The following is a 54247-nucleotide window of genomic DNA, read 5'->3' as shown; positions in this document are numbered from 1 at the left end:
TGTTATTCATTTATATGTAGTTTTTTAATGTGTGAGCAATGTACCCGAAATGAATTTCCGTGTGGACAATAAAGTGAAATTGAAAATTAAAATTTAACATAGAACGGTCCCTGTTCTTTGTGATCCTACAAAGATAAAATAATTGAGTTGAATATTGCACAAGAGATTTATTTTGTTTGCCAACGAGCGGCCTGTGTAGCAGTCAGAAACAACACCTGTGACCTGCTGTTGACCTAGAAAAAAAGAATCATTACTGAACCTGTGGAACTTGCCAGAATGGACATGCGTTGGAGGAACAATGCCTGTTTATCTAAATTACAACACCAGCATTATTTTGCAATTCTCCCTTTTCTCATTGGTCAGGTAAATCAACCACCGCTGGTGGTTCCTCCCCTGACTTATAAATGTGGGATTTCCAAATCATTTAAGGATTCTTCTTCTTTCCCTCTCTCCCACTCAGCTGAAGAATTCTATGATAAGATGAAGACAGTGCCAGCTATTTGCTTCTTCTTGTTACATTTCAGTGCCGTTTCAAGGGCCCTAAACCGGGAGCATTATTTCGGTATTAGGGAAATCAGTTGGAATTATGCTCCTAGTGGCAGGAATATAATTGCTGGCACAACGATCGAAAAGGATGAGTGAGTATCTATGAACGTTAAGACAGAAAGAAAACCTGCAATTGCTTGAAATGTGAATTAGAAAAGCTGAGGGTGGTGTAACTACTGGAGGCTGGTCAGTATTTGAAGGAGAAAGACAGGCTAATAATTTAGTTTTGGCTGATAGACTGGATAAACAAGCCTGTAATTTTTGTCTTAGAGTACACTCTGATTTTATGTACCTGTATCTAGTTTATTTGAATTCAGGTGTTTAGCAGAATGAGAGGTGATCTTATTGAAAGATAAAATTCTTAGAGGCCGATAAGTCTGAGAGACTAAAAGCAAAAAAACTGCAGATGCTGAAAATCCAAAACAAAAATTAAAATACCTGGAAAAACTCAAGCAGGTCTGACAGCATCTGCGGAGAGGAACACAGTTAACGTTTCGAGTCCGTATGACTCTTCAACAGAACTAAGTCATACGTGCTCGAAACGTTAACTGTGCTCCTCTCCACAGATGCTGTCAGATCTGCTTGAGTTTTTCCAGGTATTTTTAAGTCTGAGAGACTGTTTCCCCTGGCTGGAGAGTCTAGAACTAGGGGTCATTGTCTCAGGATAAAGGGTCAACCATTTCAGAGTGAGGTAAGGAGAAATTCCTTCACTCAGAGGAATTGGAATCATTTGGAATTCTCAACTCCCAGAGAGCAGTGGCTGTTCAGTCACTAAGGGCAGAATTTTCCAGTTGGTGGGTGGGGACGGGCCCAACACGGCGATGGGTAAATTGACACGCGGGCACGCAGCCGACTCTGGTGCGCGCCATCGCGATATTTCGTTCGGCGGGCACGCACTGGAGTTGGCTGCGTGCCCGCCGAAATATTAACGGCCTATTAAGACCATTAAGAAAGCAATTGAGCTGCTTGAGAACGTTTCCGTCCAACCTTAAGGTTGGCGGGCAGGCAAAAGCCCAAGCGGCCTTCGCGTTTTTCAGGAAAACTCATCCATGGGCGGGATGAGGTTTCCTGAAGCTTTTATTGAATAAATAAATTAATTTCCACAAATATAAAAAACATGTCCCCACTTATGTGACACAGTCGCGTGAGGAGATATGTTTAAATACATTTTTAAACCTTTCGTTTATTTTTTTAAAGATCGATTGAAACTCCTTGAGGCAGATCTGTGCCTCGGAGATTGCTGTGCTCTTTTGTCCACATGCGCGAAAGAGCGCTGGCCCCGACTCTCCCCCCTCCTCCCCCCACCCCGCTCGCACAGGTAATGCTGAGCGCAACAGGCCGAGTATTACGCTCCCGCTCAGCCCGCCCGCCATAGGAAAATTCCTGGCCTAAGTATATTCAAGACTGAAATTGATGGATTTTTGAACCTTAAGAGAATCAAGGGATTAGGTGGGATAATGGAATTCAGGTGGAAGGTAATCCATTATCTCACTGGATGGCAGAGCAGGCACAAAGGGCCAAATGGCCTGCTTAAGTCCCTATTTCTTATCTTCTCCGACAGAGAAAGTTATTACTCTTGAAAGGCCAAGAGTAAAAAGAGTCAGTCTCTGTGTGTTCCATGTGCCGCCTCCCTTATCATCAAAGCAATCAGAGTAGCTCAGCTCCTCTTCTCAGGTTTTCCTTCCCTGTTGAAATATTAATTGATAGTGTTTGCTTCCCACTGTTTGCTCATTTTGAAATGTTTAATTTGGTGTGCAGGACAGTTTGTTCTGGTAACAGAAAAGGGCTTCAGTGGCGGAGGGGCCACTGACGCTAGCCTAATGGTCTTGGTGCTGAGAGTTAGTGCCAGTGTAACGATCAAAGCCAGGAGCAAACTGGCATGTTGTTAAAACGTACCTGCGGGGATAATGTCAACAGGTTGTGTGAGATTGGCTTCCTGGAGTCCCAATGGTTAAATGCAACAGGTGCAGTGTGACAATGAACCATACTGCATGGAAAGTGCTTTATGCTTCATCTCCAGTTTTCAAAGAGTTATTGGATCTCAGCCGGAGTTTTTTAGATTTTGATAAACAGGCATTGTTCCTCTAATGCATATCCATTCTGGTAGGTTCCACGTTGTTATGAATGAGTTTTTTCTGGGTCAAGAAGGCTGACCTAGCCAGCGATGCCCACATCCCACGAAATAATTTTTTAAAAATTGTGTATCATTAACCCTCAAATTGCTGAATAAGCCTCTCGCCAGCAAGCAACATAATTCTCTTGTGCAATATTTAGCTCCATTATTTCAGCCTGGCAAAGGATGGGAAGCGACATTCCACAAGGGTCAGTGCTGGGGTCTCTAAGATGATGAAATTGTTTGGCAAGGTAAAAATAGAGATTTTTTTCCACTTGCAGGTGAGATCAGAACTAGAGGTCATTAATATAAGATAGCCACTAAGCAATCCAAAAGGGAATTTGGAAGAAATTTCTTTACCCAGGGAGGAAGCTGGATAAACACATGCTGGAGGAAGGACTAGCAGAATCTGTTAATGGGGTTAGAAGAAGAAGGGCGATTGGCACATAAGCACCAGTATGGACCCGTTGTGCCAAATGTTCTGTTTCTATGAGAGGAATTTTACGCCAACGGCCTTTTATGGTCCCGCCGAAGTCAACGGACGTTTGGACAGCCCACTGCATTTTACAGCCCCACCCCCACTGCGACGGGGCTGCTGTAAAATTCTGCCCTACCTTGTTAATACTACCAAATACTACGTAATATCATATAGGATGACAACAGATAAGCCATGGCCGGAACCTTCCAGTCCCCCCTGCGTGTTCCACTGTGGCAGGGCCGGGGGGCCATTGAGATCCCCACTGACATCAGTGAGGCCAGAAGATCCCACCGGAGTGAGGGGGCTGGAAAATTCCGGCCTATGATTGAATCCCGTGATCCTGAAAGACGTTTTAAAATGGCACCATCATGCTTCGTTGAGATAGATTTTTGTCTTTACTGCCTGTGCCTTAAGGAAAGTCCTCTGGGGAGGCTCTCCAGAACGCATTGGCTTTTTCTTTCATCCAGTTAGAAGCCTGAACTGAAACATTTTGGCAGGAAAAATGAGGATTGGCAATATAAATTAAATGGCACAGTTTTAAAGGGAGTGCAGGAACAGAGTGACCTCGAGATCATATATTTGAATGCAGCAGGACAAGTTGACACAGATGTTAAAAAAAATAGAACATGGAATCTTCCGCTGCATAAAGAGAGGCATTGGGTACAAAACAAAAAGTAAATCTTTCTGAATCACTGGTTAGACGTCAGCTGGAGCATTGGATCCATTTCTGGGCACCAAACTTTAGGAAGAATGTCAAGGACATGGAGAGGGTGCAGAGGAGATTTACCAGAATGATACAGGAAAAGAGAGAATTTAGTTATGTGGAGAGACTAGAGAAGCTGGAATTGTTCTCCTGAGAGCATGGAAGGTTAAGTTGAAATTAAATAGAGGTGTTCAAAATTATGAGGGCTTTGATAGAGGATGTGAACATACGGATTAGGAGCAGGGGTGTAGGCCACTCGGCCCCTCGAGCCTGCTCCGCCATTCAATAAGACCATGGCTGATCTGATTGTAACCTCAACCCCACATTCCTGCCTACCCCCGATAACCTTTCACCCGGCTGTTAATCAAGAATCTATCTAGCTCTGCCTTAAAAATATTCAAAGACTCTGCTTCCACCACCTTTTGAGGAAGAGAGTTCCAAAGACTCACTACCCTCTGAGAGAAAAAAATTCTCCTCATCTCTGTCTTAAATGAGCGACACCTTATTTTTAAAAAGTGACCCCCAGTTCTAGATTCTCCCACAAGGGGAAACATCCTCTCCACATTCATCCTGTCAAGACCCCTCAGGATCTTAAAGGTTTCAATTAAATTACCTCTTACTCTTCTAAATTCCAGTGGATACAAGCTTAACCTGTGTAGCCTTTCCTCATAAGACAACCAGCCGATTCCTGGTATTAGTCTTGTAAACCTTCTCTGAACTTTTTCTAACGCATTTACATCTTTCTTTCTTTAAATAAGGAGAATAGTACTGTACACAATACTTAGATGTGATCTCACCAATGCCCTATACAACTGAAGCATAACCTCCCTACTTTTGTATTCAATTCCCCTCACAATAAATGATAACATTCTATTAGTTTTCCTAATCACATGCTATACCTGCACACTAACCTTTTGTGATTCATGCACTAGGACACCCAGATCCCTCTGAATCTCAGAGCTCTGCAATCTCTCACCATTTAGATAATAAGCTTTTTTATTCTTCCTGCCAAAATGAACGATTTCAGATTTGCCCACATTATAATCCATTTGCCAGATCCTTGTCCACTCACTTAACCTATCTATGTCACTTTGTAGCCTCCTTACATCCTCTTCACAATTTATTTTCCTACCTATCTTTGTGTCGTCAGAAAATTTAGCAACTTTTCCTTCGGTCCCTTCATCCAAGTAATTTATATAAACTGTAAAAGGTTGAGGCCTCAGCACTGATCACTGTGGCACACCACTCATCACATCCTGCCAACCAGAAAAAGACTCATTTATGTCAACTCTCTGTTTCCTGTTGGCTAGCCAATCTTCTATCCACGCCAATATGTTACCCCCTACACCGTGAGCTTTTATTTTCTGCAATAACCTTTGATCAAATGCCTTCTGGAAATTGAACATCTGCATCCCCTTTATCCACAGCACATGTGACTCCTTCAAAGAACTCCATTAAATTGGCTAAACATGATTTCTCTTTTACAAAACCATGTTGACTCTGCCTGATTACTTTAAATTTTTCTAAGTGCCCTGATGTAACATCTTTAATAATAGCTTCTAACATTTTCCCTAAGACAGTTGTTAAGCTAACTGGCCTATATTTTTCTGTTTTCTGTCTCCCTTCCTTTTTGAATAAAGGAGTTACATTTCCTATTTTCCAATCTAATGGAACCTTGCCCAAATCTAGGGAATTTGGAAAATTAAAACCAGTGCATCAACTATTTCACTAGCCACTTCTTCCAAGGCCTTAGGGTGGAGTCCATCCAGACCTGGGGATAGAGTAGTAGATAGGGAGAAACTGTTTCCACTGGTAGGAGGGTCAGTAACCAAAGGGCGCAGGTTGAAGATAATTGAGGAAAAAAATGAGTGGAAATGAGGAGAAACATTTTTATGCAGCAAGTTATTATCCGGAATTCTGTTATGACGCGGCAGATGATGTGTGCCAGGTGGATCAAATCCACGAGGGAAACTTAATCACGCGGTCACAACGGCTTTGCAAGTTGTATTTTATTTCAAGATGCGTGCTCTGAATTCGGAAGTAATAAGTCTACCAAGACTTCAGAGATTTTTAGAAAACTAAATTAAACATTTATTAATAAAAGAAAAAATTTCAAGCACCTACATAAGTCTACAAATTCCTACTATAATAACTCCTAAAACCTCCAATTAATCTGGCTTCCAGTTACACCCCTGTTAAGTCAACAATAAAAAAAAAAATTTAAACAGATGTCAGCAAGTTCCCAGGATACCCTGGACAGTAGGATTCAAAATGGCTTTTCCCAGCTTCGGTTTCTGTAGACAGCAGGCTTAACGCACAAATACTGGAGGCTTCTCACACTTCTCGTACATGTTACAATGCCTTCCATGACACATAGCCTCATCCTCCTTTGTACATGTTACTCCCTTTTAATGTAAATTACATTGTTCCCATGTGCCTTTGGAACTTTACCTTTCTCATAATATAAATCTACTCATATTGTCAGTAACCTTTGTGAAAAAAAAACATTGCTTGGTCTAGTTTCTCTGGCTAGGTATAAACATCCTACCATCTCTTTGAAATTCAAACTACCCTGATTTATCTAAAACTGCAAATTCACCTCACCTCACATTCTAAGACTTCAGCCATGTTTATGTATTTAGCATTTCAAACATAGCTTCTTTGATGAGTCAAAGCCTCCAGACCAGCTGTCTCCATATCAATTAAATCCCCCACCACCACCCCCCAACACACACATACACACGCACACACAAACTATCCAAACCCCACTATTGACCTACTTTTACAATAAATCATAATAATATTATGAGAATTATTATACTTTCATGACAATTGGCTACCTACAAGAGTGGTGGAAGAAGATTTAATTGTAACTGTCATAAGGAAATTGGATATACACTTGAAAAGAAGCAATTTACTGAGCTTTTGGCAAATATTAAGGGAAATGCTGCATGGTCAGATGCGCTGGGCTAGAAATTGTTTGTCCTGATATTTGGGCGTGTGAGTCACGATTTGCACACCGCCCGTGCCTGTTAAAAACAAGATGGGCCGCACGTAAAATTGTGTACCCACCATGTTTCCATGATTGCAGTGTGACCTGGTCTCCATTGCAAATACTAGCATCCTCTCCTCTGCACAGTGCGGGGAGGTCAGTAACATTGTGAAGGAATCACATGCTCCAAGCGGCCTTCCTGTTTTAAAAGGGCAATCCCTATAAAAAGGAAATTGCAGCAATGTACTGCGGCTGTTGGATAATCTTACTTTTGAACTGAGGGACAAGGAGGTTGGCACACCAGGTGAGAGAAAGGGCTGCCTGCTTTACTGACAACATCCTGTACACAGAGAGGTGGAGGCCAGGAAGGAGCCCATATTTTTCCACTAGGGGCAGGATGGTCTTTATTGGTTGATGATGGCCAGGGGGACTTTGTGAAGGGGAGTGTGACATGGATGTACTTTGGGGAAATAGTCAGTCCATGTTGAAGTAGCAAGTTCTTCTTACCTGAAGCACATTCTCACAAAATGGTTCCATTTACTGTGTCTTGTTGCATGTGGTCCCCCCGCTGGCTTCCTCATCTTCATTTCCATGTTATGTTGCAGACCATGTGGTATCACAACAACTGCCTCCATACCTGGGTAAGACACTGGCCTTTCCACCCTCCCTGTTTGCAATAAAGATCTCCAAATGTCTCCAGCAATTAATCACAGTGCTTCCATACAATCTTGGCAAAATTTGTTCAGACACACTTTTCCTGAAACTTGTTGAGCGATCCTTTAAATAGCCCCAGAACAGGGCCCTTCTTGATCAATTCTGGTATCTGCCTGTAATGTCCGAGAGATTAGAATTACAACTGACACAATGTTATTGCAAACACAAAAACTCTATTATCAAAAAGCTTAAAACTTAAGGAATTAAAAAGCAATTTGAGACACATACCCCATAGGTAGTGAGTCTAGGTAGAATGCTTTCAGCAGGACATCTCTCCATGATAGTCTATCTCTGACTGCGCTCTGCTGATAAAGGTTCTTAGCCTCCTTTGATCTTTTTGCTGCATAGCAACTGTCCTTGTGTTAATCCTTCTGTGCCGCTTGATTGGTTTCTGGGGCACGTGATCAGTCTCTGACCATTCCACATCAAACTGAATATAGTCCAAAATATCACCCGCATTCGGTTTCCTCACATTTTCCTCCTGCATGTAGTTGTTTAACATCTGGGTGTACTTGCCTTTTGTCTCCTTCGATGTTCAAGCATCTCACAGGTGGTTGTGCAACCATCCCTAAGTTATGAATTGTTGTTTGCATCAAAGGTTGTTTAAAAAACACAACTGTCAGCAGTTCTTTAGAAAAGATTGCTTTGCAAGCCACAACATTTTTCCAAAAGTTGTAACATGCTCCAAGAATTGTCAGCTTATTTCCAATGGCCCCTTTGCAATAAGCTTAAACATATCCTTACATGTCTTTGCATCAGCCCGTTCACATCAATGGCATCACGGTAACGTGCTCCCAATGTCTTGGCACATATTTGCATGCTCCACGTCATGAAAATATAATAATTTTCATAATATTATTGGGATTTATTGTAACGTAGGAATAGTGGGGTCTGGATAGTCTGTGTGTGGGTCTGTGTGTGTGTGGGGGGACTTAATTGAATTAAAGACAGCTGGTCTGAAGGTTTTGATGTATCAGAAGAGAAGCTAGGTTTGAAATGCTAAATAGGTAAACATGGCTGAAGTTTTAGAATGTGAGGTTTAAAGGAAAATTTGCATTTTTAGATAAACCAGAGTAGTTTTAATTTCAAAAGAGAGTGTGAAATGTTACACTTAGCCAGAAGAAGCCAAACAGTGTGTTTATTTTTCCCAAAGCTTACAGATAAAATTGGTACTGTGAATGATTTTTATTATTAGAAAGATAAAGTCCAAAGACAGATTGAAACAATGAAATTTGCATTCAAAGGGGAAATATGTATAAAGAAGAGAAAGCTGTGGGTAAGAGGAAGGAATTCTAAGATCTAACAAGTATGAAATGCCTCCAGCCTCTATGTACCAAGCTGTTGCCTATAGGAACCGAAGCTAAGAGAATTCACTGTGAATATCCCTATCCAGGGTATCATGTGCTTTGCCTGATTCTGTTAAAATCTATTTTGTTTTTACTGTTGCCTTAACGGGAGTGTAACTGGGAATCAGATTAATTAGGGGAGCTAGGAGTTATCATAGTAGTAATTTGTATACCTATGTATGTGCTTAAAATTTTTATTTTATTAATAAATATTTAATTTAGTTTTGTACAAAACCTCTAAGACGCGATGGACATATTACTACTGAATTAAAGGCATGCATCTCAAAATAAAAATGCAAATTGCAAAACAGTTGTGGCAGTTGTTTCAAGTTTCCCTCTGGATTTGAGCAGCTCAGCATTTACCATCCGCTGTGCCATAACAACCACTCCTCTACAGTAACATTGTGTGGCCATTGTTGTTTCGTACATAAGAAGATCTCAGGTAGGCCTTAGTAGCACCAATGGAAGTGGAACTTTGCAAATGAATTTAATGTCCATTGTCTTTTAGATGGAATCGTAATTACACAATTAGTTAGACCAAATAAAAACGTAAAAGCTTTTTGAAAAATAGCAGGTGACTTTCTCCCAGTCTCGAGGCAAACAGTAATTGCTCAACCAACACCATCAAAAATCAGATTATCCAGTTACTTATCACGTTGCTCTTTGTGGGATTTTGGCTTCAGTGTCTCTACGTCGAAAGAATTTAATTAACGATGAAATGCTTTGGGACAGGGGCACTATATACTACAAGTCCTTTCTTCCTTTGTGTCCATTGATGTTAGTTGTATTTTACAATATGCAGACATGCATCTGAATTCCTGAAACGGGGTCCGACCAGGATAGGAAGTATCTATAAGAAAGCTGTGTACGTGGAGTATACTGATGGCAATTATACCCGGGAGGTTGAAAAACCTAAATGGTTGGGATTTCTAGGACCAATTATAAAGGCTGAACAAGGTGATACCGTCATCGTTCACCTGAAGAATTTTGCTTCTCGACCCTATTCACTTCATCCACATGGTTTCACCTACACAAAGGGAAATGAAGGTAACCTTTCTCTTGGCTGATGTTTATTATTTTCTCCCTTTGCTCTTATCTGCCTAGTGAGAGATAGGCTATAACTGGCCACAATGAGTTACACAAGATTTATCAACTCCACTCTAGAGAATTACTGTGCCTTTCCTTGGTATTGCTTTGAAAGAATAACTGCAGTTGTGATTACTCTGTGTTGTGGCTGGAGCTGATGTTAATCACTGAGCAGGCCAAATCCCAGAGGGAAACTGATCATAACCTTTTTTTTTGTTTTTTGTAAATGAGGGGAAAACTACTGATCCCAGAAGCACAAAATCCCAGTAACACTTTTAGGATTTTAAAATTAGAGGATTTGTTAACAAGAAGAAAAAACCCTTAAGTACACAAGATTAAAATTACACAGTTAAACAGTCTTATGAAACTTTCCCCAGAAAAACCACTTGGTCAGAACACACAAGTAAACTATTTGGCAATAGCTCCCTTATAGATTTTAACCATAAACTTCCAGTAATATTACCCAAGGCAAAAACTGTTGTCACTTTAGTAAAGAATACCACATCTCACTCTCTTCCTCTCTTTTGTGGAAATCCCTGAAAGAAAGGCTCCGAAAGAGACTGCTTTCTGAAAACAAAGACTTTTCTGGCTTGAAACCGGATGGCTGCTTCAAATTCACAACCTTTCTCAGCACAGGTCTCAGGACATCTCCCCCACACAGCCAACGCAACTCAACTAAACATTTTTCCTTAAATATCCTTTTCCCTTTTGATCTTAAGACTCCATGGGCAGAATTTTGCCCTTGGTGGGGGTGCTCGGTGAGGGCGGGGGGGGGTGGGGGGAGGTTGGGAAGTCAACCGCCGCCCGCGATCAGCACCCCACCGCGATTTTACGTGGGCGGGTCAGCTCAGCGCTGCCTGTGCAGACGGGGGAGGAGGAGAGCGAGTGGGCCCTAGCCCGAACTTCGCGCATGCGCTCGAAAGAGCGCTTCAATCTCCCTGAGGCACGGAGCTGCCTCAGGGAGATGAAGTGCTGTTTAAAAAAAACTAATGAAGAAAAGAAAAATGTCACAAAACATGTCCACTTGTGTGACTCTGTCACATGAGTAGGGACATGCTTTTAATTCAAGTGTAACATTTTTATCTTATTTTTATTTGCTTTAGGAAACCTCATCCATGGGCGAGATGAGGTTTCCTAAAAGGTGCAAAGGCCGCTTGGCGTTTTCGCCTGCCCGACAGCCGTGAGGTTGGACGGGCAGCGTAAACTTGAATTTAATGAGTTTTTTAATGGCCTTAATAGACCTTTTAATTGTTGGCGGGCACGCAGCCGACTCCGGCGTGTGGCCGCTGAACGAAACATCGCGGGACTACGCGATGATGTAGGGGCGCTTGCACAATGTCATCGCGCGTTATTTTAAGTTCAGCCGTGCCCGCCCGCCCGCTGAGCTCAATATTCTCCCCCATTTTCCTAAGCACCTCTTTGAAATCAATTTTCCCAAAATATAAAAATCTTTCATGTTTTCCTATTGCCTCCACTTTTGGGTAAAGTAAAATTTAATAAACTTCCCTTGTTTACTTATGAAAGCTTTGTAAGTTGTAAAAGTCCCTTGTCACTTCTAAACTCCCTTTGAAATGTAACAGCTGAGAAGTTACCTATCACCTGGTGCAAATTTTAAAACCCAACCTATTTACGCGTACATTCAACTTCGTAGCCTCTCATTACAAATACATGCATCTAGCGCCTTTACCTCTCATCTCTCCACACACACACACACACACACACACTCACTGCCTTCTTTACAGAATACCACCATATTCCCAAAAATATTTAAAAATAATAACATCCATCTTCACATCTGCGTGAAAAATAGAGAATATTAACCCACAAGCTGCCACCATCCCTTGGTACAATCCATCACAAATACAACTTGCACATGTATAACATCATTTACATTTCCACAAAGCCACACGAGATCCATCTCAGATTTATAGTCATTGTCCAGTTTCAATCCCTCCAGTCAGCTTCATGCCTTTCTCACAGCACCAAACAGCCCTAACCAAAGCCAAAAACAAGATTCATGACTATGATCATGTTGCATTATCATTCATCATTCTCCCTGATCTCTTCACCGGACCTGTCTGGACTTGTGCACCAATACTCCTGCTCCCTCTTCCATTTCTTATCGTTCCCAGCTGCCCCATATGGAGTAAGCCACCTTCTCCTCAACACTGGCTCACCTCCACTTTTGTCAGCAGTGCCCCCTTTTCAGAGGTGGACATCAAACAAGCCTCTGCACAATGAGGTGGACGTAAAAGATCCCATGGCACTATTTTGAAGAGAAGCAGAGATCTCCTTGGTGGCCTCCCAACAGTTTTCCTCACCCAACATCATTAAAACAGCTTAAGTGGTCATTTATCTCATTGCTGTTCGTGGGAGCTTGCTTTGCACAGATTAGCTGCTGCACTTACTGGGTATAACAGTGGCTGCACTTGAAAAGTAGTTCCCATACCCTCGGACCTTTCCTCCATCTATCCCCCCATTGTCATTATAGCATCCATCCTTGCTCTTTCCCAGTGCTTCCAAACACCACAGTCCTCACAGTGCTCCTTCCTGCTATATGTCCTTTCCCAGTTCTCCTAGATTCCGTACATCTCTTGCTAGTTCACCCAAGCTCAAAAAAGGGTAAAACTGAAAGTTCACCACAAAGTTGAACTTACCTTTAATGGTAATAAAAAGTATCATCTCACAACTTTATGATTTTGTTCCCTCCTTTGGCCTACTGTTTTCAATCTTTGTAGTGTCCTTTATTGTTGGCTTTCACTTTAATTTTCTCAATACAAATAAATATCTCTTTCATATTGGTGCAAACTTGCAAGTATAAAAGGGATATTATTGCAGCATAACATGAAATTAATCCTGCCCTTTGCGTTTCTAGGTGCATTTTATCCTGACAACTCCACACTCCTGGAGAAAAGGGATGACAGTGTAAATCCAGGAACACAATACACTTACACATGGGACCTAACAGAAGATCAAATCCCAGGTGACAGTGACATCAACTGTTTGACAAGGATTTATCACTCGCACATCGATGCACCCAGAGATGTTTCAACCGGTCTTATTGGTCCTTTGATCATTTGCAAAAAAGGTAATGATTGACTGATCTGTTCCCAGGTGCAGAGCTTCTGCTGGAGATAACCATGTTGCACTGGTGCAGCTCATAGCTTGATATTGTAACGGAGAAACGTAAAAATGAAGCCTGTGAGAAAGCTAAGCATGTAAAAACTGGTTTACTCCACTGCCTCCTGGTACAGGTGGGATCTTTACTGGAATTGCTTGTCTTCAGGTCAGCAGTGCCAGAAACCTAACAGAGATATCACTGGAGTTCTGCCATCAAACAGGACAAAGCTTGGCTCACGTGGAGCATAAACTCTGGCATGGACTGGTTAGGTCAAATGACCTGTTTCTCTGCTGTGCATTGTACGTAATTCTACATAACGCCTTAAATAACATTAGCGCCAAAATAAAATGGATGCTCAGCATCCAGGACCGAGCAATGCTAATCTGGGGGAATACAAGCAAAATACTGTAGATGCTGGAAACCAAAAAAAGACGCTGGAAAAACTCAGTAGGTCTGGCAACATCTGTGGAGAGGCAGAGTTAATGTTTCAAGTGAGTATGAGTCAAAATCAATCTTTCTTTCTAATCTGGGGGAATGTTGACTGGTACCTTAAGGTCTACCATGGAAAAACCCAACTTCAGTGATACAGCGAGGAAGTTAAAGCCTTCTTATCAGCTTGCAAAGGATTCAGGAGCACTTAAATAATCTCTAATACCCTCAACCTGGGGGAAGCCTGTAGCTTCCTGAAGGTTTGTAGGCAGGTTCTCCAATTTGATGCAAAGAGAAGTTCTCGGGATCAGATTCAAAGGCTCACAGGACTAAATTAAAAATGAGCGTTTATATAAGATCCCAAAATGCTTTATTAGTGATTAATTACTTTTGAAGAGTGCTCACTGTCACTGAATAAGCAAATCTGACAGCCAGTCTGTTCAGAGCATTCTCTCATTGTTGTGCTTAAATGAAAGCCTGCACTCACACCTTGGAGTGGACTCAAATACTGAAACCTTTGACTCAGAAGTGACATTGCCATCACTGAACCAAGCTAAAAACAAACTAACTCTTCCACAAAGGCCAGGTCATACCCATCAAATAGTTAAGATGACAACCTCCCTGAGCATGATCTATATATTCGTGAGCCCCCGATTTAGATATATCCATCAGGCATTCTGCATACTCAAGGTATTAGCCAAAGTGAGTTAAATGTCTCCTGGCTCCACAATGCACTCAAACATATCTCCATCCAATGCAACACGTTGACCACTTTGACTGGAAACCTGTGATTGAGAATGAGGCCTAAGATGCTAGACAGCAGAGGAGGGTGGTTGGTGTGAGTTACGGAGACAGGTCTTCACCACCACAGGCAGCAAAATACCAACGATGAAGCTGAAATCAGGGACTTAAGGAAATCAGGGACCTATCCAGGGCTTGTCCCTCGAGTACAAAAGCAAACTACTGCGGCTGCTGGAAATCTGAAATTGTAACAAAAATATGCTGGAAACACTCAGCAGGTCAGGCAGCATCTTTGAGGAGAAGCAGTTAACATTGCAATTAACTGTCGATGAAACTTTCTGATGAAAGGTCACCTCAACCTTAAACGTTAACTCTGTTTCTCTCCACCGGATGCTGTCTGACTTGCTGAATATTTCCAGCATTTTCTGTTTTTATTTCTGTCCATTGAGCGGTATGTTATGTTGGTGTCACAATGTTCTTTTGTAATGCACATTCTGATATTGCAGCAGCAATGTAAAGTGTTGAAACAGCATTCGGAAAGGGAGGGTGGCTGTACACTATCAATTAAAAGGGTAAAAGGCTATAATATGTTTTGTGCCTCTGATTTAATTGTATGTCCAAGCCCTAGAGCCATTACAGCACAGAAGGAGGCCATTCGGTCCACTGAGCCTAATAGATGGTGTTCCAACTAAACATTATAGAAAGTACTTGAGCTGTGCAAATTGAACAAGCCTATTCTAGCACTGATGTCTATCCTCAAGCACTGTCAGATCAGAAGCAGAAGGTTGAGTATTGAAGTTCCATTGTAGACTTGAGTACAGATTCTAGGTGGACTGTTCAGTGCAGTACAAAGGGAGTATAGCATTGCTAGAGGTGCTAACTTTCAGTTGAGACCAACAAAGTGAGGCCCAGTCCTTCTGCTTAGGTGGAGTTAATATACTCCATGGCACTACCCGAAGAGAAGGACATTTGCCTGGTGTCCTATTCCTCATTTAGCATCACCATAAGCACATTATCTGATCATTCAGGCATTTGCTGTTTATGGGACTTTCTTGGGCACAAATTGGCCGACTGTGTTTATCTATACAACAATGACTTCAAAATTAATTCATTGGCTGTAAAATAGAATGCGATTAATAGATGCTAGTTCTTACTTCCTTAAGCTTTGAGTATTTTTAAGTTGCCCTTTGACTTTTCCCATTTTACCCACCAAACATCTGCTTAGCTCAATGAAGACTCATAAAAACATTGCTGAATTGCTTAATTATTTCCACTTCCCTGTTTGATTTATAGGTGTTCTAACTGGCAAGAAAAAACAGGGCAAAATGCCAAATGAAGAGTTTGCCCTAATGTTCTCAGTGGTGGATGAAAACTTCAGCTGGTATCTGGATGAGAATATTAGAACTTATTGCACTAACCCAAGTAAAGTGGATCAAGAAGATGAAGATTTTATGGAAAGTAACAAAATGCACTGTAAGATACCACTTATAATCTGCTTGATTATAATTGCTTAATTTCCACAGAACCCTATAATTCATGTTCTCTTTTGCACAGTCTTGTATCTTCCTTGCCTTTGCCAAGCTCCAAAGGCTCTCTACCCCACCATACACAGATGTATTCTTATTATGTGCTTTCTCCACCTTCCTGATTAGCCAGCAGCTCTGTAGTCCCAGCAGCATCACTGGGAGTAGTGGCCACTGCTGGGACTCCAACGCTGTCCCGGCGGTTTAAGTGCAGGAGCCAACAGGACCATATAAGTCCAGGGTCTCACAGAAGGAACAGAAGGGGTCCAGGGAACAGAGTGCAGAGGTGCATAGAGGTCATGATGGCAAGGCCAGCTAGGCAGAGAGGGAGCACCTGGGCAATGGGTGGGTGGGGGTGCCTGATCTGGAAAGGGTGCCAGTGATGAAAACACATCCCCACCTCTCCCACTCAAGGACCGGGCAGGCTGACTTCCTCCCCCGGCCCCAAATTTGAGGATGGGCGGGAAGCGACACTCAAGTGGCTGGTAGGACACCCAGGGAATTTCATGCCCCCCTCCCCCTTGCAAAAAGCCCATTGATGGGGGCCTGTAAAATTCTGCCCCTGGAGTTGGATTTGAACCCACAATATTGTGATCCTGAGGTGAGAGTGGTACCAACGTGAGCCACGGCTGACACAATAAGTTATTGTATGAACTGGATACTGTGATTCCACATATCATCTTGAGTACATCTTCAGTCTTCCAAAATTAAGTCTAATGAGTAATGTAGTGAGACACGTTGATTTATGAAACAAAAGGCTATTGTATTTTACAAAACAGTGAGCAGACAAGAGTAACATTCTATAGTAAGCCTCACATTATTCCAAGTTATTTTTGCAGTCGTCCATGTAACATAGAAAATAACAGATGTAACTTAATTTCTCTGTTTGCAGGATAAATTATTCTTGTTTCTAGAAGGTTCTCTGAAACTAGTTGGTCGACATTATATAAGGATATCAGTAGATATCGGATACAAAAGCAAGATACCACGGATGCTGAAAATCTGAAATAAAAACCAAAAAATGTTGGAGATACTCAGCAGGTCGGGTAGCATCTCAACCTGAAACATTAACTCTGTTTCTCTCCACAGACGCTGCCCGATCTGATAAATATTTCCAGCATTTTTGTTTTTATTCCAATAGATATCGGAAATGTTTTAGAACTGAGAGATTAAAATTGCCTGGAGGGTGCTTTCTCTGCAAACATAATACCGCTGTTCAAGAAAGGAGGGAGAGAGAAAACAGTGGACTGCAGACCAGTTAGCCTGACATCAGTCATCAGGAAAGTGCTGGAATCTATTATTTTGGAATGCATTAAAAATGCATTTAGAAAAGCATAGAATAATTAGAACAAGTCAACATGGTTTTACGAAAAGGAAACCCTGTTTAACAAATTTATTAAATTTTTGTTTGGATGTAACTAGTTGGAGAGATAAAGGGGAATTAGTAGATTAGTACAGTTGGTCTTCCATTCGATAAGGTGCCACACAAGAAGTTAATGCATAAGGGCTCATGGGTTTGGGGTGTTATTAATTGGCTAATGGACAGGAAGCAGAAAGTAGGGATAAACAAAACATTTTCAAGTTGGCAGGCTGTGACTAGTGGAGTCCCGCAAGGATCAGTGCTGGGGCCTCAGCTATTTAAAATCTATATTTATGACTTAGATGAAGAGACAGAGAGTAATGTATCTATGTTTGCTGATGATACAAAGCTAATTGGGATGCAAGCTATGAGGAGGACAGGAAGAGGCTGCAAGGAGATATAGACAGGCTAAGTGAGTAAGTGATAAGGTGGCAGATGGCGTATAATGTGGGGAAGTGTGAGGTTATTCAATTTGGTCAGAAGAATAGAAAAACAGAATATTTTTAAAAAGGCATGAAACTTAGAAATATTGATTTTCAGAGGCGCTTGGGTGTACTCATACAAGGAACACAGAAAGTTAGCATACAGGTACAGCCAGCAATTAGGAAAGCGAATGGCATGTTGGCCTTTATTGCAAGGGGAATGGAGTACAAGAATAAAGAGGCCTCGCTGCAATTTTATGGAGCTTTGGTGAGGCCACACCTGGAACAGTGTGCAATTTGGTCTCCGTATTTGAGGAAGGACATACTTGCACTGGAGGCAGTACAGCGAAGGTTCATTAGATTGGTCTCTGGGATGAGAGGGTTGTCCTATGATGAGAGGCTGTGTAAATTGGATCTGTATTCTCTGGAGTTTAGAAAAATGAAAGATAATCTCATTGAAACATTCAAGAATATGAACGGCTGTTATAGAGCTGATTTTCCAGGCAACTTTTCTTGGTGGAAACCGCAGCGACATATGTGCATCTAACTCTATAATTAAGAAGAACTCTCTCCTAGAGGTTCCTGTGCTGCTAACTCATTGGTTTATTCAGATCATGTGATCTTACAACACAGGATTATTCTGAAAGTTACAGTCTTACATTTATCAGAACTATAATTACTATAAGGGCCGTGACAGATTACACCAAGACATTAAGATAAAAGCAAAATACTGCGGATGCTGGAAATCTGAAACAGAAACAGAAAATGCTGGAAAAACTCAGCAGGTCTAGCAACATTCTATAGGGACCGTTCCCCCCGGGACAGCCTGGTCCACTCCTACATCACCCCCAACACCTCATCCCCTTCCCAAGGCACCTTCCCATGCAACCGCAGAAGGTGCAACACCTGCTCCTTTACCTCCTCCCTCCTCACCGTCCAAGGGCCCAAACACTCCTTTCAGGTGAAGCAGCACTTCACTTACACCTCCTTCAATTTGGTCTACTGCATTCACTGCTCCCAATGTGGTCTCCTCTACATTGGAGAGACCAAGCAGATTGGGTGACCGCTTTGTGAAACACCTTCGGTCTGTCCGCAAGCATGACCCAGACCTTCCTGTCGCTTGCCATTTCAACACACCATCCTGCTCTCATGCCCACATGTCCATCCTTGGCCTGCTGCAATGTTCCAGTGAAGCCCAGTGCAAACTGGAGGAACAGCACCTCATCTTCTGATTAGGCACTTTACAGCCTTCCGGACTGAATATTGAGTTCCTTATTGAATTGTCTCCTCCATCCCCACCCCTTTTTTTAATCCCCCTTTTTCTACATTCATTTTTATTTTTTATCCACTTATTTTTATTTTTAGTTATTTATCCATGGTTTTATCCCCTTTTTTATCCCCCCTTCTATCCTATTTTCTATCCTTTTTTTCCCCACCACTGCCTCCTCCCCCCACCCCATCCCCAAAGGGGCTATCTGTTACTTGTTCCATGTTGTTCTTTCACATGATGCTACCCTTGGTCTGCTATTATCACATTCTGCTTTCTTATCTTTATGCCACTATCAGTACCTTTTTTAGCCTTTACCACTACCGTTAACACTCCCTTTGTCCTTTAGTTCATGACATCTTTGTCAATCTCTCCTTGACCCCACCTATCACTGGCCTTCTATCCAGCTTCACCTGCTCCACCCCCTTTTAAACAGAATAAATTTAATCACATTTCCACTTCTCTTAAGCTCTGAAGAAGGGCCATACAGACTCAAAACGTTAACTCTGTTTCTCTCTCCACAGATGCTGCCAGACCTGCTGAGTTTTTCCAGCATTTTCTGTTTTTATGTACACCGAGACATTGTTTCCCCTGCTGAGGAATCTAGAACAAGGGGGCACAGTTTTAGGATAACAGGCCAATCATTTAGGACTGACACGAGGAGAAATTACTTCTCTCAAACGGTTGTGACTCTTTAGAATTCCCTACTCCAGAGGATTGTAGATGTGCCATCATTGAATATATTTAAGGTTGAGACAGACAGAATCTTGGCCTCGTGAGGAATCTCAGGATATGAGGAGCAGGTGGGAAAGTGAAGCTGAAACTCAAGATTATGGTGAATGTCAGAGCAAGCTTGATGGGCCTTTTGGTCCACCCCCTGATCCTATTTCTTATGTTCTCATGTTACCAGGCCCCACAAGACAACTGGGACAACATACTTCTTTTTTCTCTCACTACTTCTTATCTGGGCAGGAAGCCAAGAGCTTGACCTAACATCCCTCTGAGTTTTCCATATTTGGGGATTGGCCACTGTAGCTACTAATCAAACTGGCCATTGCCTCCCAAGTGAAAAGTTAGCTGTCAGTCATTCATGATACCCTCAAGGAAAGAGCCATCGCAACATTATAGGTTTGAACTGCAAACGCGAGTGTTTAAGAACCAAGAGATTAAGCTATTAGTTACTAATCATTCTTGCGTGCTATACAACCGTAATTATTCTCACTTATTTTATGAATGAACTGCCACTGGAAATGGTTCTGCAAGAAACTGCATTTTGGACAGGCACTTCGTTTGAGTCTGATTTACATTTCGAGATGCCCTGTGTTGAGAATTGAAATTAATCTTATCATTTTAATATAAATTACACCAAAATCTTTCTGTTCAAATACTCTGAGGTATAACACCCCACAAAGACTAACATCTTAAGATGATACATTTGACAGCTGTCTGTTGTGAGCAGGTAGCTTCTGCAGACCGGATGCAGCATGTGAAAGACCTTACATGCTGCCTCTCATAGTCCAAAGTGTAAAAGTTAAAAAATCCAAAACAGAAAATAAAATCCATTTTGCTAGATTGGAGAACTATTTGGAATGCAAATTGCAGTGTATTTTTATTATTCATTCGTGGGATGTGGGCGTCATTGTCTAGGCCAGCAGATGTAGAAAATAGTAACTAATAAGTGAGAATAATTACAGTTGCATAACATGCAAGAATTATTAGTAACTAAGCTTAGTTCTAAAACACTCATGTCTTTCCCTATATAGCATATGGAATCAGTAGATCATTGTTTCATCAAGGAGTGACTTACAGTCAATACAGCCCCATTCTCAGGACAGTAAATATCTTCATCCTTACTTATTAAAACAGATATGCTTTGAGTGAACACAGGTTCCAAAGGCTTAGTAGCTCAGCTGTCCCAGTAAAGGCAGTGATGGGGGACCATGCAGTGTCCACACAAAGGGAGAGGAATACCAGTGGTTCAGACCTTCTGGTGTACTTTGAAATGCCTCTTGGCAGTTAATTGGCAGAGGCTGAGAGAAGCTGCTTACGAAATTTCATTGGGGTTAAGTTGGGTTGGGTTGTGAACACAGAGGGATTGCTGCATGCATTTGGATGACCAAAACAAAGAGGAACAAAACAAAGTGTAGTCAGGTCTCGTGTTGGGGAGGGGGCGGGTGGGAGGTGGTGGAAGTTTGATAAAGCATCAAATTTGCTTTATGCTAAAATGGATCGATATTCAAATCAATGTTTTGTTAAATCCTTACACTTTATTTATATTTTTCAGCCATTAATGGATATGTCTATGGAAACCTGCCTGACCTCTCCATGTTCACTGGTGATAAAGTGGTCTGGTATCTATTTGGGATGGGAAATGAGGTGGATATACACTCTGCATATTTCCATGGACAGACTCTGATCGATAGGCATCACCATGTTGATACTATCAGCCTATTTCCAGCCACATTTGTCACTGCTGAGATGGTTCCCAAGAATCCAGGAACATGGCTGCTCAGCTGTCAAGTCAATGACCATGTGGAAGGTTTGAAAATTTTCCTTCTCCCTCTCAACAGCTTCGTTTTTAAGGGTATATTTTTCTGTGCTTATCCGCTTGAAGGTTCTCGGCACTGGGACATATAATTTTCACTTCTGCTGTCAGCCTTTTTTTTGACAATGTCTTCTTCTGAGTTAAAATTAAGTTAAGTCAAGGTTTCGTGAGCAGGGTGAAGGCACAGCACTGACTGGTGACCTCAAGAAAGCTGCCCACAACCAACTCTGTGGCAAAGCTTTCACCTCTCAAAGTGTCAGCTTGAGCCTGACGCCAAGGGCTGAATTTTACGCTGAGCGGGCAGGCGCCCAACCCCAATCGGGCGTGAAATCGCGCGAGGTGACATCGGGCGAGCATCCCGATGTCATCCTGCACTCGCTACATTATTTCGGTCTGCGGGCGCACACGTGTGTCGTGTCCGCGCCCGCCATCAATTAAAAGGCCACTTAAGGCCTTTAAAAAGGCAATTGGCCAAGATTTCACATTGCCCCTTGCGATTTCACGCTCATCGCACGGGCAAAACAGGCAGGTGGGCAGCCGACATTTTGCAAAACCTCATTAATGGGCGGCATAAATAGGAGCTGCAGCACTGCCATTGTGAGCAGTGAGGAGTTTTGGAAATAGTTCGCTGCTGGTTTACCTATTGGTACTTGGCAGCTTCATTTGTGTTTGGGGCTTCATTGTTAACATTTTAGGCTGGGATAGACAGATTTTTGGTCTCTCGTGGAATCAATGGATAGGGGGAGTGGGCAGAAAAGTGAGGTTGAAGCCCAAGATCAGCCATTACAGTATTGAATGGTTGAGCAGGCTCGATGGGGCACATGGCCTACTCCTGCTCCTATTCCTTGTGTTCTTTTGAGCCACTTACTGGGGAAAAGTAGCTGTGCTGGTCTCTCATTACTGTTCTCATGATTTTAATCTTCTCCTATGTGGGTCTCTAGTCTTATGCAAAATAGCCCTACCTGCCTTTTGCAATGGGGTTTGGGGAACCCACGCCCATCGGACGCGGTAAGTAATCTGCTGGACATCAGTATTCAGAGCCAGCATTCCAGTCTCTGATGTCTTAGGGATTTCTGGAGTGGGGCCTGAGTCCAACACTTCTGCCTCCAGGGCAAGAATACTGCCACAGAACCAATGGATACTCCATTCAGATGTGAATACCCCACATCTCAGCATTTTGAGGTTGTACTTTAATCAACCCTGTTGAGCACAGAGCTCAAACCTTTACCTTCTGACTCAGCCAAAGACTCACTATTCTGATGCAGTACACTGATAATAAACCACAATTATTTTTGTGGTTACAGCTGGAATGCAAGCCTTGTTTAAAGTTGTAGACTATGAGAAGAAAACCAAAAAGGCCACCAGTAAAGGACATGAAAGACGTTATTACATTGCTGCAGATGAGGTCATCTGGGACTATGGGCCATCTGGTTTGGACCAATTCACTGCAAAGCCTTTAACCAGTCAACATGGGTAAGTCACACTGAGCCATTGTGTATGTACATATAAGAGAAATAGTAAGGCCAAGAGAAAAAGCCAGAGAAAGGAACTGTGGGCAAATTTCCAGACTTGCGTTATGATAGTGGGTTGAAGGCATTTGGGTGTGTTTCTTGGAGATAGTGAACCCAGTGCTCATTGGGGCAGCACCCAAAGTGGATCTCAAGTCTCAGATTGCCCGAGTGTGGTAGCTGGGTCATTAAAATGATCCAGCCGTCTGCCCCGTGCAGAGATACCCACCAACAGTTCTTTCACTGGGAAACAGATCTGGAAGCAGAAGCTTTGCTTGTGTAGCCCCAAGGTCTCCCACCCATTTAATTTAGAGGGGGTTTGGGGAGCAGGATTTCCTCACTGCTGCTCCGTGATCAGGGTATTAGCCCGAGGGTTTCAAGGCAGCCAGAATGGAGGGAGGTGGAGGAGGAGTAGGAAAAGTATTTACCTGCTTCAGTTAAGAATGGCATTTGTTATGAACTCAGTATAGACCAGCAACATTTTTTTTTAAATCCTAAAACCCAGGCATTTACTAAAAGATATAGGCACAAGGTTCATGGTTTAAATCAAGAGAATTTTACCGCGTAAAAATCAAAGAATATGAATACTAATAGCTGCACTTTATCTTAAGTAGTCAGTTACGTTAAAGATATTAAAACTACAATGAACGCAGATGCTTAGACTTTTGACCAAACTTCTTAACTCAACTTTCCTTCTACACTCATTTGACTTACACCCCCAATAAAATCGTCAGATACATGTCCGAAATGAGAAGATTAGCCCATTGCTCTGGGTACCGTTTCAAAGATTCATATAAGGGCTGAGATTTCTTGGACCTTCTGCTTACTCCTGGCAAGGTTTTCCCTTCAAATCTCCTCCAATTCTCCCATGATTGTAGACTCCCCATTTAACACAGGCGCCACTAGCATCTTAAGTATAGCTGCCTTCGGTCTTTAATCTTTAACACTGGACTCTTGCATCCAAAACTCTCTCTCGCTCTCTCTCTCTCTCTTCCCCCCCGCCTCCACAGCTTGGCTATCCCAGAAATCAAACTCACTTTCAGTGTCCTTCAGTTAACCAGCATTGAGAATTTCAACTGAATCCTTCTTGAAAAAAAAAACGTCCTCTCCAGCCAGCTTGTGCTAAACTAAGCTCAAATTGCTTGAACATAGAACCACATCCAAAGACTTACTCACCCTTATAATTAACTTCTGTTTGACCGTACTTTTGCTATTGTTTATCTTCTGGGCAGCTTGGTCACATGCTCAGTTACTGGCAGCAAGCTGCTTTTCGCCAGAATTCGTTCAGAGAAATCTAGTTCTTAAATGGACAATCGCCCCAACATAAAACATGTTTTTTGTTCTCCCCAGCAGCATAATGGCTATCACAAATGTTAATACTTGCTGGCAAATTTTACACTGATCTTAAATGTGACACCAGCACTGTCTTAATGGCGTTCCCTGTTTTTACGCTGTGGATCCTGAAGAAGCACATGCCCATTTTGTGGGGATCCGGCTGCTAAATGGTAGCCACAGAAAATGATAGAGTTGCTTCTATATGTCTGTGCACGAAGGGGAAATCTAAAACCTCCATAGTCACTGTAGGCTGAGATTCCACCTTTCCGAGGAACTGATGACCTCACATGATGCCAGACTTCTCATTTGGAGAACAGAACCTGACCTAGCAGAAAGGAGAGTGGAGTGAAGAATGACATTAAAAAAAATAAATTTGGCTTAAGTGCTGTAAGGTTCACTAATTGCAGTATGTTCCTGTACCTGCAGAGATGCTGTGGTATTTTTTGAAAAAGGGGAGACAAGAATTGGAGGGAAATACAAAAAGGCTGTTTACAGAGAATACACAGATGACACTTTTAAAAAGCACAAGGAGAGGACAGCAGACGAAGAGCATCTTGGAATTCTTGGTAAAGAATAAATTAAGAGATTTTTGCTTTAGTTTGATATTTCATTGTGAAAAGCGATGTATTTTAACATACAGTATTTGGCATCTTTTTTTCTTGTAAATAAGGGAGAGGAACTTGGGTAGATTTTGACTTTATATGACGGTAAATAAACGGGCAATAGCAAATTAGCAGCTTGGTTTACATCACGTCTGAGTTTTATCTTTACCGAAGCCAACACAAATGAAAACGGGGAAGATATGCAGGGGAGGCTGCCAACTTCATATCATTGGTTTTACAGTGTCACGCAAAGCCTAAGATCTGCCCCTTAACTCCAAACAAGTTTTTGATTAGAAATGTAAACAGGTAAAGGTGTCACAAATGTAATTGTATCATACTAGGCCATCTGATGCGATGTGTGGTGCTTGAAGTACTGCAGGTTATTAGGCCTAAGGATGTACACAGCACCACGTAGTGTAGGCCCCAAGCACTTTTTTACCTTTAGAACCAGCACATCGGCTGTGTACCAGACAAAGAAGGAAGGAGAACTTGAATTGATACAGCCTCATGTTGCTGCACCTGGAACCTCTGACAGGAATCCAGTGTCTCAGCGCCATTTTGCCTGAGAAACACATCAAGCGAAGGCGGTTAAAAAAAAAAATGCAGGAAGGCTAGTTTGTGACTTGTGAGCAACTTTCTCCAGCACTTAAAACAAATCTGGAATCTCTTTAAGCAATTTAATAGCTGCTGACATCTAATAGCCCATGCAAGTGATCTCAGAGCTCTTCTGCTTTTGTGCTTCACTTGCGTTGGCAAATTATGTAAAGAGGCTTCGAAACAGAAAACCCTTGAAATGCTCAGCAGGTCAGACAGCGTCTGCGGAGAGAGAAACAGAGTTAATGGTTCAGGCTGATGACCTTAGTCCGCTCATACAGTACAGTAGTGTACGGTCAGCACTCACACATAGAAATCTAGTTTAGTGCATTAGTCCTTACTTCAAACCACTTGAAAATTCCTTTGAATATTCTGCTTTGTTACTTCAAACCTGTTTTAGCTTTTCCCTGAGTTTCCAAAAAAAAAAAACCGGATTCAGGCTGACATTTAAACTATCCGGGGTGGTGCAATTGCAGGAAACGTTTAAATGGAAACTTCACCGGACTGGGGGGAATGAGCTGGATCCCAGTCTTTTTATCAACTGGTTTGTTGAAAATGAATGAGGTGCAAAGGGAGAAAGCAAAACGTTAACATTTGCCCATTGTCATCGGGATTGGGATTTCATCCTCTGTGCGGAGAAACAGAATTTCATTGAGACCTCCTTACATCCTCAGTCACCCACAGGGTTAAATCAGCGAAATACTTGCGCTCGGCCGTTTTATCAAATAACCTGCCAGAAGAAAATGTTGACTGTGATCACGTTTCTGTCTGTAGGACCTGTCATTAAAGCAGAAGTTGGAGATAGGATCAAGGTGACGTTCTGGAATAATGCGAGCCAAGTATACAGCATGCAACCTCACGGACTCTCCTATGGGAAAGATATTGAGGGGGCCAATTATCAAACTAACACAACAGGTAATTCAGCCTGAAAATATTTACCTGTCAAAGTTATTTGATGCCTCTTGACTTTAAGGACATTAACTGATCAGAGCCACAGGGAAATGGGCATGTGTAGCGTTTAAACATTAGCAAATAGATTAAAAAAAAAGAGTAGATAAGTTGGAGTTGGGGAAATAAACTTCAAAACCTGGATCTGTTCCAAAAGGAACAGAAATGAAATTTTTCATGGGACTTTGTCATTTCTGAACTAGATCAGATCAAATCAGTTCCAAAAACGTCCCAAAACGGTGAACTGCACCATGAGTGCTAAAGGCTCTCCTCTCCAGCCCATGTTCCCACCTTCCATTTTTACTGTTAAAGACCCCGGTGTCTGTTGCCACCAGTGAGGATGACATTAGCTGCTCTTTTTCCTCCCCGTTCCCGCCCTTGTTCCCAGTCCCACCCTTGCTTCTGCTCTCGCCCTCGTTTGTTGAAGCCTCTCTTCCCATCACTCCCAACCTTTCTCCTGGCCTCACCTCCTGCCTTGCTCCCACTTCCTCCCTTGTTCCTGACCTCGCCTTTAGTCCTGAAGTCCTTCTTCCCCCTGTTCCCATTCCAACTCTCTGTTCTTACCTTTAAAGCCCCCAGTGTCTGTTGCTACCACCGGGGGCTTCTTCAGCTGCTCCTCTTCTCCTCCCTCTGTTCCCGCTCTGAGCTTGCACTGATGTCCTGGGACTTCAGCTGCTACCTGCACTGACCAGCTTATGCTACTAGTATTGCTGAAAAAAGAGACATGTCGAAGCTTTTCATCAGGATACTTCGCAAAAATATCAATATAAGGGGAAAACAACATATACTATGGGCAGAATTTTGTCCTTGGTGTGCGTGCGGGCCCCACCGGCTCGGTGGTGGGCGGACAGCCGACCCCCGCCGCTGAATTGGGGCCCGTTGCCATTTTGAGTGGGCGGGCCAATTAAGGCCTGCCCAATAGGAAGCACTATGCGCTTCCTGTGCGGGTGGGGGAGGGAATCCCCAGCTGTCAAAGAGCACACTGCTCCCTGAGGCTAAATGCTGTCTCAGGGAGATTAGTGACAGTGTACAAAACTTAAAAAGTAGAAAAATAAAAATATTATTAACATGAGATGGGACATGTTAATAAATATCACATTACATTTATTAAAATTTTTAAAAAGGAACATGAAACCTCATCCCGCCAGTGGATGGGGTTTCATGTATTATCAGAAGCCTTAAGGTTGGACGGGCAGGGCCTTTAATTACTTTAATTACCCTGTCAATGGCCTCAATTGGCCACTGACAGGTCGGCGGGTGAACAGCTGATTTCGCTGTCCGCCCGCCTTCCTGAAAATTTAAAGGGACCAGGATGACGTCGGGGGATTCCTCCTGACGTCATCCCGCGTCACTTTCCCGTCAGCGAGCGGGCCCCGCCCCCAAATCGCCGAAGGGAAAATTCTGGCCTGTATGTTTCTACATTGAAGGCACCATATAAATGCAAATTCTTGTTACTCTTTTCGCCAAACGCATTTTAAATGCCTGCTGATAAAAGAATTAAAGATGTTAAAGGTTTTGAAATTAAAATGTATCCAACAGAGTTTGTGGGCCCACCTGCTCGATCCCCTCATGTCTTTCCTGGTCATACATTTATTTATGAATGGAAAGTTCCAGAGGATTTTGGCCCCGGAAAGGATGATCCAGACTGCCTGACTTGGCTTTACTTCTCTGCAGTGGATTCCATAAAGGACAGCAGCTCTGGTCTGGTTGGACCTCTCATTGTGTGCAAAAAGAACACCCTAAGCTCTCAGGGCAAACAGGTACATTAAGTTCATTAACGATCCTCCGTTAACCCCTCCACTTGGGAAGCACCAACAACACTGTTAAAGTGGACTCAGAGTGACAACAACTAGGATTGAATTCATATACGTGAAGTGTTTCACTCTTGTTCTGCGACAGTGTTTCTCCAAAATAATTTAATCTGTGCTCCACTTTAAAGCATTTAGACATGATAAGGTGCCCTATAAATGCAAGAATGATCACAACCAAAGACTCTTTGGGATGGAGTCGACACTAGGAAGATAAACCTGTCAGTAGGAGACTGGAACTGAGTTGAGGGAACACTATTGAGACAGTGGTAATGTTATTGGAGTGGTAACCCCGAGGCCCGGACTAATGATCCGCAAACATGGGTTCAAATGCTACCATGGCAACTGGTGGAAATTAAATTCAGTTAATTAATAAAGCTGGAAACAAAAAGCTAGTCTCAGTAATGGTGACCATGAAACTACTTGGATTGTTGTAAAAACCCATCTGGTTCAATAATGTCCTTTGGGGAGGAAATCTGCCATCCTTACCTGATCTGGCCTACAGGGGACTGCAGTGACTCTTAACCGACCTCTGTGATGGCCTGGGAAGCTACTCTGAGGGCAATTAGGGATGGGAAACAAATACAGTCCTTGCCAGTGATGGTAACAGCACAAAAGCATATAATACTGTTTAAAAAAAACCTTCCTTAAGTACACCAGGGCATCAACTGGGTTCATTGATGAAACCTTCAGAGGGAGATCTGTCCTTAGGGAGTAGAGTTCTGCCCAGTTAGCTCCAGATAACTTTGTATGCCAATGCCCTAAAAGTTCTACCCACTCAAACAAGCTGCAGGAATTTTACTAATGCCACCTGCTGGTAAGCCCCATGGTTTTAGCTGGTTAAATTCCAGCCAATTTCGGTGGAGTTCTCAGTAGTTGATTTTGGAGACTGTTCAGTGTCATGATCAGTTTCTACATATCAGACATTCCGGTGACCAAAAAAAAAATCAAAAGAAATGGAAACTATTTGCTCTGATATAAAATCTGCACTGAGAACACTTGTGCCAGGTAACTCTGTGGTAACCTTGGGTTTGATGGTTACAGGAATGTATATGCTGATGGCTTCAATTATAATTAAAATCTTAGAATATTTAACAAAATAAAAGGAAGACTTACTGTTTTTCGAAGACTCTCAGGGATATCTCAAGGAGCTTTACATACAACAAATTATTTTGAAGATGGAGTTTGCAGTAATGTGGAACAACACATCAACCACAGATGAGCTGCCCACCCAACGCCTCCCCATCGCTCATAAAACCATGCTGGGACGGGGTGCTTGGTGAGCACAGCACCCCAATTTATGGGTCCACCTACCTATTTTCCTGCCAGTGTGTGACCTGTAAAATTCACCCCATGCTGTTAAACCAAGGCACCATCTTTCATGTGGCTGTAAAAGAGATCCACGGCACTACTTCAAAGAAGGGCAAGGGAGCTTTTGCTTGTGTACTAACAAATATTTATCCCTCAACCAACATCAACAAAAAAAACCCCCCAAATCTGATCATAATCACATTACTGTTTGCAGACACTGCTGCGGGCAAATTGGTGCAACAGTGACTACACTTTCATTGGTTGTAAAACAATTTGATACACCCCAAGATCGTGAAAGGCACTATATAAATGCAAGCCTTTCTTTCTGTTATTTTATGCATAGATTTCTAAAAAGTAAGGTGTAAGGATTACCCCGTCCGATGTCCCTCACCACCCCCCCAATCTGTCTTTGTGCAAAGGCACCAGTTCTTCACTTGACATCTTGTCACAATAATGCAACAGAAAATAGGAATCCAAGGAGAGGAAGAAGGAAAGCGGCATTTCACCATTCAGAAACTTGAATTTATCAATTTATTCCAATATCAATGTGTGAGATCTCACTTTATCCAAGTTTTTATGATTATAGTAGCTTGGTGTTGGGAGCCCGGTTAGCTCAGTTGGCTAGATGGCTAGCATGGGGTTCGATCCCTGTTCCAGCTGAGGTAGACCTAGGACCTACCTCCTCACCCTGACCCCATAGTTAAATCACAGTATATGGCAACACTCCATTCAAAGATGCTGCTTAGACAATAGAGAAACTGGCGCTGAGAGTTCACTGGAAAGTGTGACTTTCAATACAGAGGAATAATGCATAATTCTTTAATGAAATACTTTTCCTTTCATTGATCCAACACTAAATGTTATGTATTTTCATTGACCCTGACACAGAAAAATGTGGATAAGGAATTCTTTTTGCTGGCGACTGTGTTTGATGAGAATCTCAGTTGGTATTTAGATGAAAATATCAGGATGTTTACAACTAAAGCCAAAGCCGTAGATAAAGAAGATGAGGATTTCCAAGAGTCGAACAAAATGCATTGTAAGTCTTTGATAGGATGAATGCCGTAGAAACGACCACTAATATGCCTACCAATGAATCGAATATTTCATGTTATAATTTGAAGGTCAAAAATTCACGTGTACAATAATGCTTAAAATTGGTTACAAGTTCGGTGTTCCAGAATTCATTTAAAGATTTTTTCATTTACGAAAGTAATTCATTCCATTGTGTTGCTGCTCATTGTGGCTGGGTGCACAGTCTGTAGTCAAACATGTAGTGTTTTGGAATGGCAATATATGGATTAGTTCCACGTATTGAACTCCTTACCTCAGTCATTCTGCTCGATTGGAGTCCAATCGACTCTTACAGGGCAGGAAGCAATTTGGCCCATCGGTGCTTATACTAGCTCTTTGAACATGCCCCTAACCACCTCTCTTCCCCATAGATCTACAAAATGTTTCTTTTTCAAGTATATATCCAAATGGGCAAGTTTGAATCTGGTTCCGTCATCCTTTCAGGCAGTGCATTCCAGATCGTATCAACTCTGAGTAAAAAATAATCAACCTGGCACTTCCCCACTGGGAAGGACATAGGAACAAAGTTGGTTTTCGTATCCCTTCTAAATGAATTGTTAGAAACACGCCAAATGTTCATCCTCTTGGATTATGAATGGTGCATTCAACATGGAACAGGAGGAAAATGTGACCAGTAACTTGATATAAGCAAATAAATATTTTTGCACTTTATCCTGCAATGTAACCTTTGTTACATTGTACAGTGCAACATTTGAGTGGGGACTTCAAACTAACAGAATAGATTCATCCTGAAGGTAAGGTGTGTTTTGTGTAATGGTTTAGATATTAGAAAGAGCTGAAAAATATTCCCTTTTTAAGGAAGCTTCCTCATTTTTTCTTTGGAATGTGATTTTAGCAATCAATGGATACATGTACGGCAATCAACCAGGCCTGGAGATGTGCAAAGGAAATACAGTGTCCTGGCATATGATTGGTCTTGGATCAGAAGTCGATATCCATGGGATTTATTTCCAGGGTAACACATTCCTGAGCCAAGGAACAAGAAGAGATGTAGTTAATCTGTTCCCACACATCTCACTCACAGCTACCATGAAACCTGACAGTACAGGTAGAGCAACATGTATTCAGAATATATTGATTTTGTAGATGGCACTTTTAATAAAGGCACACATAAGTACCTTTTTAAGAAACTAAAAAGAAACTATACCTGATAGTGTTGTAAAGGCCTAATTCTCTTTCTAAAGCAGAGAAATACCCAAGTATATCAATGTGCCTACCTCACTATTGCAACCTTTCTTGTCTCTGCCCACTTTATTATGTCTGTTAAGATCTCTATGCTTGGATTATGCCTGTCCTCTGTACATCTTCACCGTGTTAGCCAGGATTCATTGCAAAGATTCCTATTCAAATTTGTTCCTTTTCAGGATTTTAAGGCTGCTAAACTTTTTTTTCTTTCATGGGATGTAGCCATCCCATTTGTTGCCCATCCTTAATTGCCCCTGAACTGAATGGCTTGCTAGGCCATTTCAGAGGGCAGTTAAAAGTTAACCATATTACTGTAGGCCTGGAGTCACATGTAGGCCAGACCAGGTAAGGACAGCGGATTTCCTTGCTTAAAGAATATTAGTGAACCAGATGGGTTTTTACAACAATCGACAATGGTTTCATGGTCATCATTAGTGAGACTAGATTTATATTCCACATATTTTTATTAGCAATTGCTGCTGCTGTTTCAGGATTTGAATGCATGTCCCCAGTGCATTAGCAAAGGTCTCCGGAGTACCATTCCAGAATCTATGAAATTCATTGCCACAGAAGGCTGTGGAGGCCAGGTCATTGAGTGTATTTAAGACCGAGATAGATAGGTTCTTGATTGGTAAGGGGATCAAAGGTTACGGGGAGAAGGCGGGAGAATGGGGTTGAGAAACTTATCAGCCATGATTGAATGGCGGAGCAGACTCGATGGGCCGATTGGCCTAATTTCTGCTCCTATGTCTTATGGTCTTATGGATCACAGATGCCAGTCTTCAGCCAATTCAATTCACTCCACGTGATATCAAGAAATGGCTGGAGGCACTGGATACTGCAAAGGCTATGGGCCCTGACAATATTCTGGCAATAGTACTGAAGACTTGTGCTCCAGAACTTGTTGCACCCCTAGCCAAGCTGTTCCAGTACAGCTACAACACTGGCATCTACCTGGCTATGTGGAAAATTGCCCAGGTATGTCCTATACAAAAATCCAACCTGGCCAGTTACCGCCCCATCAGTCTACTCTCGAGCACCAGTAAAGTAATGGAAAGAGTCATCAACAGTGCTATCAAGCGGCACTTGTTTAGCAATAACCTGCTCACTGATGCAGGGTTCTGCCAGGGCCACTCAGCTCCTGATCTCATTACAGCATTGGTTCAAACATGGACAAAAGAGCTGAACTCCCAAGGTGAGACTGACTGCCCTTGACATCAAGGCTGCATTTGACCGAGTGTAGCATCAAGGAGCCCTAGCAAAACTGGAGTCAATGGGAATCAGGGGGAAAACTCTCCAATGTTTGGAGTCATACCTAGCATAAAGAAAGATGTTTGGGGTTGTTGGAGGTCAGTCTTATCAGCTCCAGGACATCACTGCAGGAGTTTCTCAGGGTTGTGTCCAACGCCCAACCATCCTCAGCTGCTTCATCAATGATCTTCCTTCCATCATAAGGTCAGAAGTGGGGATGTTCGCTGATGATTGCACAATGTTCAGTACCATTCGCGACTCCTCAGATACTGAAGCAGTTCATGTCCAAATGTAGCAAGACCTGGACAATATCCAGGTTTGGGCTGACAAGCGGCAAGTAAATTCATGCCACACAAGTGCCAGGCAATGACCATCTCCAAAAAGAGAGAAACTAACCATCGCCCCTTGACATTCAATGGCATTACCATCACTGAATCCCCCACTATCAACATCCTGGGGGTTACCATTGACCAAAAACTGAACTGGACTAGCCATATAAATACTGTGGCTCCAAGAGCAGGTCAGAGGCTAGGAATCCTTTGATGAGTACTCACCTCCTGACTCTCCAAAGCCTGTCCACCATCTACAATATGGCTTGACATCTACAAGTCAGGAGTGTGATGGAATACTCCCCACTTGCCTGGATGAGTGCAGTTCCCACAACACTCAAGAAGCTTGACACCATCCAGGACAAAGCAGCCCACTTGATTGGCTCCACGTTCACAAACATTCACTTCTTGCACCACCGACGTACAGTAGCAGCAGTGTGTACCATCTACAAGATGCACTGCAGGAACTCACCAAGGCTCCTTAGATAGCACCTTCCAAACCCACAACTACTACCATCTAGAAGGACAAGGGCAACAGATCAATGGGAACGCCACCACCTGGAAGATCCCCTTCAAGTCACTCACCATCCTGACTTGGAAATATATCGTCGTTCCTTCACTGTCGCTGGGTCAAAATCCTGGAACTCCCTTCCTAACAGCACTGTGGGTGTACCTATGCCACATGGACTGCAGCGGTTCAAGAAGACAGCTCACCACCACCTTCTCAAGGGCAACTAGGGGTGAGCAATAACTGCTGCCCCAGACAGCGAAGCCCACATCCCCTGAATGAATAAAAAAAAATTACCACTACATCATCATCTCCCCCCGTAACTCATTACTTCCCAACACTTTTCCCTTTTTTCCTGCAATTAATAGTCTTTTTTGAATTAATTTCCATTCTTCTCTCTTTTTGCCTATTCTATTTTATGAGCACTGAACACCTTCTGATACCTTAGAATACTGGTTTTCAGCCAGCCTTGGCATTAACTGTTAACCATATTTCCACCATGAGCTGAGCCTGACCTTGACCTTGCTTGGCAACCATACACACAGCAGAATTTTCAAACCCCAATTTTGGATAAGTTAATCACTGCTTTTGAATCATTTCATATGCCTATTCAATCTGGGTAATTTCCTGCATAAATTTCCCAATTTCTAAGTTTGTAATTCAACCAACTGCTTCTAACAACTGCATGCAAGAATGCAGTACAGTTGGGTCATGGTATCCTATATTGAATTATTACCTTGGCCACATTGTCAGCTATTGACCTTTCTATAGTAATAATACTGGTAGATTCCCCCATAGTGTTGCTCATGGTAAATCAGAGGATATGATCTGTCTCTTACCTGTCAGCTATGATTGTGTTGTTGACTTTTCTCTGTCTTTCTCTTCTTCTTCTGTTTCTTTCTTTTCTACTTGCTCCACATGTTGTCCTCTCCGCTTCCATTCGCTCTCTCCCCTTCTTTAGGATGGAGGATGATGAACACCAACACTTGTAGGTCACATTTTCCAGTGGCAAGTGCAGGGAAAGGTCTGGTTGTAGATGCAGGAGCTGCCTTCACACCCCCTCTCACTTTATCTTGTCCCTTTTGTCTTTTCTTCAATTCTTTGCTCCCACCATCTCCCATACTGTTTTCCCTTCCTTCCAACCCCTTCCGATAATTCCCCTCCTTGATTTATCCTCAACACCCGACCCTTCATACTAAGCCCTCACGTCCTCACTAATCCTTCCCTTTCTTGTTGCTATTGACAGTTTTACATTATTGCTCAAAGTCAAAGGTAACCAAGGTCAAGATTGGCTGTTGAATCAGATAGACTGGCAGGGGCAAAAACCTTAGGATAAATTAAGAAGCGATTGGATGCTGCAATTGGGGAACTTTATGATCAATGCTAGCCAGAAGAAATTCCGATCAAACTTTATCGTGTTCCAGTCAGACCACACCTTGGATACTGTGTCCTGCTTTATTACTTCTTTAAAGCATCCTCGGAATCATTTGATCCATATTCTGTTGTGCCTTTTTGTGCAGGAGTATTTGAAGTGGTCTGCAAGACAACAGATCACTACGCTGGAGGAATGAAGCAGTTTTACAAAGTGAATAAATGCTCTGTATTTCAAATGCCTGATATTTTTTACCATGAAAAGACATACTACATTGCAGCTGTTGAAATTGAATGGGATTATTCACCTTCAAGGAAGTGGGAATTGGAAAGGCACCTCATTCATGAAGAAAGGTATTTCCTAATCGATAAATAAGTACAAGCCATTTAAGTGAGTTGTGGTTAAGTGGGGTGTCTGCAGTTGGATGGGAGAGGACAGAGATTTAGGGTAATTGTCAAAAGAGCCAGGGACAAATTAGGTGAATTTTTTTTATGCAGCAAGTTAGTGTGATCTGGAATGTGCAGCCTGAAAGCGTGGTGGAGGCAGATTCAATAATAACTTTCAAAAGGGAATTAGATATGTAATTGAAATGGAAACATTTACAGGGCTATGGGGAAAGAGCAGAGGAACGAGACTAATTGGATAGCTCGTCCAAACAGAAAGTACAATGAACTGAAGAGCCTCTTGTTACGTGTGACTCTGTGATATCCATGTTGTTATGTTATCCTGCATTACAAAATTATAACTTTTTAAAAAATTTTGAACCTTCACTGCTTCTTGTGCTCCCCCATGTTTAACACCATTGATAGCAGCATTGGATGGCTATAGCCTGAGGCCAATGTAAAGCTAAACTTTTTCTACACGACCCAACCTTAGAAAAATACCTGCTCATCTGACATTTCCCAGATCAGCCATCTGAACGACATTTCTGAAAGCAAGGCTGACAAATTAATATTAAATAAAGAAAATCTCTATTGAAAGGACTGTAACACAATAGAAAGTGGATTTAAACTGCCCAACCTAATTTCTCTTTGGTTCACACAACCAGTAAATGGGTGGGGTGGGGGGGGGGGGTGGGGGGGGGGGGGGTGCTTGTACGAGCTGGATTTGAAGCTAGAAGTCAAAAGTCATTATTCTAATCAGCTATGTAACCCAATCTTCTGGAGGGTTGAAATTCCTGTTGCTATCTTAATAGGCTAGTTAAAAGATATAGGGTATGTCTCTATTAAAATGTTGCATGTCCAGAAATTGGACACACACTCATTAACCAATGCAGTCAAAATTGTTATTTTTAGTGCATTGGTTAATGAATGTGTGTCCAACATAGGAATTTCAGCTCTCTGAAGAGTTAAGTCTTCCAAGGAGTTGATTCAGAATAATGGTCTTACAGATATATTAAAGCCAATAACTACTTTTTAGAATGTAGCTATCTCAATAATGTTGTGATTGTGCTGTGTATAATATCTATTGAATAATGGTGGAAATTCTGATAAATCACAAGTCATGTCCTGCCCCGAGCCATTATAGGGAAAGCAAGCGACAGTAACTAATAGAGGTCATTAAGGTCCCCCCCCCATCCTGCCCCGGGCCCCACACGGTGGCCGAAACATAGCCAGTTAAACAAGGCAGCCACCCGGCAGTGGGGCGGGAGGATCACCGCTAGGGACCCTCCTACACCTGTCTGTAGATGTGGTCATAGCTATCAGTATACAATATTGGCTTCAAAAAACAGAGATCTCCACAATCATCAGCTTCCAGATAAGGAACACACGGCCTCAATGGTAATGAGGAAATGTTCTTATACTTAGCAGTAGGCTGGATTAGCTAGCTGAAGCAAAATGAAGGAGGATAAGGAGGTTCAGAAAATTTAGGAATGCGAAGTGCTGATGAAGGATAAAAAAGCGAGTTAATTGATTATTCTCCTCTCACCAATTTTCACTTGCCCTCCTCTCCCAAATGTTTTTGCTTCTTTCTGGGATATGGAGCAACATTGCAGTACCTCGCTAAGGTCAAGTGGTTATTACTGATGAATGAGCTTTCACAGTGACTGGTGAAGGTCTGTTGAACTGTGAGGAGGATCACAGGCAAGCCTAAACCTACCTTTGGCCTAGTGTCATCATCAGAAATGCTTCTAACAGGGATTACAAGATAGCTATCGGGGTGGGATTTTCTATGATGGGTCGGGATCAAACATGGGTCCCGATCCTGCACCGTGTCGGCAGCAGTAATCCAACATCAGTTTTTGCTGAGTGGGTCAATTAGTGGCCAGAGAATGCACATCCACAGTCCAATTGAGGATGGTTGGCAGGCTCTCAGGCTGGAGGGCCAATAGGAGGTCCTCCAATGATGACACATCAATAGCCCTACCATCTGAGGTTGGAGCAACCAATGCCTGCAGGGGGAGTGGGAGGGGGAAGAGGGAAAGAGAGAAAGAGAATGAGCCTCACAGTGGAGGTGTCCTCCAAAGACCAGGTGGAAACATTTAATTAAAAAAAGGCTAGAGGTGTCTGGTTATGATCGTGGAGGGGCACCCAATTCCACTGGATGGCATTGGCCGCACCCATAGACAGGTGCAGGCGGGTCCCTAGCGACATGAAACGCGTTCCTCCCGCCCCACTGCCGGGTGGCTGCCTTGTTTAACTGGCTATGTTTCGACCACTGTGTAGGGCCCGGGGCAGGAGGGGGGGAGCTTTAATGACCTCGTTACTGTCGTTTGCTTTCCCTAAAATGGCTTGGGGCAGGATGGTGCCAGCAAAGTGGCGTGCCTGCCGACAGCATGAAATTGCGTGCATGCCCCCAGTTCCTGCCCTCATCAGCCTCCAAAAATCCTGCCTCCAAGGAGAAAGAACCCTGGTTGATTTTCCTTGTTCCTAATTCAGGCTGCTGAGGCCTATTGCATTGCCCCGCCTGGCAGTCAGATAACTCAGAGTTGACTGAGCATCGAACCTGGGACCTCCTTTATGATCTCTCTAAATCAATTACTAATGGATACATTTCTTGAACCACAGGAAAGACTCAACTCACTTTTCTTTAAATTAATGGTTTTGTAAGGCTGTAAACCATCAGTTGGAGGTAGGAATAACAACAGCAATATCCTTTTATAGCTTCATAGCAGAAAACTGCTCCAAGGTACTTCAATGCCAAGGCAGAGAAATAAATATTAGGAGGCACGACTAAGAGCTTGGTCAGAGAGGTGGCATTTAACAAGGGTCTTAAAGCAAGAGTGGGAGGTGGAGAGGCACAGAAGTTTAGGGAAGGGATTCAAGAGCTTCGGCTTTGGATGGTTGAAGGTGGGGTGGAGGGAGTGGAGAAGGAAGAGAGGCCAAATTGAGCGTAACATTGAGTTCTTGAATAAGGGTACAGGAACAGGGAGGGTTGAGGTCATGAAGGGATCTATGCATGAGGATGAAATTTCTTAATTTAAGGTGTTGCAGGGCTGGGAGCCAATGTAGCTCAGCAAGTGAGTCTCTGTGCAGGATAGATTACATGTAGCAGAGATTTGGATGAGTTTAACTTCTCATTTACTCTCACATTCCATTCCAGTGATTGGTATGGAATTCTTAGTCACAGCCTCTACAAATCTCTTGTCCAACATACAACAGTAGATGCCCCTACTTATCCTAGAATTAGACCTAATTCTACCTAAGTTCTATCACTTAAAAGCACATTATTTACTTTGATTACTATGGGAAATTTTCTGCTTTCAACTGTAGTCCTGGAAAGATTTTCACAGTGCGAGGAAACTTGACCATTGGTCCCAAGTACAAAAAAGTTGTGTATCGGGAATATACTGATAAGACATTTACTCAACAGAAGGAGAGAACTACAAAGGAAAGACATCTGGAAATTCAAGGTATTCTGTATGCTTATTTAATAAATGTTGTTGTTGAGTCATTGCTAATTTATTATAATCTCCAATGCCCTATGTCATTATGATAATGATACTTACATTCATATGGATTTTTATCTCATTGAAGTACTCTGAGTGAAATGTTTGGTGTTATGTGGGCAAACATAGCAACCACTCTGCATCAGTAATAGCTCCCATCTATTAACATGCAAATGTTCGGTCTCATGTTAACACACCATTTTCTTAATTAAGCCTTCTAACATCATTAATTTAATTTTGTTTTGCAAAATCTTAATTACGGTGTTGCAGAAAATGACGTGAATGTCGAACTTCAGAAATTTGTAAATTGGGGCTTGTTTGCTTGTGGATCAGAATGTACCAATACATTCTGCTTATACTGTCAACATTTTTTTCCTCCTCCCCCAGGCCCACTACTTCATGCAAAAGTTGGTGATAAGCTCAAAATTGTATTCAAGAATCTGGCCTCAAGGCCCTATTCTATTCATGCACAAGGAGTGAAGACAGACAGTCCGACAATTAAATATACTCTTCCAGGTAAAGCCAGCTGATGCCACAGCCCTTCAACTACAGCCTATTCTACAACAGTGTCTTCTGAATCCCTTTTAGAGTTCTATTGCATGCACCTGATTTCTGCAATGGTAAAGTTTCCTTTTACTCACCAAATATGTGATCTGAAGCCGTTTGCACAGAAACTAGAGAGTAAGAGCCCCAAAGCTGAAGGTGGATCAGGGTTCAGGGTTCAACCTGAGCTAAAGATTCCTGACCAGAATGTAAACATGGTCTTCAGCTATTCGGATTCAAAATTCTTGCTTCCTGTTGCAAGTAGCTGTTTACAGTCATGGTGTAGGATATCACAACACAGAGCTGATTCTGCAACCCAACCTCACCATTGGGATTGGTACCTCACAAAGTGACTCTTGTAGGGTGCAAGTCAGTATCAGTGATCTTACACTGTCCAAAAGGCAATGCAGGAAGGAAAAGTTATGGCATTTCTCTGATGGTAGAATAAAGTACATAGTAAAAACTGGAACAAAAACAGAATTACCTGGAAAAACTCAGCAGGTCTGGCAGCATCGGCAGAGAAGAACAAAGTTGACGTATCGAGTCCTCATGACCCTTCAACAGAACTAGGTAAAATTAGGAGAGGGGTGAAATATAAGCTGGTTTAAGGTGAGGGGGTGGGGGGAGAGAAGTGGGGGGTGGGGTGGTGTTTGTAGGGACAAGCAAGCAGTGATAGGAGCAGATAATCAAAAGATGACACAGACAAAAGAACAAAGAGGTGTTGAAGGTGGTGATATTATCTTCAACACCTCTTTGTTCTTTTGTCTGTGACATCTTTTGATTATCTGCTCCTATCACTGCTTGCTTGTCCCTACAATCCCCACCCCCCCCCCCCCCACTTCTCTCCCCCCCCACCTTAAACCAGCTTATATTTCACCCCTCTCCTATTTTTACTTAGTTCTGTTGAAGGGTCATGAGGACTCGAAACGTCAACTTTGTTCTTCTCCGCCGATGCTGCCAGACCTGCTGAGTTTTTCCAGGTAATTCTGTTTTTGTTTTGGATTTCCAGCATCTGCAGTTTTTTGTTTTTATCTCTAGTAAAAACTGGGATTGGCAGAGGATTTTACTGACAAAGAAACTATTGGAAACATGCAATTGTCTTTTAAGTAAGAGCATGAGTAGACATCGTCCCATAAAACAAGTCAGTGCATAATAAAACATCATTAATTTATTTGTAGGCGAAACAGAAACATATTTCTGGAAGATCCCCAATAGGTCCGGTGCGAACGAAGGGGAATCTCGTTGCATTCCATGGACATATTTCTCAACTGTAGATCCAATTAAGGTACAGCAAGAGTACATTGTTAAACTAAACTAACTGACACTAATTGTCTACAGTCATTACCCTTTTGATCTTTGCCCTCTCTTTTTGCTCTATGTTGTTCTACACATTAGTCCTTTTCCCTTCATTCATACGTGTTGTAGGGAAAACCTATGGGTCCATTTCCTATTCAATCCTTCTCAGGACCTGAAAGCTTTGGAGATTCTTAATTTTTTATTTTCTTTCCTTCTATAATCGAAAAGGCTTTTAGAACCCAAAGTTAGCAACTTCTGAACATTGCTGCTATTTTTACTCAACTCTCACTTTCTCTCTTACTGTTTTCAACTGTAGTGGTGCTAGGATGATGACATCTCCTGCTTGTCCCTCCTGACTTTTCTTTCCTTCCCTCTTCCTCTCTCCTCTTCCCCTCCTACCTCCTCTTTCTCATCTGCTTACTCCCTCACCTCCCCTCCCTCTTGCCTTCCTCCTTCTCCGTCCTTCTTCCTCCCTCTCCTACTCTCATTCGTCCTCTTCACATCCCCCATCCCCTATTTGAGTCCAAGTGCCTCCTGCACCTTCCCACCCCACTAACCCTAATTCACTTGAATGCTGCATTTGGTTTCAGTTCCCCATATGCAAAGTTATGTAAGTTCAATGAAAATTTATCAAATGTATACGTTACAATGTTTTAATGGCAGAGAATCTGGTTGCAGAGGGAATTTGCAAAGGCTAGTGGAGGCAACCTCAGCTTTATGTCTTGATTTTTTCTGTACTGTGACATTCTAGTTAAAGTGATGTGGTGTTACCTGCTATATATATATATATATATATATATATATAAAGTAGAAGATGAAGTTTATCTAGTCAATGCCTAGTACATGGCATTGGGCAGGGATACCCAGAGCATTAAGGTAAACCGACTAGGACTTCACAATCTTCCCTACATAAGACCTGCCAGTGCCCTGAAGGCTGTCTGCCATATTGCTGATAAGGAAACTCTAAGACTTTGGACACCAGCTCCTGGAGGCCAACCATGCAAACATTCATTCATATATCTGGAGATTAATACCTGTCATGATTGAGTGGCTTGGACTTGCTGAAATGTTGCACCATTAGTTGGTGAACCACTGTTGAATAGGATATGGTGTGCACCCATGGTGACTCCAGGATGGTGACGGCAGTAAAACTCACATATTTTATGGTGAGCTGTATTGGTTGTCATGCTGTTGCCATGAAAGGTTCCTATTACCTACTGTCCACCTGATACTTGTCCATTGACCGATTAATACTGATTCTCTTTGGAGTTGACTGATGAAGGGAAATTAACCTGAGACAACCCATTGTGAAGACTGAGGAGTTTGAGACCTGAGCTAGCCAGCTTGTTGTATTTCAGAGTATTGTTGACGACTTGATCAGCCTGATCCATTGATTGGACCTGGAGGGGTAGAGCCGTAAGTAGGAGTTAGGATCCTTCCCACTCAACTCCAGACAACTGGAAAGCCAATGTCCTAATGTTAGGATGGTCCTGCCTGCACAAGCAATGGGAAATTTCCCAATGCTGTGCACTGATTTTAGTTAGTTAACCACCAGCAATAACTTCCCCTGGACAAGCTTGGCTTGACTCTTGCCAATCTACAAAGCATTTTAGTCGGGTCCATTCCTATGGAGGCAGAGTGTAGATTCATTTTAGGCAAAGAGAAATTCTACCAAGCTCTAGGTTTCTCAGCAGTTTGTTTTGGAGACACAAACATTCTTCAGCACGTGTCAAACACACAACTGACTAGAACAAAATCCGTAATAATGTGAATACAGAATATCTCTATCTATATTAGGAATATAGGAAGATTGGAAAAGGAATTTGGCCCTCGGAGCTTATTCCGTCGTTCAGCGAGATCATCGCTGATCTGTGACCTAACTCCATATATCCACCTTTGCTTCATATCCCTTAATACCTTTGGCTAATGAAAACCCAATACAATTCTGAGTAGTGAGCTTCTCTCCTAGTGTACGACACTTTCCGAACCACTCGATTGTACTTTTGGTTTTTTACTCACTGCCGCTTATCTATTAACCCTCATTCGACACATTGTTCTGTGCTGGCTTCATATCTATCATGGATAAATTGGCATATTGAAGCTCAATGATTTGAAATGAAGTGTGCAGCCTTCTTATGCTTCCTTTAACATGACTGGCAAAAGAACCAGAGGCGATACAAGGAAACATTTTATTATGCAGGGAGTTGTTGTGATCTGGAATGCGCTGCGTAAAAGGGTGGTGGAAGCAGATTCAGTGGTAACTTTCAAAAGGAAATTGGATAAATAGTTGAAAAGCGAATATTTACAAGGCTATGGGAAAACAGGAGGAAATCAATGACTAATGCTATCAAAGAGCTGACACAGGCATGATGGGCTAAAATGGCCTCCTTCTGTGCTGTATCATTCTATGATTCTATAATTCCTTTCTCCCTCTGCTGCAGGATCTGTACAGCGGTTTGATAGGGACTCTGGTAACCTGTCACAAAAACCTTCTCGAGAAAATTGGTTTGAAGAAAAATGAGCTACAACAGTTTGCTCTTCTCTTCTTAGTTTTTGATGAGAATGAGTCCTGGTACCTAGATGAAAATATCAAAACTTATTGCCTTGAACCAAAACGAGTTGATAAAACAAATGAAGATTTTATTGAGAGCAACAAAAAGCATGGTATGTTCAGAGTTACTACATTTGCTATTGATGGGCCTGGGGCATGGATTCAGGTGACAAATAGCAGTTTCAAACATCATTTTGCACTTTTGCTACATAGATTAGGATTCAGTCAAGGGATCCACAGGTTTTTGACGTGGTGATGCAGCTTGTGTTGTCCTCTTCAGCATTTGTATGCTTTTCTGAATGGAGAATATTAGCAGCTGGTTGAGTTTGTCTGAACACGTGGCCCACAATGATCGATTTTAAAAATCAGACTGAAGATTGATTATATCTTTACTTGAAGAATGTCTTTGAAGAACCCAACAGTTATGATATTTTTCCATCGCTTTTAGGACAAGGGTTTTCTGAGCTAAAAAAAAAATGGAGAATTCCTTGACATTTGGACTTAATTGTTTCTGGACTTGCTGGCCTAACCCACCCCACTTCTCCACTTGCCCGTTCATTTATATAAAAGAAAATGCCCTTTTAAATTTTTCCTCTTCCTTTCCTGGTTGAGGCAAGTGTCAAGATGTACTCGGAGTGCTTGCGCAGTTTCCGGTTCAAGGTTTTGCCAGCAACTCCTTTGCTGACCCCCAAAAAACTAGAAGTCAACCTTAATAGGGAGCCGAATTTCCAGTATCAATATTTGAAGTGAGAGGAAACATTGTAGAGATTCCTCCACCCCTGCCCCTCCACCACTACTAGATTAGTCACTGGTTACTTATGTGGAACTTAACACCAGCACAGGCTAGTTGGGTCAAGTTGCTTGTTTCTATGCTGTATATTCTATGTAATTCTATGTAACACTGTGAGGACAACATGCCCTAAGTTGTATTCTGCTTCTGTCTGTCCCGGAGTGAGCAAGGGAGGTAAAAAGTCTAGGCTTCTTAATGTATAGATAGGAATATGCTTTAGTGGGGAAAGGTTACAATAGAGCAATACACTATATGTTGTAGGGTGTTGGTTACAGTTTGGTAGGTCTGAAGAGGTCTTTATAGCTTTGTAGGTTAACTGCAAGTCTTTACTGACTCTTAGGACTACTTACAAATATACAATAAAGAGTACAAGCTAGGAGCTATCTCCATGTTTGCTGATACACATGGCTCTGTCCAACATTAGACTGGCTCTAGGTGTGGGTCATGTACTCTCTTACGTCACAGTGTGGGTGGTACTGTACTCAATCCCACAGTAACCCTATATGTGCCATACCCTTATACTACACCTCTCTCCAAGTCTTTATCCAATGTATTTTAAGTGATTATAGCCTTACAATGATTACCATCATACACTTACATTGTCATTACTACATTGTCACTACCCCAGCTTCAAGTCCTTGAATTCGAAGGTTCAGGCAGTCTGCAGGCTTTGTAACCCTTCCATACCTCATTCACATTACGGTCAGAGGAGTGGTAGGCTCTGTCTCTGCCGTTTCTTCTTGTAGGTTTGGGGGTACGGTTTCATTCTTTTCTTTCTTTCGTGTTGAACCACACTGGGTCGATTCAGCTGTTGCGCTAGTCGGTGGTTGCTACCCTAACTCATTTCTTGTGGGATGGACGAATATCACACTCGTCTCCTTGCTGCTTCTTTCGCTTCTTCTGTCGTCCATGTGGGTTGCCGCGATGTATGTGGAAGTTTACATTTCAAAAATGGAACCCTCAATCACACTTCACAATTTTACCCAAATTTGAGTACTTTCTTCTTTCCCGGATGTTTTTCAAGTTTATGGGGAGAGTTTACTCCCCGTCGGGGATGGGGGGTTGTGAGGGGGTGGGCGCTCAGCCGATTGGCGCCCCCTATCAGCTGGGCACCGCCATTTTACATGACATGTGACGTGCGCCCGGAAGCAGTGTGCGCTTCCTGTTTTGGGCGGGTGGGGGAGGGGGGGAGGAGGTTGCCTGAGTTGGGAGTGGGCTGTTTCGCGCAAAAGAGCACAGAAATCTCCCTGAGGCAAAGAGGTGCCTCAGGCAGATTAGTTTTAAGTTTAAACAATGTTGAAAAAACTTTTATGACATGTCCCCTCATGTGAAACTGTCACAAGAGCTGGGATAGGTGCATTAATTTTAATAAAAAGTTTTCTGAAAATTTTACATCATTCATGAAACCTCATCCCGCCCGTGGATGAGGTTCCATGAAAAATGCGAAGGCCGCCTGGGCTCTTCGCCCGCCCCCCCGCCAACCTTAAGGTTGGATGGGCAGCTCAGCTGATTGCCTTAATTGCTTTTTAACAGGCCTTAATAGGCCTTTGACAATCTAAGTGATGCGCGGTGATGCCGGGACCAGCCCCCACTCGCCGAGCCGAAGATTCTGCCCCACGAATCTATTCATTCAGCTCAGCAGCTACGCTGGTAAGTTTTGTCTTTGTTTCAGAGTTACCTGCAGAACTCGTATATAAGCTTGATAACTTCAGCTGGGCATTCACTTGTGCTCGAAATCTTTCTTCCATGGTCACTGCTTCTTGGACTTAAAATCTGTTTCGTAGGATTCCTTTTATCTGCTTTCAAAGCCTGGATTTGCTCTTCCGTATTGCGTCTCTCAACCTTCATGTTGCGCAGACTGGACTGAAGTTCAAGAAGTTCATCAGTTTTGGTTGTTAATACTGCTTTCATGCAACTGTTCTGATACACCAGCAATTCATTCTCCCATTTCAGGCATTTTGCAGGATGCTAATTAGAAACCTCTGATGCTTGAAGTTCATCAAGCTTGAACTGAGGATCTATCTTTGTTGAATGTGCTTCAACGAGTTCGTCATTTGAGCATTTCAAGTCCTCAAAGGTTCTACTTCCTTTGAGTGACATTCCAGTGTTCTCATTTTCCCATAACAAACTTCATCTTTCAAAGATGAAAGTTGGTTCTCGACGCTGATCAGTTGTTCTTTAGCAGAGCATAGTTCCTCTGTGCTATCCTTCAAGCTCACATTCTGTAACTGCACTGCACTTCTGCCAGTTGTTTCTGAGATTCTTCACGCTCTTTTGTGAGAAGTCCTATTTGCTCTTGCCATTCTAGGTTCTTCATTTTCATCTCTTCACATATATCTTTGCAATGTAATGTTTTCCCAAGTTTTCTTCCAAAACGTCCAACTATTTTCTCCAGCTCTGTAGTCACTTTCTTGTACCCCATGGCTTCCTCCTGGAATTTAAAACATTCCTAAGTCTTCTCTGCCAACTAGTTCTTCCTTCCTTTCAAGGCCACAACTTCTTGGATTGTATTTTCTGCCTGTTATTGTACCTGGCTGTACCTCTGGTTGAGTTTTCCCAACTCGTGTTTTGATTTGCCAACAATGGATTTTGGAGTTGTTATTTCTTCCTGGCACCTTTGTGATGCCTCAGAAATTTGTTTGTTCAGATCTCAAACAGTTTGGCTCATTGAAGACTTTAGTTTATCGTGCGTTTTCAAGGGTGTATATTCAACTTGAATTTTGTGTTTCAAATCTTCCAATTCAGCTTTGAGGCAACCATTTTCCAACCTTATTTCATTTTCCTTTTGCTGGGTTTGTGTATTTGGGACTTCATCAGATAGCTTTGCTCTATTCGCAGTCAGCTCCTCGCTCCACACTGCCACTTGCTGTTGCAGTTCAGGCAATATGTCGGGCTTCCCAAAAAGATATATTTTCGGGAGTTCTGGAAAGTTCTTTGCCTCTATGGCGCCCTCATGTGGTTTGTTTTAGGTAATGTCTTTTTTCCTTTCGTAGCTTTGTGGGGGGTTTTCTATCCCCCTTTTTAAGCTCTGCGATCAAAAACTTTTGAAGATTAAAATATTCACCAAAGGCTTTTAATATTTCAAAATCTGGTTGAGGATTCACCAATGCCTTGCATTAGGATTACTTCTTCCACAAAAACACTAAACAAGTATAACTTGTACTTTTTCTGATTTCTGACTTAATCCTGATGTAATCTAAAAATGCCCTTCTCCAAGATGCCCAATTTTGGGTCTGGTTTGGCCCTTGCTTTAGCCTAAATGGGTCTGGTAGGTTTAATTTACTATCCAATGGCCATTTTTCATAACAGGCGAGTACCTCTTCATTTTTTTTTCTTCCAAGATGGCGCCACCTTCTCTCTTTTTCTCCTTGTTCTTCCTGTGCTGGTCATGTTTCAGTGGGCTGCCATTGCGCTGACAGGGCCATTCTTATTCTCTCTATGTAGGAATAGCATTTAAAACAAGAAGCCTGGGCCATCTAGTGGATTTTTTTTTAAATCGGAGAAAATATACTGGAAGGGAATTTTTAAGCTCCGCCTTCAGTTTTAAGACGTTTTTTTTTTCCAATTCGGTCGCGCTCGGTCACCGTGTTGTTATGGTGCTGATGGTGGACCTGTAGCTGCAGCTTTCCTGAATCTCGAGATGGTGCTGCTGCTCGCTTGGAGGCAAAGGGATTTCCCCGCGTCGGCTGGTTATAGCGGGCTCTGCTGCAATGGCGATCGTGCTCAGCTTGAAACATAAATTCCCACGGCGACGGCTGCCCGGGACAGCTGCCCGCAGAGCTCTCTTCCTCTCTCTTTGTCGAATCCTGGCTTTTGCTCGCTTTTAAAAAGCTGGGTTTAAAATGTCGCAATTCCCCCGGAGCGTTCAGCTAATTGTTTAGATTTTTTTTTCGGAGCGAGCTCAGGTGCCGCGTGTTAAAGGGACCAACAACAGCGATCGGGTTTTTAGCAACGGGTTCTTTCAAACCGCAATTCTGGCTCTGAAGTTCTCTCAGGACTGGCAATAGTCTGGAATTTTAAAAGATTTAGCTCACCCTTGCTAGGCCTGCTGACGCAGTGCTCTGGGATTTGAAGCTGGACTTCAAAAGGAGATTCAGTGGCGTCTTCTGCTGCAATAAGGAATTTCAAATCTCTGCCTTCAGCTTCCAAGCCTTTCGTTGAAGCTTTTTCCTGTCGATTTTTCCTCTGCGCCCCTGCTTCTGGGGTTTCTTTTCAGGTCAGAATGGATTATTAAACCTTTTCTCAGTCTTCCAGTGTTTTAGATTTTCTCTGCATTTTCTGTGAGGTTTTGAGTTTTTCCACAAGCTGCCACCATGTTATAGGGTGTCAGTTACAGTTTGGTAGGTCTGAAGAAGTCTTTGTAGTCATACATAGGTTCACTATACACCTTCATTGACTTTTAGAACTATTTACACATATACAGTAAAGGATACAAGCTTGATGCTACACACGGCTCTGTCCAACAGTAGACTGACACAGGTTGTGGGTCATGTGCTCTCTTACCTCACTCTGTGGGCAGTACTGTACTTAGGCCCACATTAACCCTGTATGTCCAGACCCTTATAACATACTGTACAGCTGTATGTGCCAATATGCTCAAAATGCATCCAACTAACCCCATCACTATAACCACCAGACCTGTTAGTTGGCGTTATTTCACTTCAGCATTATATAATGTAAAATGGTCTTTATGAACATGAGTGTTTGAAAGGACGACTCAAAAAGACCAAGGTCGTCATTTTTGGAGTGAAGTTTCACAGACCAGCAGCACGAATCAGGGATTCTGAAAGGCTTCTCCAGGCTTTTCTGACCAAACACTGACCAAGTTTCTGAGCTACCTTTCACTGGCTTTTGTGAAATCATTGCACGGATGGGTTTTAATTTTTGAACTTCTGTCCGATAAGCTCACAGTATAATATTAAATGATCTATTTGTCACTGTGCAAAATTATCATTGCAAAATTATACACAAGAGATGTGGAATAGGTCTACTGTAGAAGTGTACTTGTTTTGTTCACATGCTACAGCCCATATAATCACTTAACACTTTATCACACAACTTAGTGGAAAAGAGTGCCTCGCGTAAGCGTGACCGATAGTCTTATTTTTAATTAATTTTATTTTCCCAGCTATAAATGGGAAGCTCTTTGGAAACTTGCAGGGACTGGATATGCAGGTCGGTGAGAAGGTATTTTGGTATCTCACTGGAATGGGCAATGAAGTAGACTTGCACTCAGTTCATTTCCATGGACACAGCTTTGATTATAAGGTAAAGTGCATTTTATGGTTTCATTGGGTCTAACTTGGAAAATTTGGTTTCATCCAGCCATTAGCTGGGCCTAGCTGAAAAAAAAACAAGCATTCACTCCAGCAAGGTATGCATGGCATGTAAAAGAAAGGGCAGACCTAAATTTATACAACACTTCACATCTCTGAGGAGTTTTTTGAACCACTCCATATGCAATGCATTATTTAGATATAATGCAAAATGGTATCAAATTCTAGAAATTAACAGTGAGAGGCCAGGGAAAACCATCCTCTTGTCTGCCCCTCGCTAGGTCAGAACTCCCAGATCCCTCTTCACCAGCTCTCATGTTAATATGACTGAGGTCTGCAATTTGTATTGGGAATTTTAAAACAACATATTAGTACAAAATGTAAATTGGCGTACAGCATCTTATTGATTATGCTACTGGACTAGTAAATCAGAGGCCTGAATTAATAACCCAGAGGCGCGAGTTCAAATCCCATCATGGCAATTTGTGAATTTGAATTCAGTTAATTCAATAAATCTGGAATAAAAAGCCAGCATGTGACAAAGAAGACCACAAAATGATCATTTGTCACAAAAACCCATCTGGTTCATAAATGTTCTCCAGGGAAGAAAACTTGCTGATCTGGCCCAATATCCGACTCCAAACTCACAGCAATATGGTTGACTTTTAACTGCCCTCTGAAAATGGCCTAGCAAACCATTGAGTTGTTTCATACTGCTCCAAAAGATGTTGCTGCAGCAGTTCAATAATGTGGCTCACCATGATGTTTTAAAGGGCAATTAGGGATGGGTAATAAATGCTGTCCTTGCCAGTGACATCCCCATCTTGTAAACTAATAAATAAAAATAATCCTAAATATAGGTGCGTTTCCACGCAATCTTCCTCCTTCTGGTGCCCCTCTGGCGTGAGATCAGTGCTGATTGTACTGTTTCTTCTCTGTTCCTCCAACTCACTCTGATTACCATGCCGCATTACTTTTTAAACTCTTCCATTCCAATCTTGGACAAAACTGACGAGAGAAATTCAAATGCTGGATCAAAACTACAAACGCCCTTAAGCTCTAGTAAGTTTAACCACATGGAGTAGTTGAGGCAATAGCATGGATGAATGCATTTAAAGGGGAACTAGCTGAGTACATAGTGGAAAAAAGGAATAGAAGAATATGCTGATAGGGTAAGATGGAGTAAGGTAGGAAGAGGCTTGTGTGGAGCATAAACACTGGCATAGACCTGTTGGGCTGAATGACCTGTTTCTGTGCTATAAATACTATATAATTCTATGCATGCCAAAACTGGGAATTAGGAATTAATTAAGTTTTTAGCAATTAGATCCAACTTACTCTGCCTTCCCTTTGGAAGACTAGGTGTTCAGTTGACACTTCCCATTACCAGTATGGCTGAGGTCACTCACCATGTGGACGATCTCAGGCTTGAAACTGCACCTTAACCATGTGGTTATGTAGCATCTTGGCTAGGATACCAAGATAAGGGGCATTGTCTACGTTCAAGCCTCTTGACGAGCTGAACTACACAGGCCTTGGAATTGGAATGAGTTTTGCATTTCAACACAGATGAGTCTCATTTCAATAATCCCTTGAAGTTACTGTGTCAAAGTGTTGAAAGGCATGCCTGGATATATGTTTGTTGTTGTTTCTATATAGGCGAATGGACAGTACCGTGGAGATGTGTACGATCTCTTCCCAGGAACTTTCCAGACTGTGGAAATGACTCCGCTGCATCCTGGTACCTGGCTTCTTCACTGCCATGTAACAGATCACATCTATGGTGGGATGGAGACAACCTACACAGTCCATGAGAAACCAGGTAACACGCAAACATGGCTGCAAGGCCACAGTCTGAAACATCAGAGTGATTTTGGTGACATTGTGAATGCAATCAAAGAAATCGAGCATTGGCCCTTTGAGATTTATAGCATGCATGTTTGCAATACATAGTTAAGGGACATCATGGGATAACTATAACAGCGAAGTATTTACTAAGGTGCTGCAATCCAAACTGATGTTTCTGAGTTGCTTTATAAAGGTATCCCCTATTCACAGAGAGTCTCTGGAGATCTGTATTCATCCGTTCTGTGGGAAAAGAAGCAGTTTAATGATATATGGTGAAAAGGTCACGGTACAACACGCTTGCTCAGAATTATTGGCACCGTATAGTAGTCTAGGTGCCGTTGGTACCATATCAACCAGCACGCACTGAGCTATCAGATTCCTCATTATTTAAGTCCGAGTCATATTCTGTAACAAAAATGAAATTCTCTCCTCTCCTTTCCTTCCCATCTTAGACAGTGTAGGGTCGCCAAGAGAGTGCATAGAGAAGGCAATATATTTCCCACAATGTAATCTTCCACATAATATTCATGAACTACATAAATTGAGTGTGGTAGTGTTGTAGTTAAGGTAATACAGAGGCCTGGATTAAAAATCCAGAGGATACAAATTCAAATTTCACCATGGTAAGTTGAGAATTCAAGATCAAATTAAAAAAAAAAACCGGAAATGACAGTACCGGTAATAGTGGACAAGTGACCACGAAGCTGTTGGATTGTTTCGCTAATGTTCTCTAGGAAAGAAAACCTCCTGTCCTTACCTGTTCTGGCCTCCACGTGACCCCAGTCCCACACCAGCGTTCTTGACTGTCTTCTGAAGTAGCCTACCAAGCCATTCGGTTGTATCGAACCACTGCCGTCTCTGTTGACAAAGAGTTCACCAGGATTTTCTCAGGGCAACTAGGCATGGGCAATAAATGCCAGGCTTGCCAGCTATAGCAACATGCAGAAAAAAAAAGGACTGTACTTGGCATTAATATTTGTTTTCAACACCAAACCCTGTGATCAGTGACAAGCATGGGAAGACTTGACAGTTTTCAAAAGAATGAACAATAATTGGGGTAAAATAAACAATAGAGATGGATTGTAATCTAAGTAAATGCAAGCAATACACATTAGAAAGGGAAATATGAAATGTAAACACAAAGGGTGACCATTAGTCAAAACAAAAATTGTCAGGCATGACTACTGATCATTTGATGAAAATACCCAGTCGGCTAAGGTGTTATTAAAAAGATTTGGCAAATACAAGATTACTTCTCAATGGTATCTGGCTAGAACTCAAACCAAGTGATTCCAACAGTGTACAGTTAAATCGTGATATCACATCTGGAATATTGGGTCCAGTTTTAGGCACTTCACCTTCAAAAAGAGATTCACGCACTGGAGAAATGTCCAGGCTCATCAAGATGGTTCTGGGATGTGGGACTCAAAGTTGTGAAAAGAAGTTTGCTGAATAAACAGTATTTTGCCATCATTAAACAGCGAGAGGACATGTGCAAGATTTAAAAGTGTTATGAGATTTAGTTAATGCAGAACCACAGGAACAGACAATTAATAAGCTTTATGTAGGATTTAAGATTTTCTTACTGACAGAATAATGGATCTATACATAAGACACCCAGGTAAAGTGCTGAGTTGATTATCTATTTTTAAACAAAAATTGAATGAACCTCTGATTAAAAATGGGATGTAAGGCTAAAAGGATAAGTATCGATAGCAATGATTAAATTAACGTAATGATTATTGAGCTGCTGGCATCACGAAGTGGTTACAGATCAAAAAATACAAACTTAATGGCTTAACAAAAGAGCTGTACCAGGCTTTTGCATTGTTTAGAGTGGGAAAGGGAGACATTTTTGAAAGCTAATCTTTCAGGAAATTAAATGGTTTGTGTTGAAAAACCTTTCCCATACTTAGGTAGCCAGGGAGTAGTAGTGGGGATATTCATGTTTTCATTGAGTTTTAAAGCTATGTGTTTACAGCTTGTCTGCTTCTGTCATTCTCCAGACATCAGTTTATTGCATGTGCAGAAGCAATATTTAAAAAGCCAGAGCCACTTGAGCTGGATGCTGAATTTACAGTTCACCTACCTTTAATCCTCTGTAGGCATTTACAAGCGACCATGATTACTTAGGTTTACATAGGAAGAATTTGAGCAGTAACCTTAAAGTGACAGCACCTGTAAATCAAACCACGCTGCAGGCCTTAGCCTATCAATGAGCAACTCTGCGGGAGGTGTATTAATCATTGTATGTGAGCATACTCTCTTTTAAGCAGTGATTTTTCATTAAGGCTGAGCGGGAGCTTTCTCTCAAGCTTATTTTCTCTCTTTCCCCCTCCTCCCCCATCCAGAAAAAACCGGTGTTTTTGGACATATCAAAAAGTTTTTTGGTCGAGGTTCTGGCTAATTACAACCAACCGAAGAAAGATTATATAAACGTCTTTTGACCTGTCACTCAAATACTTCCTGCTTAAGATGTCTTCAATTGGAGCGGAGAATCTTGTGAAGATGTGCTTAATTGTAATAATAAAGATGGTATGTGGTCTGACATGGCCCTTTTCTCTACAGTAACTAATAAAAAAGCTCAAAGGCTCGTTTGTAATAATGTTTTCCGATCAATGCCAAGAAGAAAAACCAAATGTGGAACGGCTTGGCACATTTACTGCCCAGCCTCTCAGATGAAGAATGAGCAGCTGTGAGAGGTACCAAAAGCAGTTATTGCCAACTATGGAACTATACCATAGCACATCGCTGCATTCAACTAGGGAGGCTGTGGGAAGGAAGGAGGGAAGATAATCCAATGGAGAACAGAGCGAGAATGA

At 42.2% G+C, this 54247-nt stretch overlaps 1 protein-coding gene across 1 annotated transcript; it reads left to right on the top strand.

Moving 5' to 3' along the window:
- Positions 1 to 405: 405 nt before the first annotated feature.
- On the top strand, positions 406 to 54018 carry cp (ceruloplasmin). Its single transcript, XM_078564250.1, has 19 exons — positions 406 to 638; positions 9695 to 9939; positions 12854 to 13066; positions 15563 to 15742; positions 21126 to 21380; positions 22691 to 22859; positions 24656 to 24795; positions 26200 to 26340; positions 27913 to 28133; positions 30381 to 30531; positions 31423 to 31635; positions 35381 to 35585; positions 38946 to 39085; positions 39509 to 39637; positions 40843 to 40949; positions 43402 to 43624; positions 49430 to 49569; positions 51237 to 51399; positions 53777 to 54018. The coding sequence occupies exons 1-19, from the start codon at positions 481 to 483 to the stop codon at positions 53830 to 53832; spliced, it is 3249 nt and encodes a 1082-aa protein (XP_078420376.1). The 5' UTR covers positions 406 to 480; the 3' UTR covers positions 53833 to 54018.
- Positions 54019 to 54247: the final 229 nt, after the last annotated feature.

Source organism: Cetorhinus maximus, chromosome 19 (genome assembly GCF_964194155.1).
Source record: "Cetorhinus maximus chromosome 19, sCetMax3.hap1.1, whole genome shotgun sequence".
NCBI classification, from domain to species: Eukaryota; Metazoa; Chordata; class Chondrichthyes; order Lamniformes; family Cetorhinidae; genus Cetorhinus; species Cetorhinus maximus.
The sequence above is the reverse complement of the archived record's forward strand: the minus strand, read 5'-3'. Positions and strand labels throughout refer to the sequence as shown.

Excerpts from the sequence above, each read along its gene's own strand:
- cp (XM_078564250.1), top strand. The coding sequence starts at position 481 with ATGAAGACAGTGCCAGCTATTTGCTTCTTCTTGTTACATTTCAGTGCC. Across the intron at positions 13,067-15,562 it reads TTTGATCATTTGCAAAAAAG|GTGTTCTAACTGGCAAGAAA; the intron begins GTAATGATTGAC and ends TTTGATTTATAG. Across the intron at positions 24,796-26,199 it reads AGAGCATCTTGGAATTCTTG|GACCTGTCATTAAAGCAGAA; the intron begins GTAAAGAATAAA and ends TTCTGTCTGTAG.